We start from the raw sequence: 69,493 nt of genomic DNA on the forward strand, positions 1-69,493 counted from the left end.
CTTATGTTCTCTCTCCCACATTCCTCTTGTTGATTCATGTCTTAAATTTGCTTGTAAACTCTTCAGGGCAAGAGTTCTGTTTGTAGAACATCCTACACTTTTGGACCTTGATCCTCCGAACACTCCAGTAATAATAATGATAATTACTGTAATCATAAATAATACCTTGGGTGGTTGAAACATACCCTTGAGGACATAGGGGTGTCCATGATTTCCAGAGCACAGCCAGTTGCTTTCTATGAGGTGCATGAGAAAAGTTTTTGAACTTTTCTTTCATTACATAAAAACTGAGATTGCTGAGATCCAAAAAGGAGTGAAGCTTCCTGTTTTCTTGGGTATCAGGAATCACCTGAAAATCTCTTCCCTCTTTTTCCAGTGGTGCAGGATCAATTAGCTTTCTTTGCCAGGAGGGATTGGATTTTGTGTAGTCTCTTCCTGATACTGTAAAATGAGAGCCTTCTCCTGAAGATGATTTTGTAGTCCCTCTATATAATGCTGGTAGCCCTTTTTATCTGAGATAACCATGGGTCCTTGGGGATTACAGGCTCATAGACTTCCTCCGACAGGGAGATCCTCCAAGATGTACATGGATTAGATAGAGAAATGCTCTACTGCAAGCTGTGTACAGCTTCTGAACCCTGCTTCTGAAGAAGTCTCTGTGTCTCTGTTCCTCAGCTGGGGGCACCATATGATAAGAGTGTCCAATGGAGTAGAATCTTCCACCACTAGGCTGTTGTGGGGAGGTTGAGAGGATTAGCCATTGGTAGCCTTAGGATATGTCCCCAGACCACAGTCAGAGTATCATCTGGGTATGTCTCAATCAGTTCCTCAGGCACTGGTGCATCTCAGTCCCTCCTGTTCTCTGCCTATGACACACAATAGTTAAGACCCCTGAGGGCTGCACTATTTTGGTTTAATTCCAGTTGTTGGGTTTAGTGTGCAGATGGCTGAGTGGAGTAATGGCCTGTGATAGACAGGAGGGGTGTCTGAAGAAGCTAGTCCTGCTTAGGTTAGCATCAGGGGATGGTAAGCCTTTAGGTGAGATCAACATGCATTTTAGGACTGTCTGCTGATCTTCAAAGATATGGAACTCTTTAATGTATTTTATTATGAGAAAAAGTATCTGTGGGTAAGAACTTGCTTTGCTAAGCCTGTATTCCTTGCTTACCTGCCATGCTGTCACTGAAAGGGTTAATTGAGGAACTAGAGCTCCCACAGCCAACTGGACTCTGGGGAAATGTATCTAAGCCCCTGGGGGGGGGGGGGCGCTCAGGAAGGCTGGGACACTGGTTCCATGGTCTAATGGTGAGTCTACACAGCAGCTAGACACCCATGGCTGGCCCTTGCCAGTCAACTCAGGCTTGCGGGGGCTCGGGCTGTGGGGCTGTTTCATTGCTGTGTAAACTTCCGTGTCATCCACAGGTATCTAGTTGTTGTGTAGACGTATCCTAAATTGGATTGACTACGTAGTTACACTGCCCAAGAGGGGTGTCAGACATGAGTCTGCACCTGGGTGTGTGCCCAAGAGACCCAGAGCTAGGAACAGTGACTTCCCAGTCACTATCCAGATCTGGAAGGCTGGCTTAGAAACATGTGAGTCCAGGATTTGGGTCCATTTACAAGACTGGTGTTAGTCCAGAAACGAGGGCTGGGCCAGGCTGTAACATCATTCAAATTCCAGCCAGAAATTTATCTTCTTAGATCCTCATTTAAAATTGAAAAGCACCTCCAAAGAAATGGTTTGTTTCACTGTCTGCAAAAAATGCAAATGGTACATTAGAGAAACAAAAAGGCCTTAGTGGATTGTTTGGAAAACAGTAATTAGCCATATGCTAGGCTTCCTTAGCATTATGGGGTAAGCCTGCTGCAATGCAGATGATTAGTCTGGTTAGAAAACTTTCATGTACAGTAAGAGAAAGCCAGCAAAGGAAAGTACCATGACAGGTATCTTTACCACCTCACTGATGACATTCCAGACAGCTGATGTCATGCTGCTGCGGAACATGTACTACAAGGAAGCCAAAAGAACTCCAGCACTGTTTTTCCCCTAAGAGAGGGACCTCAGAGCTATTTAGAATAGATATTGTAAACTGGGAACCAAAATTCTGATGGGTTGGAATTGTTGCCGGCACCCAGTGCCGAGAGGCTGAACAACAGCTTGAGTTGGTTCGTTACCCGGTGTGCTACACCCAATAATCACAACGGGGTGGAGAAGCAGAAAAGTTTATTTGAAGCTTCAAAAAGGTACAGGGAGAATAAAATCTCAAATCCTGCACACCAGAGCAGGAAGTTACACAGGCTTTTATACATCCTTTTTCCCAGCATACTTATCCAATAGCAAGCTGCTCCAAGTATCCATATAGCCAGCCAATCCAGTTCCCAGCTAGTTCCCTGATTCTCTGTATCATTTGTTAAACTATACATAAAGCTGCTTTATTCAGCATTGTTCTTTCATATCTCCCCTGTTTGGCCTTGCTTAGTTTCAGGCAGTCTGACTCTGCAACATACTGTTGCAGATTCTCAGCATAACTGCTGTGTGTGCCTCCAGGCGGGGGGGCCAAGGACACTTGGGCCTAGCACGCAGAGCTGCTGCGAGTGCCTCCAGGCAGGAGGGGGAGGGGCAAGGACACAGGGGCCTAGTGCGAGGGGGCTTCATCGACACTTGTGGTCTTCCATCCCCTCGAGTTACCTAGTGGCCATGCCCCAGTGTTCCCAACAACTCCCCCCTTTGAGAACACTCAACAGCCTTGGCTCTGAGTTTTCTCACTTGGGCTACTTATTTCTTTACAATAGGACTTTGCATAAGCACTTTGTGATAGCCCTGAAGAGAATGACTTATTAACTTTTGCAAAAGGGCCCTGACACATGATACTGCACAGCATAATACCAGTAATACAAGCAGTACAGGAAAGAGAAATTTCAATAGCAGGCTAAATAAACCACCAAGCCAAGACGACAAACCCCAGCCCGCTATTTGTGTCTTTTAAACAGTAGCTTTAGCCCGAGATCGTCACTAGATGAGGAGTCAGCAGGTTGGACGGTCCACTGTTCTGCTGACGAGGGGGCAGGTACTGCCTTCAGACAAGAGTGATGGATCCAGTTCTTGTGTCCCTCGATCTTTGCCGCTGTATGGGAGATCAGCAGGACGGTATAGGGTCCTTTCCACTTTTCCTGGAGAGGCTCGTCTTTCCAGGTGCGAACAAGCACAGAGTCACCGGGCTGTAAGGAGTGAACGGGAGAGTCCAAGGGGAGAGGCTGGGAATCTTTGGTATACCTGTGAAGAGACAAGAGAACAGCAGACAGGGAACACATATACTGTGACAAAAAAACATTACTCAACTCCCATTCCCCTGACAGAACCGGGGTGCCATTCATGGGCCATGCCCTTCCAAACATAATTTCAAAGGGACTGAGCCCTAATCTACCCTTTGGGAGAACGCGGGTACGGAGTAGGACGAGGGGCAAAGCATCAGGCCATCGCAGTGAGGCTTCTTGGCACACTTTTGAGAGATGCCGTTTAAGGGTCTGATTGGTACGCTCCACTACACCACTGGCTTGCGGTCTCCAGGGCGTATGGAGTTTCCAGGGGATCTGTAAGGCATGTGAGATGCTTTGAATGATTTTTGACGTGAAGTGTGTCCCATTGTCAGATTCCATCCACAGGGGGAGTCCAAAGCGAGGAATGATCTCCTTAACAAACTTGAGGGCCACTGTCCTGGCAGTGCAGTTACGGCATGGGAAGGCTTCTGGCCATCCGCTGAACCGATCCACTATAACAAGGAGATATTTGAACCCTTGGGTCCGGGGAAACTTAGTAAAGTCTATTTGCCACACTTGTCCGGGGCCCGGAGTGGGTTCTAGGGCAGCTGGTGGCACAGGATGTCCCGGTCGGGGGTTATTCTTTTGGCAGACTAAGCAGTCCGCTTGTACCTGGGCAGCCAGGGGTCAGAGTCCGGAAGTGATAAAGTATTTTCCCCATTAGTTGGATAAGTGCTTCCCTACCAGCATGAGTGGTTTGATGTAGTTTCTGCAGCACTGGCCGGATCAGGCCCTTTGGTAAGAGGACCTTCCCTTCTGGGGAATGGAGCCATCCCTCCTTTTCCCGGAGACTGAGTTTGTCAGTTAGCTGTCTCTCCTCCCCAGAGTACTGAGGGGTTGGAAGCTCCCCTACTGATGGGATAAGGGCATGCATATGGGCGTTCTCAGCCTGAGGGGATGGCAGGGTGGCAGCATGCTTAGCCTCTCTATCTGCCCGGGCGTTACCTCTGGCCACATCTTGATCCTCCCTTTGATGGGCTTTACAGTGTACCACCGCCACTTCCGAGGGGAGTTGTACAGCTTCTAGGAGCCGGAGGATTTGGGGCCCGTACTTGACTGGGGAGCCTTGGGCTGTCAGCATTCCCCTTTGCTTCCATAGGCCAGCATGAGCATGCAGCACACCAAAAGCATACTTTGAATCAGTAAAAATGTTGACCCGCTTTCCTTTTGACAATTTAAGTGCACGGGTCAGGGCTATTAGTTTGGCAAGCTGGGCAGAGGTCCCAGCAGGCAAACCTTCAGCTTCCACAGTGTCATGGAGGGTCACAACAGCATAACCCGCCCTCCTTTGCCCATCTATTACAGTACTGCTACCATCAGTGTACCACTCATAATCTGCATTTGGGAGGGGTACATCCTTTAAATCCGGACGGCTGGAGTACTGGACATCTATGATCTCTAAACAGTCATGTTTCTGTTCCTCTGTTTCTGGCAAGAGAGTGGCTGGGTTAAGGGAGGGGCAAGGCTGTAGGGTGACTTCAGAGTTCTCTAACAGCTTAGCCTGGTACCGAGCAATCCGAGCCTGGGTGAGCCAAAGCCCTCCCTTTGCATCCAATAAGGCTCGGACCATATGGGGAGTATAGATTTGCATAACCCCTCCCAATGTTAGCTTCTCGGCTTCCTCAAGCAATAGGGCAGTAGCTGCGACCGCCCGTAAACATGCCGGCCAACCCTTTGCAACCTGATCCAATTGCTTAGAAAAATAAGCCACAGGACGCTTCCATGCTCCTAACAGCTGTGTAAGCACTCCTAGGGCCACCCCCCTTCGTTCATGTACATACAACAGAAACGGCTTAGAGAGATCTGGCAGGCCCAGAGCCGGGGCTTCCATCAATTTTCTTTTCAGGATTTTAAATGCCCTGTCAGCCTCTGGGGTCCAATAGAAGGGGTCATGATCTGCTCCTTTTACACAGTCGTACAAGGGTTTAGCCCACAGTCCAAACTCTGGGATCCATATCCTGCAAAAGCCTGCCATACCCAGAAATGCCCTGAGCCGCTTACGGTTACTTGGGGTAGGAACTTGACAGATAGCTTCCTTTCTTTCGCTTGAACGCTGACGCTCCCCTTGCCTTAGCTGTAACCTGATCCCTCTCCACCTCAGACAACAGGGTTCTCAGGAGGACGTTACAATCATCCCAGTCCGGCTTGTGACTACTGAGGCACCCCTCAAAGACTGATATAAACCTGCTTGGGTTGGTGGAAAACTCTCCTGCCTGTGCTTTGAAAGCAGCCAAATCCACAGGATTAAAGGGCACATGAGTATAAACCTGCATAGTTGTGGCAGGACGCCTGTCTGATCCAGACCGGGCGACTTTAGTTTCGGTGATTAAGGGGTATAGGCCAACCATTGGGGACTTACAAGGTGTGGGTGTAGGGGCCGAAGGGGACACCGGCTCTGCCATTACAGTGGGGGTGGGGGTCTGGGGACTAACATTAGCTGCTACCAAACCAGTTGGAGTCAGATTACAACTTTGCAGAATTACAGCTCTTTTCTATTTCTTAAAGCCATAAATGCTTGTGCATACAAATATTCATTCCATTTACCCATTCACTGACAAAACAAAACTAATTGGAGGATCGTGTTGTAATTAATTGACCCTCCTGGTGGCCACCACTCCTGGTCCTCTAGTTGATATTGAGGCCAGTCAACTGTACAGAATCGTTTTAATTGGCTCTTAGTCATCGGATCCGCACCAAATACCTTCCAGTTTGCTAGAATGCACTCTAGGGGCGTACACCGTGCCCTAACCTCTGAGCTCTGTCCCTGTCCCATACCTACAGGGTAACTCTGGGCATCCCCAGGTTCCAACAGAGCATATAATCCGGATTTTAAAAGGTTCCTACCTTATCCAAGGGACCGGTTCTTCACCGCCGTCCTGCAGCTGCTCCTCCCCCACATCTAAGGGACCGGTTCTTCACCGCTGTCCACAACTGCTTCTCCACTATATGAGTGCGTTGCACCGTTGTGCCCTCTGGGGTCGATCAAATCGCGTCTCCCCCGAGGCCCCTGATGAACTCACCGGTGCGCGCTGGGCGTCGGTTCTCGCCGCAATCCTCGACCTCCAGGAGGGGTCCGGGCAAGGCTAAATTGCAGCCTCGAGCCCACCCAGGGACGCCAAAAGCTGTTGCCGGCACCCAGTGCCGAGAGGCTGAACAACAGCTTGAGTTGGTTCGTTACCCGGTGTGCTACACCCAATAATCACAACGGGGTGGAGAAGCAGAAAAGTTTATTTGAAGCTTCAAAAAGGTACAGGGAGAATAAAATCTCAAATCCTGCACACCAGAGCAGGAAGTTACACAGGCTTTTATACATCCTTTTTCCCAGCATACTTATCCAATAGCAAGCTGCTCCAAGTATCCATATAGCCAGCCAATCCAGTTCCCAGCTAGTTCCCTGATTCTCTGTATCATTTGTTAAACTATACATAAAGCTGCTTTATTCAGCATTGTTCTTTCATATCTCCCCTGTTTGGCCTTGCTTAGTTTCAGGCAGTCTGACTCTGCAACATACTGTTGCAGATTCTCAGCATAACTGCTGTGTGTGCCTCCAGGCGGGGGGGCCAAGGACACTTGGGCCTAGCACGCAGAGCTGCTGCGAGTGCCTCCAGGCAGGAGGGGGAGGGGCAAGGACACAGGGGCCTAGTGCGAGGGGGCTTCATCGACACTTGTGGTCTTCCATCCCCTCGAGTTACCTAGTGGCCATGCCCCAGTGTTCCCAACAGAATGGTCTCCCAGCTTTAATAAGGTGGTTTAACCTATTTTCTTAGAGAGGTGAACTTGGAAAATGCATCTGGCAAGTTAGATCCATATGTGCATATCTAGTAATTTATGGGACTGAGGTCTGAGCTTACAGCCTTTCCTCATGGGAGTTATGCTAGTGAGTTCAATGGATTGCTCACATGAATAAGGGCTACAGTTGGGCGTTCGTATGGGAATTTATGGTTAGCTGCCAGCACTGTACATTTTTCTTCTGGGAAAATTTTCTTAATAAGCCAGAAATGAGGGTCTATTGGTCTTTCTGTTGGTAAAGGGTTTTGTGTGCAGGCTAATTAATTTTTGCCAGTTTGTGGTAGCATGGCGAGCTGGTATTATTCCTCAGTGGCTGCCTCCTTACACTCCTGAGGCGAAGCTTTCAGTTAAAAAAAAAAGTCTCTAGCCATTATGGTTGTGAAGATAAGTTTCAAAATATGAACCAGATGTAATTGTAAGTGTAAACTGTTGCCAGTTAACTCAGTGGGGGGTTCACTAAGAAATGTAATAGTGGCATTTTAAAAGTTAATATTTTAACTATTCCATTGCTGATCAAAGCATGCAAGAAACAAGAGGAGGGCAATCATATTATGGTCTGCCCAACCTCTCTATTTCTTTTTGCTCATAGTGGAAATGTCATGAGCAGTAGGAATTGGAAGTAGCAGTAGATATCCATACTTCTGCATGCTGCTGAAGTGCTCTCCACAACCACTCCTTTAGACTGGAGTGCAAGACCTCACACAGGTCTATTGGAAGGGACCGGAGTCACTCCAGATTTAGGGGTGAGGCAGTGAGTTTAGGATTTGGGTAACGGTGAGAACATGGGTTAGTGGGTCCCTCACCCTATTCTGACTAGCCTACTCTAAGAAGGCTCCTTACCCCCACTTCTCACTATACAAATGCACTCTGGTCAGAACCCCCTGATTATTGTAACAGCCAAAAAAAAAAACAGGAAAAGCCTGATTTTAGTGGAAGTAAGGTTTTTCTGCTGTTCCAGTCTTCACCTAAATTAATAGGGTTTTTTTCTCTCAAAAATTCATTAGGTTTTGACCAGAGTGCACAGGGGGAGAGAGGGAGGCAAAAGGCCTGGCAATAACGGGGTGAGGGCCTGGTTGCGTGTCCACCTTGGCTACATAAGCTGCCAAGTGGAAGCTGCTGTTGCTACCACAGGAAAAAAGTCTCATGGAATAACAAAACGCTAAAACCTTGGTATCCTCATGTTCTTGGGAGTTTTCTTGTGAAGATCAAGGGAAAATATACTGTAATAAATTCACGGCCTCTGACCATTTGTGGTTTCCTTGATGCAGCACACTAGGCAGAGAACATCCTCAACTTTGGGGCAACACTGAGGATACAACTCAGGTCCTCCTGCTACAAAAGTTGGATCTGTCTCACTGTTTGAGCTAAGTAAATACTTAAACCCAGTGCCTGCAGCGCTGGCCCTGAGACGGACTCGTAATTCTGTTGCCAGAGCAGTGGGATAGGCAAACACGAGCCCGGTCGTTACGGTATCCCAGCACGCTGCTTTGGGGCTGACAGTTCTCTGAGGTCTTCAGACAAAGCTGATTTTTTTCCCTGGAAGCCTAGGTGCAGAACTAGTCCAGCACGTTCAGAGTAACTCCTTCATGGACGACCCCTCCCCGGAAGGCAGCCTCTGAAGCTGGGTGCTAGGCTGCACTTTGCATGCACAGCGCGGCACCCCCAGTAGCCAGCCCGCTCGCCGCAACGCCCAAGAGGCCAGGGGACCTGGCCCTCACTCCCCTTCTGAGCGCTCGCGCCGGCACGAACTCTGCCACTCACCCTGCCCCGCCCACTTCTACTCTCGCTCCACCCTTGTACCCCTCAAGCCCCCCGCCCCTTCCTTATCAACGGCCGCAAAGGTGCCCGCCCACTTCCTGGATCCCAATAAGGGTCCGAGAAGGGCCGCACTGCGCATGCGCCGTCTCGTCAAGTTCCTCTATTGCATGTTGACAGGTTTCAGAGTAACAGCCGTGTTAGTCTGTATTCGCAAAAAGAAAAGGAGTACTTGTGGCACCTTAGAGACTAACCAATTTATTTGAGCATGAGCTTTTGTGAGCTACAGCTCACCTCATCAGATGCATGCCGTGGAAACTGCAGCAGACTTTATATATACACAGAGAATATGAAACAATACCTCCTCCCACCCCATTGTCCAGCTGGTAATAGCTTATCTAAAGTGATCATCAGGTGGGCCATTTCCAGCACAAATCCAGGTTTTCTCACATCCCCCCACCCCCATACACACACAAACTCACTCTCCTGCTGGTAATAGCTCATCCAAACTGACCACTCTCCAAGTTTAAATCCAAGTTAAACCAGAACATCTGGGGGGTGGGGTAGGAAAAAACAAGAGGAAATAGGCTACCTTGCATAATGACTTAGCCACTCCCAGTCTCTATTTAAGCCTAAATTAATAGTATCCAATTTGCGAATGAATTCCAATTCAGCAGTTTCTCGCTGGAGTCTGGATTTGAAGTTTTTTTGTTTTAAGATAGCGACCTTCATGTCTGTGATTGCGTGACCAGAGAGATTGAAGTGTTCTCCGACTGGTTTATGAATGTTATAATAACATTATAACTCTCATTATAACTCTCACAAATCTTGGGAGACAGGCCAGTCCTTGCCTACAGACAGCCCCGCAACCTGAAGCAAATACTCACCAACAACCACATACCACACAAGAGAACCACTAACCCAGGAACTTATCCTTGCAACAAAGCCCGTTGCCAATTGTGCCCACATATCTATTCAGGGGACACCATCACAGGGCCTAATAACATCAGCCACACTATCAGAGGCTCGTATACCTGCACATCCACCAATGTGATATATGCCATCATGTGCCAGCAATGCCCCTCTGCCATGTACATTGGTCAAACTGGACAGTCTCTACGTAAAAGAATAAATGGACACAAATCAGATGTCAAGAATTATAACATTCATAAACCAGTCGGAGAACACTTCAATCTCTCTGGTCATGCAATCACAGACATGAAGGTCGCTATCTTACAACAAAAAAACTTCAAATCCAGACTCCAGCGAGAAACTGCTGAATTGGAATTCATTTGCAAATTGGATACTATTAATTTAGGCTTAAATAGAGACTGGGAGTGGCTAAGTCATTATGCAAGGTAGCCTATTTCCTCTTGTTTTTTCCTACCCCACCCCCCAGATGTTCTGGTTTAACTTGGATTTAAACTTGGAGAGTGGTCAGTTTGGATGAGCTATCATCAGCAGGAGAGTGAGTTTGTGGGTGGGGGGATGTGAGAAAACCTGGATTTGTGCTGGAAATGGCCCACCTGATGATCACTTTAGATAAGCTATTACCAGCTGGACAATGGGGTGGGAGGAGGTATTGTTTCATATTCTGTGTGTGTATATAAAGTCTGCTGCAGTTTCCACAGTATGCATCCGATGAAGTGAGCTGTAGCTCACGAAAGCTCATGCTGAAATAAATTGGTTAGTCTCTAAGGTGCCACGAGTCCTCCTTTTCTTTTTGCATGTTGCCCGTGTTCCTTTCCCGCTAAGTTGCGCATGCGTCCCCGGTTTCTCTCGCTCTCTTCTCCCACCCCGGGAGAACGCGCATGCGCATCGTGTCTCCCGGCAGCGAGCCGTCGTGTCGGTTGCTTTAACAGAGCCGCTGGCTGCTTCCCGCCCGGCCGGGGATGCGCTGCCTGCGGCCCTGGCGCAGGGGCTGGCCGGGCCCCCGGTGCTACTGCTGGGCGTGCGAGGGGGCGGGCCCGGCCCGGCATGGAGGTGGAGGAGGCCTTCGCGCTGGTGGGGCAGATGGGGCCCTACCAGGTGTATCTGTGCGCGCTGCTGGCCGTGCTGCTGCAGGTGGGGCCCGGCCCGGCGCCTCGTGCGGGGGTCGGGGGGAGCCTGTGGGGAGGGGCGGGTGTGGGGCTCGGGGGGGGGGTGAGGGGGCCTGTGGGGAGGGGCGGGCGTGGGGTGAGGGGGGGGGTGTGAGGAGGTGATTGGGGGCGCTGTGCCCGGGGGCGCGGGTAAGGAGGTCTGTGGGGGGGGGTGTCCTGTCCTGGGGGGGCGAGTGAGGGGGCCTGTCCTGGTGGTGCCCTGTGCCTGGGAGGGGCGGGGGAGGACGGCGGGGGAGGGACCTGTGCATTGAGGTGCGTGTTTTTATGCTTGCACATTTCTTGTAATTCAGTGGAATTTGAAGACTCAACTCTTCCATCTTTTTTTCCCCTCCCCTTAAAACGAACAAGAATTGTATAGCAAAACTCACTTCACTATTGTGGTTAGAATTTTGCATACTCCAAATTGATGATTTCTTCCTTCGCTGTAGCCTGGCTGCATTGCACAGATGGAATATTCTGCATTACTAGTCACGCTTTTGAGTCTAACTTCAATACACAATGATTTCACCTTTGTCTCTGTGTGGGTGTGGACAACTCAGGTAGAGTTATGTGGGAATTGCACAGCTCTGTGTGTGTGTATATATAGTGTGGCCCAGTGACAGTGGTTATAGAAATTATAACCTGACTTTCGAATGTTTAAAATTCTTTGCCACATAAATGTATGTCTTTATATCTATATTTTATGTCTTTTACAGTATCTCTTTAAAAAAATCTTTAAAATAGTTATCTTTAAATTCAGACCTTAAAGCATGATGTACCTGTAGATAGGAAAAGCTGGACTCCAGTTTCTAGAAGCACCTGCTTCTTTCTCTACTGATTTAAAAGATATTGAACCTTTAAGCTATCTTTGGTTGCAGGACTGACTGGATGTGGGTCAGTAATCCCCCCAGGTAGAGCAGGAGTCTGGATCAAATTTGCATTGGGATGGAGGGATAGTAGGGGAATTATCATTTCTGTGATATTTTAATTTTTTTAAGGCAGTTAGTGGAAAGGTACTAGTCCTGACTCAGAGGGAATAATGAGCGAAGTGCAAGGGAGTGGGTGAAAGGTACTTGATATATGCAGTTTATTTTATGGTTGAAGAGAGTTTGTTAAAATATATCTAGTATACATACACACACACATACACACTATGGGGGTTATGACTGTTTTCATTAACCCTCTTCTCTCTCTCACACCTGCACATTTTCAGAATATAAATTCCTTCAAGTCACAAGCTACTGCATGAAATAATTTTGGTATAAAGCTTCATCTTTTCCCTTCTTCATAGCCATTCCAAATCTTTTATACAACCAAATGAATCAAGCTTCTATTTTGTTAAAATCAGCTCATAAGGTCAGCCTTAAATGCTAGAAGTTATTGATGCTTTTCAGGGCAAGAAAGGTGGAGCATGCTTTGCTGCTGTTCAACACCTTCATTTTCCAAATCTCAAATACCTTTAGTCTTAAATCTACAATGTTACCTTGTCTCCTGCCTCTGGGTGATCTATTCTGTGAAAGATGGTTCAGCACCATAATGCTCACATTGCCAAGAGGAATAATTGGGTACCTTTCACAATCCCCTGCCATTGAGTCCTACTGCAGCAATGCCATTTTTTTTTCATTTTGCTAAATTCATCTCTTTTTCCAAGGTGCAGATTTAATCTTTTTGTACTAGAAAGGTCAAAGTTTCGTTACTTATTGTGTTTGACAGTACGTGTTTCACCTATTATTTGCTGAAAACAATGAGGCTGCTTGTGAATTGTTGATAAGGCAATTCAAGTGGCAGCAAAGCAGTGTTGAAAGTGTTCTTGTTTTCTTTCTTTTTAAAGACAGTTGGACTGGATCTCTTGGCAACAATAATAGTCAAATGTATGAGACTATATCATTCAAATCTAATGTAAATTCATCAATACTTCATTATAAGGGCTGATTACTGTGTTTTTAATTAATGAAATGCAGCTACAGTAAAAAGCGGTAATGGCTGGAATGGTAGGGGTCATGGATGTAAAAGCATCCAGGATGAAACACTTCATAGAAATAATTTTAGGTTTTGGGGGTATTGTATGGGTCATTTGTTGCGTCATTACAACTTTCTGAGCTTCCTTTGCATTGCAGAGGAGCTGCACAAATGGGGGGCTAATGGGTAGGGCACCTCTCAAGGCTGTGATTCAAGGCTTTCCTACGACTAGGACCAGGGGTTTATCATATGTAAAGGGCAGGGGCTGAGGGAGGAAAAGGGGCACAGAGAATGTTTATCAGTTTGATTTGTTTGGGTGGCAGGTACTGCCTGGAAATAGATTGATGCCCAAGACACATGCTTTTTGAGATTAACTAGGAGTGGACCTGAGGCTTCTGTGAGAAGGAGTTCCATGTGTTGCAGTTTGTCTGGCTGTATTAGCTATATCGGCAAGTCTCCTAGCATAGATGCAGCTTATAACAGCAAAAGAGTTCTTTTGCCAATATAGTATACACCAAACAAAAAAAAAGTCAGCAAAAGGACTTTTTTTTTCTGATATAACTCAAGGTACAACTACACTACAAAGTTAAGTCGACATCCAGCTGCCACAGTAATTAAGTCGGTCGTGAATGTCCTCACCATGCTCTTGTTGGAGGAGTGTCCTCACTAGCAACGCTTGCATTGATGCACAGAGCATTTGTACAATGGCTATCTATCCCATGGTGCAAGTAGCTGCAGGGGGCTTGGGCAAGGGTTTGCAATGCCTCATGGGACAAAAACATTGTTGCAGTGGGGAATGGGAACATGGGTTTGGCCTCCCATGATGCAGTGTCCTCCCTCCCTCCCCTGATATCAACAGCAAACAACTTTCTTGCACCTTCTTTCGAAAGCCTGGCTTAGCTGTGCGTATGCCATAGCTTGAGAAGCATGGACCCTGCTCAGCTGTGCACTCTTGTTGTGAGCATTACAAACTCCTCGCTCCTTATCCTGCGTTATTTCCAGAGCCAAGACAGGAGCCGCTGTGTGTAACATTGTGATGTCATTCAAGCAGCACTGCTGCAAGCCATAGAACAAAACAGTTCCCGGTTGCTGATGGAGTGTCACGCAGCAGCTGAACATGGTGGAGTGCTGTTTCTGGTATGGAGAAATAAGCATTGACAGGTGGAATAGGACAAGAAATAATGGGCTTAAATTGCAGCAAGGGAGGTTTAGGTTGGACATTAGGAAAAACTTCCTAACTGTCAGGATGGTTAAGCATTGGAATAAATTGCTTAGGGAGATTGTGGAATCTCTGTCATTGGAGATTTTTAAGAGAAGGTTAGACAAACACCTGTCAAGGATGGTCTAGATAATGCTTAGTCCTGCCATGAGTGCAGGGGACTGGACTAGATGACCTCTCAAGGTCTCTTCTAGTCCTATTCTATGATTCCTGTGTAGTTCAGGCTGGAGTGCATTTGGGGCATTGAGTTGCCATGATCAGCTGGTCTGGCGAGCTCTCCAGGCTGATCACACAGGAAATGGGAATTCAAAACTTCCCGGGGCTTTAACAGGGGAGGAACTGTTTCCTGTGTACCTGGCTGCTCTACAGCAGAGTAGAAAATGATCTCCAGAGTGGTCACAGTGGAGTATTGAGGGTCACCTTCTGGAAGCCAATTCAATCAACTTACACAATGCTGCTTCTACACTGCCTCTCTGTTGACCCATCAACATCTAATTAAGTGCTATGCCTCTCATGGAGGTGGAGTAATTAAATTGACATTACAGGCAAGTTAGGTCATCAGAAATGACCTGGTAGTATAGATGCATACATTATTAGGTGGCTTCTGTAGACCTGGCCTAAGTCTACACTAGGGCTTATGAGTGGGGAGGAAGAGGGGGGAAATGAAACTCTACCCAACATAGCTATGTGAGCAAAAGTTTAAATGTAGACCAGGCCTAAGAAAATACCTGACTTCATGTAGGTGGTTTTTGCTCCAAACTGGAAACTGACCAATAAGACCATGAAATCTGCTTCCACCCAGGAAAGGGACCACACAGTGCTTGAAAAATTTACCAGGTGCCATGCCAGCATGGAAGTTAGAGGCTTCCTGGGCCATCTAGGAGCAATACTCTGAGAAACTTTCTCCTTCATCCCCCAGGTACCAAGAATGAGGATGAGTAGACAGAGGGTGCTGCTGCTGCACCCTGTGGTGAGCACCCCAATTCTAATAATTGGTTTAAAAAAACAAACCAAAAACCACAACTTTAAAGGTGACCAAGAGAGGACTTGTTAAAACAACCCAAAAATATTGTGCTTGCTTCTTTTTGACTACTATATGATAAAGAATGTGTAATTTTTTTTCTAAAATGTGTTGTTTTGTGTGTGTGTGTGTGTTCACTTTTACATCAGTAGTATTAGAAATGCCAACTCTGGTCTTTCTTTGTTTTATTGGAGGATATCCAGGTTGTCTTGGAGTTTTTTTATGATGAGAACAGACACCTTGGTATCGGGAGCAGAGGTGATGAGATATTTTTGTTAGATATTGACTTAACACATTAATATTTTGGAAATTAACTTCAAAACTTTAACAGATTAGTTTTAAACAGTCTGACTAAAAATCTATTCCCCTCTGTAACACTGCCTGAAGTGGCTCAAGAGCGAGAATATCAACCTCAGGGCTGACTGTTAGGAACCAGGGCATAAACCCAACATTGGTTGCGAATTCTATAGTTAGATTTTACCAACCAGTTATCAAGTGTAAATTCCTCAGATTCTATAACAGCCTTAGCATGGAGTCAGAGAGGCCCCTTGCATATTCTAATCTATGTTGCCACCCAGGTGAGCTTACCTTTTGGATTGGTCCCTTGTACCAAAAATCACAGCAATATCGAGGTTACTCCCAGTCTTAAAGGACCTGTCACTCTACCTCGGGTCAGTTACACTTAGTTCTCACACCAAAGACAATGCTTGTAGTCAGTCCTATAATAAATTATATAAAGATTTATTATGAAGGAAATGCACCTGGGAGTTATTTACAAGGTTTAAGCAGGTACATGTAGATAAGATTGTAATTTATTTGTGTAGGTTTCAAAAGGTAATAAAAGCTTCTATAATCAGCAAACTCTGTATCTCTTTTAGGGCTATCCCTAAGCAGCTGGGTATCTCTTGCTTATGCCTAGAAACACTCCCTCTCGCCTCCCCCCCCCCCCACCGGTTCAAATAGCATAGAGATACCTAATCCCTTTTATACAGGTTTTAATCACCCTGCTGCCATGTGCTCTGAGCTGCAAACTCAACTGATAGGAGGAATCCACTTGCATGACTCATCTTCACAGACAGGGAAGGTGGATGGAGACAGCAGAACAACAAATGTCTTTTGTCCTCTTTAAGATCCCACAATAGTCCATCTGATGTCAATGGACCTTTCCTGTTGGGAAGGACATAATGTCTTCTATTGAAGATCAGCCTTTCACACTAATTAATGTCTTTCCTGTCTGGTGACTTACAGTCACAGAGGCCCACAATGCAATGGCTCAAATATTACCTTACAATATGGGATTCAGGTGTTATAAATGAAACTATTGCATACAGCAACGCCCAAGCAGTCAATAAAGCCTAAATACTGAACATTCTTTTAATTCTAATGCCTATTTTAACAATACTAACACACAAGTGAGCCAGACTGATTCCAACTGTGCATTTGTCAGGGTTCAGTTGAGACATGGGTACTTGGGCATGAGCTAGCACCTGGTCTCCCAGGGTCACACCCTCTCAGTTGGTCAGCTTGCACTTTCTTCGCTCTTATGGTGATGTAATTTCACAGGTTTGCTAGTCATCAGTTTTCTGGGCAAGACAGGATCTGAATTTTGATTGTTTTTTGTGTTAAGCACATTAGAAAAACTACATCTTTGAAGCCTACTGCATCCATCATAAAGAAGAAAAAAGGGCATATGGCTATTTTTCCCTTTTGATGGTCACCTATTAATATAAATCAGTGCTTTGTCTGTGTGGAAACAATACCATCATTGTGTGGAGCAAATTCAAATGTTATAGGACTATAAGGCAGAGTGTAAACTAAATGGCATGATTTTGACTTATTTTATTGTATAGAATGAATACCAAATTGAAAATAAAAGGCCTGGTTCTCTACTACCTTGCAGAATTATTTACCCATTGCAAAATTAATGTAAAACATTAGTGTTCTGATTGTGTAACATCACATCCCCCCAAATTGTGATAAAATAGAAATTTGGCTTTTATTTGCCTTCTGGATTTTTTACCTGTGATGTTGATCTAGGTCATATTTTTCAAGCTTTTCTCTACAACTATGAGGGCCAGGATCTGTTTTTAAATGAAAGGTGAGATTCTCACTTAATTTCAGAAGCTAAGGCTTTGAGAAAACACTAAATGTCTCCAGGCTTATGACAAAATTGAGTTGGCAACATTGCTGTTGGCAAAAAAGCTCTGAGGAGCTTTGGGTTAAAACAGTCTTATAACAGTGAGTCCAATAAGCTGTAATGCAGAAATATGTTCTATATTTAATAGCAGCAAGATATGTCCCGAATATTTCATGTACTTTTTTAATTTAAAGGACCAAGTGACCATTTTTAAAAATAGGCTTTTAAAAATTGTTCTTCTCTGTGTATGCTGTTACCTGTAGAAAACTTGCAGCTGAAATCTTTCCATACCAAAATATCTATCTCTTCCCATTGGACACTTGTATCTGTCTATTTTTGGATTGAGTGCTCTGTGGAGTAGATTTCTTTTAAAGGAAAAATGAGTATTGTGCTTCCATTCCCCAAACCAAATGTGTCAAAATATTTTACTAATTTAAGGGTGCTGCCTGTTAACTTGGTAATAAATGTATTTTGGGCTTATAAGAACCCTTGAATCCTCAAGTGTTGTTTAGTCCAGGATAGCATTATTTGATGTTTTGTTTAAATAAGATCACACAATCCAGCAGATCTAGGAGATATATCTGGTAATGCCACAAACAACTTTATAAAATCTTCCCTTATTTTTTCTGATTTCCAGTTGGGGGATTTCCATTTTTACAGAAAGTCTTAGAACAGTAGTTTTCAACCTGGAGTCTGGACACCTTGAATTTGTAGACTGGTGTTCTGTGGATCTTCTTTGTTAATGGGGAAACAACTCGCTATTGTACACACTACAACTTACGTCGGTATAAGTTATGTCATTCAGGGGTGTGAATAGCCACCCCCCTGCGCGACGTAAGTTACACCAACCTAAGCACCGGTGTGGACAGCGCTGTGTCAGCAGGAGAGCTTCTCTCACTGACATAGCTACCACCACTTGGGGGGCTGGATTAATTAAGTTGATGGGAGATCTCTGTCCTGTTGGCTTGGAGCATCTGCACTAGCAGCACTACACTGGTGCAGCTGCCCCACTGTAAGCTCTGTAGTGTAGCCATAGCCTCAGTCTTCAACCAGCAATGTTCCCTGCTGTAGGCCAGACTAGGGCGCTTTGGATTTTCAGTGGGCTTTTTGACTAAATAAAAAGCATCTGTCTGATCCCTGACTCGTCTTTGTCAGGTTGTATGACGGATTTTTGTTACCAATCTGCCTGAGGCATCAGGTGATCAGGCTGAGACCGCAGGATCTTTAGGGGAGGAGATGAAGGAGCAAACCAAGCATCTAAGTTTTAAAGCTTTATTGATAAAATAATAGTGGAGAGTGCTGGGAGGAGGGGGGTTCCCCACATCACTGAGGAAGGAAGAAAGCGTTAGTGCCCCAAGCCCTAACCCACTTTCATACTCACACCTGCACTACCCGAGGCTGGCCAAGCCTAGGTGTAATGTAAGAAGAAGGGGGGGGTGGGGTGGACGGGAGTTCTTGTCCCGTGCTTGGGTCATCAAGGGTCCACTGTTGATCTCCAGGTCGCTTCGGCTCTTAGAAGGGTTTTTAAGTTTTGGGTTCTTTTGGGGGCGTTTCGTTCAACGACCTCTGTTTCTGGTGCTTTTTGTACCAGTCCAAACCAACTTTCTGTGGCCGCCTCAGCTTTCCCAAAACACTCCGGCTCCAGGGACATGAAACTCCGCTTCACCCCCACCCGTCATCTCACCTGTTTGCAATCTCTGCAGCCCTGATTCAGTTTACTTTTTCTTTTCTCATGGCTGGCTGGGGCTGAGTGAGATCTTGTCGAGTGCCGTGACCTTGGGTTGGGGCCAGTGTTGTATTGTCGAATTGAGCTAGCTAGCTGTAGTGTCGACTTAACCCGTGCTCTGCTCTCTTCTTCCTTCCCCCTCTGGCCTCTCGCAACCTGCAAAGAAATCTTCCACCCCACACTCACACCTTTGACCCTTCCCAAAATGTTTGCGAAGCTTGCAACAGCATTAGCAATATACAATGCTAATCTGCCTCTCCCAGGGGACCCCTTGAAAGAGGGGGCCATTGGGGTGTGACAGTTGCGTGTGTGTGTATTAATATAAATCAATTGATCAGGTTTGTAGAAGACACCAGTGTTGGGAATGTAGCAAACAGGAGGACACAATCAGACTGCAATGAGATCTGGAGAGATTTGATTGGTGATGGGGGTGTCTGCTGTAGGCAGTGGGGAGATATGTGGTTCAAATAGTAAAATGTCCCCCCAAAGGGGACAAAGTGAACAGTACAGACATAAAATCACGAGATGGAAAAGAATGTAATCTAGTTCCATTAAAATGCATTTTCATCTTGTTTTCTTGATACTCTTCTAAATACTCTTTTATGTATCCAAGCCCTGTATTTCCTGTAGTTGTCACTGGGTTCTTAAGGTTGGTGGGAAAGGAGGTATCCACAAAGAGGGTTTCTCAATAAGTGATCCACGCTCTAAAAGCATGTGAACCACTCGTCTGGAATCATGATACTGGAATATATGATGTTAGATATTGGGGACCAGTCAAAGCATCTTGAAGTCATAAGAGAATCTAAAAAGACAGGAAGGGCATTTTAAAACTGACTTGAAATCTCTGTGGATGAAATGCTAACCCAACACCAAAAAAGCAACATCTTTGATTGTTGTCTGTTTTGTTTCAGCTCTATGCAGCTACTGAAGCAATCCTCATTGCGCTAGTAGGGGCGACACCTCCCTACCACTGGGACTTTGAAGAGCTCTCAGCTAATCAAAGCCATAGCAACCAGTCAACTAATGAAGAGAGAGCCTTTGGGGAATGGCTTCTGACAGCCAATGGGAGTGAAGTTCATAAGCATGTACACTTCAGCAGCAGCTTCACGTCAATAGCTTCCGAGGTATTAAATAATGAAATGGGTTTCTCAGCTTAGTGTGAGATTAATACATCTCATGGGGGCAAAGTGGGAGGAGTAGAGGAGCTGGTTGTACAATTTTCTTGTCTTGGTTTCCAAACCAATGAGTGTTTTGATTATCAAAGAAGTAGGTGCTTTAGTCCAACTGGAGAACAAGTTGTCTGTTCAAATATATGCGTGGAAACAACAAACCAGCCTTGTTCTGCTGTATAGACCGTGCTCATTTGGGTCTCCTCCAAAACTTTAATAAGTTTCCCGTATGGGAGTTGTACATTACACTGTTGCATGTTTCTAGAAGTGGATTGGAACTGAGAAAAAGGATCAGTGGCATTAGTGTTCAAAGTTCTGCATGGTGGCTGTGTTCTTCCTCTGTAATTTTTGTCATTCTCATGATGGGGCTTAATTCATAAATAGTGCTATGCTTAAATATACCCCAGGCTGCTCTGTAGCTCCTCCATAGCTGAAGCTGTTTAAGGTATTCCAGGGTGAGGTTTAGGGTTTATAGGTATGGACTATAAGTTTTTGCAAGTATCCCTCACATGGTGCCTACGTAATTCCCCATATAAACTACTCCGGTCTATACTGGGGTGGGGATTTGGACAGTGCATGAGATGCTGTGGAGCTAGGCCTTAGATCAGGGGTTGGCAACCTTTTGAGAAGTGGCATGCCAAGTCTTCATTAATTTAAGGTTTGGCTTGCCAGAAATACATTTTACGTTTACGGGGGCCAGTGGACGGATTCTGTCTGCCAGCCCCTGCCAGGCGGGGTCCCGGCCGCTGGCCCCGCTCAGCCCGCTGCCTGCCTGGGGTTCCGATCATCCAGGCAGGCAGCGGGCTGAGTGGGGCTGGCGGCCGGGATCCCGAATGGCAGCAGAGTGCCCCCAAAAATCAGCTCGCACGCTGCAGGTTGCTGACCCCTGCCTTAGATACACATTAACACTAAATTAGCATATGTAGTTGCCCATTTTGAGCACATTTACTTGTAAATGTAAGACCTGAATTTAGACCTGTGCAGTTTAGCCAACTGTTAGTGGTTATAAATGTATGGTCAATGTCCAGAGGTATTAATTTAGCTTGGACATGTGTTTTTTAAAAAAACTCAAACTTCATTGGTTGAGTAAGGCTATGTTTTAGTCATGGGTATTTTCAGTAAAAGTCATGGACAGGTCACGAGCCATGAATTTTTGTTTACTGCCCGTGACCTGTCCATGACTTTTACTGAAAATACCCATGACTAAATCTTGAGTGCTCTGTGGGAGGTGCCATACATACTTTGGGAGGTGGTGGCCTGGGACCCCTGTTGGTGCTGGATACGGAGTTTGGCAGGGCTGGCAGACTCCCTACATGGCTCTGCCTGGGACCCTGGAAGCAGCAATATGTCCCTTGGCTCCTAGACAGAGGTGCAACCAGGGGTCTCCATGCACTGCCTTCTCCCCAAGCACCAGCTCCACAGTTCCCATTGGCCAGGAACTATGGCTAATGGGAGCTGCGGGGACGGCACCTGCATGTAGAGGCAGTCCACAGCGCCGCCTTGCCACCCCTTAGCCTAGAAGCCGAAGGAGGGACATGTTGCCGCTTCTGGGGAGCCCTCCAAGGTAAGCACTGCCCTGAACCTCACCCCCCTCTCGCACCCCAGCCCTGAGCCCCCTCCTGCACCCAAATTCCTGCTGCCGCTGGGGGGGGGGGGCAGCGGGCGGCGCAGTGGCCCGAGACTGCCCCAGCGGCGGCTAGTGCAGCTGGCTCAGGGGCTGCCCGAGCTGCTCAGGTGACCCCCAAGCCAGCTGCATCAGCTGCTGCAAAATCACGGAATCTGTGACTTTCCGCGACAGTCTCTCAGCCTTAGTTACGAGCATGTTAATAAAAACTGCCAGTTTTAATACACTCCCGACTGTGTTCAGAGATACTTTCTGTGCTGCTCCATCCTGTATTATAAAGCAAAAAGAATGAAGAGTAAAAAAGAATATAATGTTCATAACTCTAAATTTAAAATGTGATTGTGTATAATAACTTTAGTGCATAACTTAAGACAATTTAAATTGGCTATAACATTTTAAAATCTTCTGTAGACACTTCTGTATTCATCCTCTTGAACTCTTCCCCCTTGTTTTTAACCTTAAGTACGTTTGTGTATGTGTCATCAACCAATGTCTTAGGACTTAAATTCTCCATAGAGTTTTTCACATGGCTTCATTCTGTAGATAGGAGATGTAAGCAAAGAACAAATAAAAAATAATTAAGGAAGTACTTACACAAAAAGTTTGTATCTGAACCCACATATTTTGGAAAAGTTCAGAATTGGATCTGCAGCATGGATTCATCTTTTTAAAAATTGTGCATCCTACTAAGATAAATGTAAACTACAGCATGTTTCGGATCTGCTAGGGGTATAGTGCATATTTGGAGGAAGATCACCTCACACTAAACTGGGAGGAGAGGTAGATACGCTGGAGGGTAGGGTAGATACAGAGGGCCCTAGACAAATTGGAGGATTGGGCCAAAAGAAGTCTGATGAGGTTCATCAAGGACAAGTGCAGAGTCCTGCACTTAAGACGGAAGAATTCCATGCACCGCTACAGACTAGGGACCGAGTGGCTAGGCAGCAGTTATGCAGAAAAGGACCTAGGGGTTACAGTGGACGAGAAGCTGGATATGAGTCGACAGTGTTCCCTTGTTGCCGAGAAGGCCAATGGCATTTTGGGATGTATTTGTAGGTGCATTTCCTGCAGATCGAGGGATGTGATCGTTCCCCTCTATTCGACATTGGTGAGGTGTCATCTGGAGTACTGTGTCCAGTTTTGGGCCCCACACTACAAGAAGGATGTGGAAAAATTGGAGAGAGTCCAGCGGAGGGCAACAAAAATGATGAGGGGACTGGAACACATGAGTTATGAGGAGAGGCTGAGGGAACTGGGATTGTTAGCTGCTTTCAACTACGTGAAAGGGGGTTCCAAAGAGGATGGATCTAGACTGTTCTCAATGGTAGCTGATGACAGAACAAGGAGTAATGGTCTCAAGTTGCAGTGGGGGAGGTTTAGGTTGGATATTAGGAAAAGCTTTTTCACTAGGTGGGTGGTGAAACACTGTAGTGCATTACCTAGGGAGGTGGTGGAATCTCCTTCCTTAGAAGTTTTTAAGGTCAGGCTTGACAAAGCCCTGACTGGGATGATTTAATTGGGGATTGGTCCTGCTTTGAGCAGGGGGTTGGACCAGATGACCTCCTGAGGTCCCTTCCAACCCTGATATTCTATGATTCTATGTGGTATTCTAAAGGTTTTAGCCTAGATTTTTCAAAAGTGATGCAATTTTTGGGTGCCCAACTTGCAACATCTTAAAGGAGCCTGATTTATAGAGATGCTGAACAACCACACTGTGAAAAGCCTCCTTCTTTAGGCATGTCATAATGAGCACTGAAAAATCACCTCTTCTCAAAATCTAGACCCTTGTAGACAAGTTCTGAATGATCATGTTTCTCATGAGATATTGGACACCATGCCATACTAGAAATTGGGGCTTTAAACTACTGGAATGGGGAGATTCTCAGACTTCAGTGTGGGATGCAGTAATTGTCCTGTTGCATGGAAGGTTCTGCTGTAGTAGGCTTTAAAGTAAGGAGGTTTTAAAGGTATTAGTTATAACTTCCCTTTTTAAGTTCTGTTCAGTTGCACTTCTAATAACTGTGGTACCTGGCTTTACAGGTGGAAAGTATAGTTCTATTAAAATACTGTCAAATGTACAAAAACTGCCTAAAAAAATTTCTGTAAAATATGTTTTAATTCATGATGGAGTGGTCTAAAGACATGATCTGCATTTATTTGGGATGATCTGCACACTGTTGTAAACGTTAATGTGGCCGTCACAAATTCATGCTAGAAAAAAATCGACTAACTCACAGACCAAGTATTTCATGAATTGATGTGATGTAATGGGCCTTATACAGGGGAAAGAAGTACTATGTCTTGACTACATTAAAATGAAGTTCTTCTAACCGTTTGGGTGAATTTAGAGAGCAAATTTGTTGTAACTGAATTATTCCCTGAGCTGTGACTGATTCAGAAAGCATCTAGTTTTACTCAGACACATGATTATCGGGCTTAATTAACATTTATATCAAGAATTACAATATGATTCTTGTGATATTAGAGGAAAAAAACTGCTTAGATAATTGAAATGTGTGTATATGTTATCAGAGTCCTGTTCTCTAGATGTTTCCACATACAGTGGGAAAAAACATTTGAAAAATGCATGGCAATAATTAACTTTAGAAGCTAATTTTCTCAAGCATCTGGATTCCTTATGGCCATGTTACTAACTATAACAGCATGCACATATCGCCCATTAAGCGATAATTCAGAATGACACATACAGTAAGACTAATCAAGTTATTTTCATGGTGTTCCTGAAATATTCTGTAGGCTTTGATTACATGCTTTTGCTGCTTCTGATGAGGCTGTTCATTACTGGGCTTCAAACCAGTTTTTTGAGCTCTGCTAGAAAAACTATATGTAACAGTGTTTGGAGCATCTGGGTAGTAGAGGACAGAAGGGAATTCAGAAGGTCTGTGCACAGATGTTTCAAGAGTGGGGAAAATGACACAATCATACAGCCAACACGTCAGGGAAAGGATCTGTATGTTGTTTTTGGGAAGTGAACACAGCAGCAATAAACAGGGAAAGACAAACAAGATGGTTGTAGTGGAGAGAACACAAGAGAAGATAGTATCATTGAACAGTATGGAACACTTATTAGGTTCATTCTGGAATTCCTTTGTGTCGGATGTTATTGCCTTGTAGAGGCTGCAGTATATAGACCTGCTACAAAAATGAAACTGGATCTGATTTCAATTCCAAGAACAAACCCAGCCCTATAAGAGACTTGGATGTTATCAAGTAGAAATGTTCATAATAACAAAATGGATTGTAAAGTTGACCGAGGTAACTTTTTTTTTATTTTGATGAAGGGTTCAGGAATTAGGGGACATCTGAGGTGAATATGTGCAGAACAATTTCTTGCTAAAGATAATAAAACTTCTCATCTTCACTTTCAAGGCTTTGTACAACTCTCCCCCAGTGTTTCCCTTCTTAGCCATCAGTGTCAGCCTTGAGGCCACATGTGTTTCCTTCTCCCAGTCCTTCATTAATGCCTCTTTCCATGCTGCATCCTGTTCTTGGAATAAACACCTAATGTCACCTAATGCTCTGGGTCTCCACCTTCTCATTCAAATCCTTTCTAGAGTCTCACTTCTTGTATTGCTAACCCCAAGAACTCAATCGTGAGTTAGCCTACCCCAAAATCATGAGATTTTTGTTTGTTACATGGTTTGAGTGTTTAGGGTGCACTTGGGTCATGTTTGGCAGGGGAAGTGGGGAGGCGTATGGACCTTGACTATACCTTGATCAAGAAATTTGAACCTTCACAAAAAATAATTGACTATGCCTGCCTAGATTAACAGCTCTGGAGACTCATGTTATCCACAGCACAGGTACAGTAGAGACAGTGCTTGGGAAAGGTTCTGTGCCCCCCCCGTCCACCCTCCACTACCTGCTCTTCTAAAAACAAAAATTAAAATGCCAGTGCTTACAAAGGCAGAAAAGTAGAAGCCAACCAAATGGATCTCACTTACAAGGTAGGTCATGATGAGGAGAGCTAGGGTCATCTTTGGACCCAAATTGTGACTCTTAACTCTGTGTATGTTGCCCAGATATAATGGTCATGTACATACAGGTACGTAAATGAAAGGTACATAGACAAAAAACAACAAAGCCAACAAAAAATAATGTTCCCTTGGGGAACCTAACCTTCTTTTCAGATGTGGAAGGCATTACAGTTTTGGAGGAGGGGAGGAATTGTACAATGGGCCAAAGTCTTTAGGGGGTTTGGGGTGGGGGGTGATATTTTGGTGACTGAAGTGGAGGTTGAGCTGGAGTTTTCTTTTTAAAAGATTTTTCCTGCCCAAGCTGTTCACTTCTTGGAATTTGACTAAAACTTTTTTTTCTTCTCCCTAGTGGTTTTTAATTGGGAACACATCGTACAAAGTCAGTGCTGCCAGTTCGTTTTTCTTCAGTGGTGTCTTTGTTGGAGTGATCTCTTTTGGCCAGCTCTCAGATCGCTTTGGGAGGAAAAAAGTCTATCTCACAGGTAACCCACTGCAGCCCTAACAAAATGACTGGAGAGAAATGTCATTGTCTTGTTAGTGGCTTCATGTCTGTCTCAGAAGACACAGTAGCAGTTATCCAAGTTTTGTGGAAAGCCAAGGCGTAGAGATGAATTTTGCATCTTCCACTACACACAAGGAGCCCAAGTTAGGGACAAATAATCCATATTTGTGTGCTCAGTTCAGCACTTAAAAGCCTGAAGTGTTTAAGCAACCAGTTGTGAAGTTTGGACCCCCAACACACGTGCTTAAACTTAAAAGTTGGGCCCACATTGTTTACCATGATGCTCATGAGCCCTGAATGTTCCACAAAATGAAACTAAAATTTCAGAGTATCCGAGATTAATTATTCATTAACCTCTCACTTAATTGTCAAGACTCCTAAAAGTTCCAGATGAGTTTGTCATCACTTCTCAAATCATGCATGCATTGCTAGATATTTGTGAACTTAGCAGAGTTTTAAAACCCATGGACATCATGTACTATTTTCATACCATAAATTTGTTCAGGGGATTTCATGTACAGGACATATTAAAGTTTAACACTTTAAAAAAAAAATGACATATTTTTAAGTCTTATATTAACTCCGTGCTGGTAAAAGGTGTCTGACCCCGAACACTGAAACCCTCTAGTCACAGAACAGATACAGGGACGATTACAGCAATGCAAACTTCCTCCAAACTGTTTTCTGACAACAAGGAGGAGTTATGACCTGGAGAGAGAACTTCTAGGGTTGAGAAGAAAAATCTGTTTATGGCCTGTTCAGTCCTGGGCTTCTCTATTGAAACTACTAACAAGATATCTTGGTTACTGTCAAATGTGATGGTGGCTTTTCTGAAGAGGAAAAACAGCTCTCTATGAACTGGTGTTGGGTACTAGTGCAGTAAATCCTGTAAAAAGAAAAGGAGTACTTGTGGCAACTTAGAGACTAACAGATTTATGCATGCATCCGATGAAGTGAGCTGTAGCTCAAAAAAGCTTATGCTCTAATAAATTTGTTAGTCTCTAAGGTGCCACAAGTACTCCTTTTCTTTTTATGGATACAGACTAACAGGGCTGCTACTCTGAAACCAGTAAATCCTGTGAAGATCACCACCTTTCTAAGGCAATCTCCTTTAAGAGATTGCCCCAGGGTGCTTACTACAATTCTGCCCCATCATCTACATTAAGCAACAGACTTTTGTAGCTCTTGAATATGATTTGATTAGAACAGGTTTCACTGAATGTCAAGTAATGCTCATGCTAAATGCTGTCTTTCTCATTCAGGTATTTTTCTGAAATTAAATCTTACGCTTTGTCTTCCAGGTTTTGCCCTTGACATCCTGTTTGCCATTGCAAATGGATTCTCCCCCTCATATGAGTTCTTTGCAGTCTCTCGCTTCTTGGTGGGGGTGATGAATGGAGGGATGTCTCTGGTGGCCTTTGTTCTACTGAATGAATGTGTGGGCACTGCCTATTGGGCATTGGCAGGTACAAGCTTTAGCTGCAACACTTTTATAGAAAACTATTCAGCTCTAGAGATCTCAGTTTAAGTACTTGTGCCAAGAAATGCCAAATTTAATGTTGCAGACTCTGTTCCCTTGTGCATATGCATGATCATACAGTCTCTGAGCCTTGCCACATTTAATGTACACCTTAGATGAACACAGTAAATGACTTCGGGCCACTTCAGATTTCTGCACCACTAAGACTGGACACTGGCAAATGCACATTAGTTGAGTTACTCTCCTCTGCATGCTACACAGCTGAACAAGCCACGCATGTATGCATGATATTGCATTCCTTCACTTAGAACTTTGGAACCAGGAAGGCACTTCTCAAGGGGAGCTGTTTGGCTGCCAAATTTCAATTCCTTCCTCCCTCATGCAGTTTTGATGTAGCAGGACTCAAAAAAAGCCCACAATTTTTTTTATCAAACAAACCATTTTTCTCCCACCCCCTTTTTTTTCCCTGTATTCTCCTTATACTCAAAAGTGGCTGGACCACTTTTGTTTAAACTGCCCCCCCCTCCCAAAAATCAACCTAAAAACTTAAAATAGAAGAGAGACAAGGTGGATGAGGCAATATCTTTTCTTTGACCAACATCTGTTGGTGGACGAGACAAGTTTTTGAGCTTTTCAGAGGTCTTCAGGTCTGGAAAAGGTAACAGAAGTTGGTCCTACAAAAGATATTAACTCACCCATTCACCTTGTCTCTCTCAGATCCGGGGTCCAACGTGGCTGCAACAACACTGCAAAGAACATATAATGGAAATATTTAGACACCTTTAACTGTATTCATTGCTAGCATGCAAGCTGTCATGCAGTACAGAGTCTGGAACTTGACACATTTACTCTTTGCCTAATTCCAGGGAAGTGCTTGGCTAAGGGATCAATGACAGTTTTAAAGCTTAATATCTCATGAACCATGAAGGTTATAAACTAACATTTTATGTTGGAAATGTCATCTTTCCAATAATTAGTAGTATTTATTTTCAAGTGTGGGAGGTTGCAACAAGCCATGTGGGGATTATAAGATCTAATTATTTATGTTTTGAAATTGATGGGTGAAAAGTTCTGTAGGAAGGCCAAATGATTATTTATGTAGCATTTTTCTTTTGTCCTGTTCTTTTCCTGCTTGTTGTTGTTTTTAACAGTTCTTCCCTGTTAAGGATCTCTTTTCCGTGATTTTGAGTCAAGTAGCCTTTTTGTCCATACTTCCTGCCTTCCTGGTAAAGTGCTAGTCTCTCTGATCGCACATAATGGGGATGAGCAATGTAGTGAAATGGTTTGTAACATTTCTTTTTTTTCCTATATGTTTCCAATGTGTTAGGATCGATTGGTGGCCTGTTCTTTGCAGTGGGAATTGCCCAGTATGCTATGTTAGGGTACTTCATTCGCTCCTGGAGGACTCTGGCAGTTGTGGTTAACCTGGAGGGAACAGTAGTCTTTCTCCTCTCTCTGTAAGTTATTGTTTTTAAAACTGTTTCATTGGCCTTCATCAGAAGAGTAGGAATTGAGAAAGTAGGTCAAAGAGTTCTCCAAGGATCAAATGGAGCACTAGGGTGAAGATAGTGGTACTTCTATGTGATGTATGAGAGAAATCCCATGTCTCCCTTACATTGCAGTGCCTACATATCTGCAGATTTAAGTGGCCTAGATATGCCATATTTTTATTACTCTCTAGTATGATGTTTAAGAGCCACTTACTCTGCACTTGTCATATACCTGAATGTGCTGGATTTACACATTTACTACAAGATGCTGCATATATGTAACTATATGGTCACATGCTATTTCTCAGTTTCAAGGGCAGTATTATAATGTATGCACACAAGGGACAGCATTGAGGTTGTGCATACACTCTTAAAGGTATGCAAAAGGGAAAAATTTCTTTGGTGCCATCTTCTTTTATTACATAATGGGTAAAGAGACCTAAAAGGTTTTTATCAAAAGCACTGTTTTTTCCTGTTGGTTTGTCTTTCATGTTTTGGATCTTGTGACTAGCTGTTCATTTGTCATAGCCTTTCAGCCAAGACATCACAAGCAAAAATTTAGCATTTGTAAGAGTGGGATTTCTAGTTGCTGTTTAACTTCAGTGACCTTTTAAATAAAAGAAACCTTTATTAGAGATGCAACACATTCACACCTTCAGTTGAGGTGTTTAAAATATAAATCCCAATGAGAACTTTGCTCTTCCCTTAGTGAAGAGTCTGACTTGACATTCCTGATATTTTTAGGTTAAAAATCTTTAGTTAAAAACACCCTAACCTTTCAGCTTGTCTTTCTGAAGCAAAATAAATAAATAAAAAAATATAAATGCTTTCCTCTCAGGACTTCAAAGCTCTGCTCAAAAGTACCTCTCTACAGTAAGTGCAATTTCTGTACCAAATCTCAGTCCTCCAGCTGTTTGACCCTAGAGCTGTTCAGAAAAGGTTGCAAGGATGTTCTGTGTTAGATAGGAGAAAATGTTCCTTTCCTAACTTTTTATGCAAAGGTGGCTGGATCACTTTAAATATGTGTTTAAAAAAATCAACTTTGGGTAGAGTCTACAACCTGGAAAGGTGAAAGCTTCAGGAAGTTATAAGCTACTGAAAACAAGAGGCACAGGAGGATTTTTGTAGGCAGCAATCTCAGCTGTACGAATCAGATTCTGCCAATAGGGAGTGATAGAGCTGTTTTGCAGTGACTGTTCTGATGCCTGCAGGAGAGAATTTTCAACTGTGTTGGGGAGATGATGTGAGACAGCTAAACTAGTTTAGTTTTTCATAACCAGCAGCTGCCTGTGTACTGTAACTGCTTAATCCACACATCCTTAATTCTGTATTTCTCTAATGCAGACTCCTAACATTTGAGTCAAATTTTAAAATACAGAGCAAAGTTGTTGCATGTTAGATACTCAGAAAATTGGTAAATAAAGATGCTCTTATTCGCCCCACTTTTTATTAAAGTGTAGTTTACCTGCAACTACAGATGAATTCTAAAACTGAGGTGAAATGTTGTTTGAAAAAACATGCTGTGACATTGAAATGTCCTTCAGCTTTATTCCAAACAAGCAAATCCAATCCTCTATAAGAGTAGGGCCCTAAAGCCTCAATGAAATCTCTGTTTCAGATTCATTCCTGAATCCCCCCGCTGGTTATACTCACAAGGTCGACTGAGAGAAGCAGAAAATGCCCTCTATCTCATTGCAAAGAGGAACTGCAAGCAGAAATGTACTTTTTCACTAAAGCTCCCAGCTGACAGGAGTCACAGAGAGACCAGCAGTTTCTTGGACCTGTTCCGATACAAGATCCTTTTGGGGCGCACTTTGATCATGATGTTCATCTGGTATTTGCAATTCTTTTTAAGTTCAGCTCTTTTTAAAGTATTTGAAAAACGTGTTGAGAGACAGCTCGTCATGCTTTTTGCCTCTTTATTACTATGGGCATTGTGCATGGAACAGAATCTTTGTTTGAGTTCCTTAACTCTTGGTGCTTATTCTTCACCTGATGTCACTTGAATAATCTAGGCCTGAGGTACTTCATCTTGACACTTTTATGATGCTTTTCATCCAAGAATCTCAAAAGTAGTTGAGAACCCTCTTTCCCTACAGCCCTCCAAAATTGCTGAGATTGGTCATGTCCTAGTTCTTTGGCCCAGGGTTGTGGGGTTTTTAGTCTGATTCTTTTTTAGTGCCCAAATTATTTGGTCCCTTTGGATAGTAAGCCAGTTTTATTCTAGTATTCAAGATACTGCCCTGTTCGGAGAGCTGCTTTAAAAAATAAATATCTAGCACTTCATAAAAGGATCGTAAAACTCTTTACAAAAGCCCTGGTCCTGCAAAGATGTACACACTTAAGGTTAAACATATGTGTACATTCTTTGCAGGATCTGCTCAAAGTTGGGTTAAGATCACATTTTCAAATGGAAAAGCTGAGGGGTTACATGACGTAATGGCATTTTCAGGAATAAAATCCAGGTCTCCAATTCTCAGTCCCCTGTACAAACCACTAGCTAATACTTTGTTTATTTTAAAAATAGAAAATCTTCCTTTTGTAATACTGCCATGACAGCAACCAGTTGTCTGTCTGTCTGTCTCTCTGTCTTAGTGGTTTATACCGCTGCCCATCACCAGGGTATCAGAGTACCTTCCATGTAAAAGTGGACTTCATGGAGTCTTTGGCACTACCCCCTTTTCAGGGTAGTAATTCTGATTGGAGTAGGGTTTTGTTTTTGACTTCTTAAATTTCATTAACCTTTTTTAGGTTGACTTTTCTTAGAGTAGATTTTTATTGGTTGGGGTTTCTTGGGGTTGGGGTTTCTAACTTCAGGTGAGGAATAATCAGCAAAAGGAGACATTATCTTTATATTTAAGATGTTTTAATGCAAATATCCTGGGATAAACAGGGTAAGAAAAGTAAAGTAAGTTATTAAACAGGTTTTTGAAACTTTCCATATAATAATAGTGTCATCTGCTCTCTTAAAGATCTGGGCAGCCACTAACAAATGTATTTTGTAAGGCCAATTTGTTTTGTAAGCAGAAAAGAAAAACTGATTTATGAATGTGATGATGTCTAGACAGACAGGTGATTGGTACTTTAGAAATTCAGGTAGAACGGTTTCAAATATTATCAAATAGTATGTGCTTAAACATGCATAGTCTGATACAATAGATTCCTAGAATAAATTATTTCCCTTGCTTGTGTGGATTCCACCCCAGTAATGATAGGTGCACTTGCTGGTAGCTTTTAATGTTCCTGCAATCCAATAGTGTCTTGAGTTCACTGTTGGCGAAATGATTCTCCTTTCGCTTGGCAAACACACTGCAGTGCACAGCTGGCCACAGTGAGGATGGCATTGGCATCCAGAGAGTTCTGAAGCAGCCCCATCATGACTTCTACCAGCCAAATGAACAGTCCACTGTTATCCTACAGCTACTGAGTGGCGGGGGTACCCCGGAGCACACTAGAGTTCCTGCCCGCTGCAGGTGGTGGGGGCTTCCGGAGCTCCGAGCGGGCCCCCACAGCTGCCTAACCGCTGCGGGCGGTGTGGGGACTCCACAGCTGAGCTCCCCATTTTGTCATGGATATTTTTAGTAAAAGTCACAGACGGGTCACAGGCTCCTGTGAATTTTTGCCCGTGACCTGTCCGTGACTTACTAAAAATATCCGTGACAAAATCTTGGCCTTAACTATAAGTGATGCAGCCTTGGGCAAACTATTGTAAACTTTAATGACCAGGTTTACCTCTGGATTGTCCCTGGTAGGCAAAGAAGGTGGTTACATTCATATTATTTACTTTCACTTTAGTGATAAAGTGAAGAGGTTTGTAATCAAGCATGCTTATGCTATCAGGTTAGTAATATTATCTAACCTGTGCTGAAAAAAGTTAATGAGAGGAGTTGAAACCAAATAGTATGTTATAAGGACACTTGATCGTAGAGTGGAATAATGAGAAATGCAACTGTTTGATCAATAATGCAATCAGTAATACAGCTCAGCTATACGTACCATGGAAGATTTATACAGTGGTTCCAGCTTGCTGGAGAACAGCTCTTGAAGTGACTTTGTTGTATAATGGACTGCTAGAACTATTTTAAAGATTATCAAAGAATATGGAGGGACTTTGTGTACACTATAGGAACTTTAAAGTGGATGTTTCAGGAGCTAGCAGAGTGTTGATGGTGAAACCGCAACTTGAGCAAGCATAACTGCAAAGTTGGCCAAGGGATGCACCGCAGAGGGGCCCAGGGAAAACTACTTGTGGAAGTAAGTTGCTGACTGGAGCAAACAAGCTGGTGTTCAGCGTATGTCCCAAGATGGCTGTACCAACATGTATATCCTAACTTATCTTACACAAGCTGAGCTGATGAAATGTGTTGCATAAAGAGAGGAAAATTCCAGCCCCAGTTGCAAGAGCTGAAAGGTGATGCCTTGTTCCCTGACTGGATGGTGGAGCAAAAACAACTTTTTGTGGTTGGACATTTTGAATCTTCAGCAAACATATGGGTCAGCATCTGATTGGTCCATGCCAACATCTCCAAAAAGAGCAACCAAGTTGGACCACCCAGCAGAAATGGGACAAAACAGCCTGTCACCTTCCAGAAAACTGAAGACACCTGGAGGGGAAAAGACAGAGGTCCTGGACTGGTCACCTGGGAGTCCTCTTGATGACATCAAGTTCCTATGTGGGATAGACATTTTTAACTGTCTTTCTGTTTTCCAGCAATTCAGGTTGCCTGCTAATGCATCTGGAAAAGACTGTTCATGTCATCGTTCACTTCACTTGTTTGCAGCGTCAACTCCTACTGTGAACAGTAACTGAGCTGATGTTCTGAGCAAGTTCTAGTGATAAGTAACACACAGACTTTCTCTTGAGTGGTGACCAAAATGAGTTAATTGACTACTTCCTGAAAATGAGAACTGAAGTAGTAGAAATTGTACATGCTTGTGCACGTACTTGAAAAATTCAGTGTGTCCTCCTTTTGTGAAAGGTTCCAATAAAGTTGTTCAGTTTCAAAGTCTTATACTTGGTTTTTCTTTCTCTTCTTCTCTCTTCCCCCCCCCCCCCCCCACAGGTTTGTGTGCAGCTTGGTATACTATGGTCTGACTCTCAATGCAGGTGACTTAGGTGGAAGTATTTATGCCAACTTGGCTCTCTCTGGGCTGATAGAGATACCTGCCTACCCAATCTGTATCTACTTGATTAACCAAAAATGGTAAGTATTAAATAGAATGAAGCTCAATATCTAATTTTTTTCCAGAGGTAATTTTCCTGGACACTAGTTTGCTCTTAGCTTATTCTCAGTTTAGTCATGTTATAGGAAGTATTAACAGTCCCAACCTACTCTGGCCTCCTGGGGGAATGAATTATGTAAAAAAATTAATAAATTTTCGTGAAAGAGAGCAATCTTTCCTAACCACTCCAAAGCAGTAAATAATACTCTAGTTCTGGCACACAGATTAAACTGAAGCTCTCAAGGAGAATTCTGTAGTGTCTAGCTGCTCTGACTCTCTACTAATACTCAAGATGGCATTCTTCAGACTTCTGATCTTGTGACACCACAGTGAAGAATCCCATAATACTTTCTATGCTATTCCAAGATGAATTCTTTTGGAACTAGAGTGCTGTCTTGGGGGCAGCTCCCATCTTGGTGTATGTGCATTGTGCTTCATAGGGCTGACCAATAGGGTTGCCAGTTTTGGTTGGCTATATTCCTGGAGGTTAGATCACATGACATAATCTTTTTAATTAAAGATTAATCTTTAATTTCTGGAGACTCCAGGACAGTCCTGGAGGATTGGCAACCTTACTAAACACTGGGCCATCTAGCCTATGTTTGATGTGCAATACTCCATTCTTTCTCTCTTTCAGTAGAGCTCATCTCAAACTTTATTAATAGGTGGCTTTTCTCCCTTTTCCTTCTGTGTTTGAATAGCTCCTCCTGCATGCACCCATTCTCTGCCCCCTCTTCTCTCTTTCAACCCCCCTCACGCATGCACGTACACACACACACACACACACACACACAACGGGAGACAAATTAAAAAGATAGGAATAGTCAGCCAGTCTGTCTGGAGATTTCTTAGTGATTTACAATCTGCACTACGTAGTGCATCCTTGACAGGCTCATGCACTGACCATACTATGAGAGGACCAGAGATTTCTCTTTGAAAATTTAAAGAGTGAGAAAGTAAAGACTCTGCAGGAGATTTTCAGTAATTTATGCTATGTGAGTAGAGTGGTGTTGGGTGACTTTAGATTGCTCAGTGCATTGAAGTCCTTGGATGAAAAATGGAATAGAAAAGTTAAGTATTATCCTTTTTGGGGACCCTGTTAGGTTCGGCCGAAAACGGACATTGGCAGCGTTCCTTTTCCTGGGAGGACTGGCCTGTCTTATTGTCATGTTTCTTCCAGAAAAGAAAGGTAAATGCCTTTTTAGGATTTTATAGTAGTATTGTGCATGTATATAACCCCCTCCAACTCAGGATCTAAGGATTTCACAAACATTAGGTTCATAACATTGACATGATGTAGGTAATTATTATCTCCATTGTACATCTGGGGAAACTGAGGCATAGTAAGGGGAAATTGGTTTTCTGAAGGCTTTGTGATGAGTTGGGGAAAGAGTTTGGAATGGAACCCATTTCCAGGCCACCAGTCCTATGCTGTTAATCACCATACCAACATATTGCTGCCTCTGCTTTATACTAGGAATTGGGGAAATGTACCTTACGCCAGGGGTGGGCAAACTTTTTGGCCCGAGGGCCACATCTGGGTATAGAAATTGTATGGCGGGCCATGAATGCTCACGAAATTGGGGTTGGGTTGCAGAAGGGGGTGAGAACTCCGGCTGGGGGTGCGGGCTCTGGGGTGGGGCCAGAAATTAGGAGTTCAGGGTGCAGGAAGGGGCTCCAGGCTGGGGCGGGGGGGGGGGTAGGGTGCAGGAGGGGTGAGGGCTTCAGCTGGAGGTGTGGGCTCTAGGCTAGGGATGAGGGGTTTGGGGTGCAGGAGGGCCCTCTGGGCTCGGACCGAGGGGTTCAGAGTGCAGGAGGGGGCTCGTATGCAGGCTTGGGGTGAGGTTTACCTCAAGTGGTTCCCGGAAGCAATTGCATGTCCCCCTTCCAGCTCCTACGCAGAGGTGCGGCCCTGCTGCTCTGCTGCATGCTTCCCTGTCCACAGGCGCCGCCCCTGCAGCTCCCATTGGCCGCGGTTCCCAGCCAACAGGAGCTGCGGGGGCGGCGCTTGGGACGGGGGTAGTGTGTGGAGTGGAGCCCCTTGGCTGCCCCAAACATAGGAGCCAGAGGGGGGACATGCTGCTGCTTCAAGGAGCTGCATGAGGTAAGCGCTACCCCAAGCCTGTTCCCCGGCTGGAGTGCAGTTATTTTTTGTACATAATTCTACATTTGTAAGTTACACTTTCACAATAAAGAGATTGCAATACAGTACTTGTATGAAGTGAATTGAAAAATGCTGTTTCTTTTGTTTATCCTTTTTATAGTGCAAATATTTGTAATAAAACTAATATAAAGTGAGCACTGTACATTTTGTGTTCTGTGTTGTAATAGAAATCAATATATTTGAAAATGTAGAAAAACATGCAAAAATATTTAATTTCAATTGGTATTGTATTGTTTAACAGTGGGATTAATCGTGATTAATTTTTGCAATCACGATTAATTTTTTTGAGTTAATCGCATGAGTTAACTGCAATTAATTGACAGCCCTAATTTTTAATTTATTTCAGGAAGCCATATAAAGGTCCAATGCTAGGTTGTTTTTCAACTATAGTACACAGATAGAGAAACAGAAAATATTAGCAAGAGAAAAGACTTCTCCTTCCTTTCAAAGCTAGGCACATAAAATTAATGATACTTCATACTTGTATTACATAGCATTAGTCAAAGGCTTTAGACTATTGAACCTAGCAGGATTTTTAAAAGGATTAAACATTTATATGGATGAATATCTATTGTTACACTAGACAGTGATGAATGTAATTTGTTTTAAAGGGATAGAACTCAAATTTCAGAGAATATGTCAATCACTGACTGCCTGGGTTGAAATAGAAACTGGGTCTTTTGTCATTATCCTTTATATAGGATTTTAACACTTTCCTCTAAAGCATCTGGTACTGGCCAATGTCAAACAGGATACTGGGCTAGGTGGGCCACTGATCTGATCCTATATGGCAGTTCCTATCTTTTTTTCTAATGAGGCAATTTTAGATCACCCATCACATAGGAACCAAAGCCCCACTGAAAGTCACCTAGATACTAAGTCACTTAAGAACTTTTGAAAAAATTTTCTGTTGTCCTTTCCACCAGCTTACTAATAGTACAAATTCTACTCAACTTTTATTGCTTTTGCCAACGGTACTCTCAGAAAATGTTTAGAAATTGTCATAAAAATGTTCAAACCAGTCGTCTTCTTCTTTTACTTCTAATGCCTATTATAACAATTTAAAAACAGAATTTAAGTACGAAAGTGAACTTCACTGTTTTTATAATTTGGTCAATGAGGAAAAAATGACTTTGCTTTTTCTGGCTCTCATGCTTTGGTGCTGGGAGCTGTAGTAATTTAAACAAACTATATCTACTGGATTTCTTAATTTAATAGAAACACCTGGACTGACATTAGATGTTAAATTATTCTCCCTCCTCCTCCTCCCCCCTCCCCACCAAAAAATTGTAGGCCAGATTTGAAAGACTCTTTTTTCCAATGTAAAACTTAATTCTAAAATACATTTCACAGGGTGTTCAAAGGAAGATGTTCTTTCTTTTTGTACAATCTGACAGTATAGCTAAAGAAAATGGGTGCATTTTCCCTCCTCATCTTACAAAATCAGATAGGTGACTTTTTTGCCACTGTTGTCTGAAGGATGGATCTTTTGAATTCTTCTGAGCTTTGAGAGCCCTATTGAAGCCACATATAATTGTGTGCACCTCCAACAGATATTGTCAGCATAACAAACTCTTCAGCAGATTCCCTTTCATTCCGTTTGTTACTGAAGTGATTACTAAAGGACATTTCTGTATGCTATGGATCCTTACAAGGGTCACACTTTCTTTATCAGCCACAGGAGTGTTTGCAGTTGTGAACAGCCGTTCTTTGTCTTTACTGGGGAAACTGACAATCAGTGCAGCATTTAACATTGTTTATATCTACACGTCAGAGCTTTATCCTACAGTGATCAGGTAATCTGAATTCACTTTGTGGTGGTGGTTTCTCTTGCCCATCTCCCTAATCCTTATTACTTCCACTTTTATTTTTGTCCTGTTAACGGCACCTTCTCCTAGAGACTTTCCCTTAATTAAAGGAAAACTTGTGTGATTAGTCATAGGGCCTTATAGCAGTATCACCCGAAATCTGCCAGGTGCTGGGTAAATATAAGACAACTCCATTAAGTATTTATGCTAGTGTAGCCAGTGATGTTGGGGCTTATACCTTCAGGAGGCTGCAATTGTTTAGTGCAACTTGATCATTCACAAACACTTGAGCAGCTCTGACATTTGATCCAGTAGGGAGTAGTGGAGCCACATACTCATTGTAGGAGAGTGGACAGATGAATGTAGCGTATAGATGCACTTTGTACTGGCGGTTCCCCCAGGTACAGCCATTAGTAGCCAGCCAGCCACTGTAGCTCATACAGTGCACCTGTAGTGTAGACACGCAAATCTGATATGTGGTGTGATTTTTGGATTAGTGCCATTTATCCCCAATTTCAAGAAAGGTTAATGTGCGCTAGTCCAAATCACAGTTCACAGTGGTTTTGTCTCTGCTGTGGCAGCTACATTAATGCCTGAAATTCTGTTTGTGAACAGGGTCTCTGTTCTTCAGCACTGTGTACAATTCCATTACTGAAATGCTTTGAGCAGCATTCCAATACCTCCCTTGCCAACAAACTTTGTCATAGGCATAGTACCCTGACCACGAATTTTCTTATTGCGGACATCTTTTAAAAAATTCCTTAATTCCTCTCCTGCAAATACCATTGATTAATGCCTGTATTTTTCTTTAGGAACGTTGGAATGGGTTCCTGCTCCATGTTTTCCCGGGTTGGTGGGATTATTGCTCCCTTCATCCCTTCATTGGTTTGTCTGCACTTACATTTTTATTTCTTTATATCTTGCTTAGCTCTGATGTATCAGATGTTTGCAGGGATGGGGGAAATAGGATAAACTGTGTATGATTCAAGATCTGTAAAATATAATCAACATGGAGGACATGTCAATATAGTATCATGATTCTCCATACATGGTGAAGGACAGCAGGATGTAGCCCTTATGTAGGCAAAACTCCCACCACTTGTTTCAGTCTGTGTTTTATCCATGTAATGATTTCATGAACTGGCCTATACGCTGCAACAGCCTGACCACTTTCAGATGCTCAGATACTATGGTGGTGAGCCTCTCCTAAAACCCTGGATAGGCAAAGTTAAAACCCAAGCTGGCTTGTAGGATTTGCCATATCAGATGAGATTGTTGTACTCTCTTTAGTAGTTCTTATCCCCACTCTGTCTGTGGCTAATGCTAGAGATGAATTCCTTCATATAAATTGCCTCAGCAAACATGTAGTTCTGGAAATGGATAGGGGAAAGGGAAGGAATGATGTGATCAGTTTATTCCTTGAAATGTGAGGTTTGCGGTTTAACCTTAATATCGTAATGGAGAAGAGAGAGGCAGCCTCAACTGGCTTCACTCTCACAAGATACATGCAAATTAAAATTCATAGCTAAGTGTCATATTTCTAGATGTGGATATTTGTGTAGAGACCTGAGATACTTAAAATCCCTGAGCCTGAATCTTGCAGTAGGCCCTGAACAGAATGAGAAATCAGGGTGATGGGAATTACATATATTATGTATGGTATAGTGACCTGAGGTACTTGTATAAAAATAAATGGTCAGGTTTTCTTCTGGCAGAAAGGAACTGGAAACTGCCAACTCTGACCAGGTGACAATTCCCTCTGTGGGGTGAAGCTTTCTTGCTTCTGCATCCCCTCCCACCTGACTCGGGCAAAGGGGTCTGTCCGGAAGGCAGGGTTGAGGGTATTCTGACTATCTGGCCTTTGGGAGTCCATTGCTAGATGGTGTAGACTATACAGCCCCCAGTGTACTCCAGGATAGGCTCAGGCCAGTGTAGATCTGCCTGAGGAAGCATCATAAATCTCCCTGACATGGATGGTGGTGGTGATCGGGTGAGTATATGGGGAGCACTCCATTCTCCTGTGTCCGGAAAGAACTTGGCATTGTGGAGAATCTGAGCAAACGATCTTAAACAAATCATCAATTTGAGACTTCATCAAACTTGACATATGTCAGCTTTGCGTAAATATGGGAACAAATAAATGTTGAATTGGGGAGAAAAACTGTTTGTTTTGGGAGTTCCCCCGAGCACATTTGTAAATAAGGTTTGTCTTTTTGGTGGGGGAGAAAGTTGTGAGATTGTATATATTGGTGATAAAACATTGTGCCTTTATGCCTGGTCATAGTCTAATATTGTGTTAACTTCTCCTATCTTGATTTAGAATTTTTTCACAAATGAAAGTGAGACTTAAAACTTAACTGATTTTTTTTTTTTTTTAACAGTTGCATCTAAAGGTTCAGATTTTCAAAATGAACTTGCCTGGCTTCTCAATTTGCCTGAAACTGTACATTCAAGTTTCTGGAGTTCCATTTTAGGCAACTCACACTTTTTTTCTCCCCCAAATTTGATTTTGCATTTGACATCTACTCAATTTGTGTGCACAAGTCAGGGTTTGTGGAAAAATTTCATAGCCAAGAACTTGAATGCATGAATTTAGCAAGGTAACCTGTTTCCCTTTGTTCTCCCCCCACCCCACTCCCCGACATTCTTGTTAAACCCTGGATTTGTGCTGGAAGTGGCCCACCTTGATTATCATACACATTGTAAGGAGAGTGATCACTTTAGATAAGCTATTACCAGCAGGAGAGTGGGGTGGGGGGGAGAGAACCTTTTGTGGTGGTAAACACCAATTTTTTCATGGTTTGTGTGTATAAAAAGATCTTCCTTACTTTCCACAGTATGCATCCGATGAAGTGAGCTGTAGCTCACGAAAGCTTATGCTCAAATAAATTGGTTAGTCTCTAAGGTGTCACAAGTACTCCTTTTCTTTTTGCGAATACAGACTAACACGACTGTTACTCTGAAACATGAATTTAGCAGGCACTTATTTAAAATTTGTTCCAAAACCTGTGGATCCAGAGGTTCCAAGCATTTTTGAAATCATCTGTTCCGATCTTTATGTATCATGAAGGCTACATTTTAGTCACAGGTATTTTTAGTGAAAGTCATGGACAGGTCCCAGGCAGTAAACAAACATTCATAGCCCGTGACCTGTCCATGACTTTACTATATACCCCTAACTAAAACTTGGGGGTGGGGGGATGCTTGGGACCCTGCTGGTGCTGGGGGGAGCGTTGCTGGTGCTCAGGGGGAGTGGGGGAGGATTGGCAGGAGTCGCAGGCTCCCTGCTGGGCTCCACATGTCCTCACAGTTGTGGCCGGGGGGCTCCAATTGCTGCTCCCACCCCAGGTGCTGGCTCCGCAGGCGCAGCTCCCATTGGCCAGGAACCGCAGCCAATGGGAGCTGTGGGGGTGGGGCCTGCGGGCATGGCCAACGCGTGGCGCCTCCTATCCCCTCTTCTGCCTATGCCAGTGAGAGCCAGGGAGCCTCCCTCTCGTGCCCCCCGCCCCCCCCGGTAAGCACACCCTCCTGCCCTGAGCCCCCTCCTACACACCCAAACTGCTGCTGCTGGCCTAGGGGCTGAATCCGTGACTTCCATGACCTCTGTGACAGACATGCAGCCTTACGTATCATACCTGTGATGGGTTCCCCACGGGGTGCCACCTGTAACTGGGGTGTCACTGAGCCCACTTGACCCACCAGCCTGGGTTCCCTTTACACAGTACTGCTGTAGCCAGCCTGTCAAGCCCTCTTCCAGGCTCCAGTCTGCACCTTCACCAGCACACATACAGGTAGGGACACAGCCATCTTCAGAAACATACAGATGCTGTGATCAGTTCTGCATGGGAAGGCTTCAGTTAGGGAATTTCCCAATTACTCAACTGCACACACCCCCCTCTGGAGGGTAAAGCCAAAATTATACTGTCTTGCGCTGCGCTGAGAACTGTACAGCCTAAGCTCATGAAATTCGCCCCCTCCCTCAATGTGGAAAGGAATATACACAACTTTCTGCCCCCAGTTATGACTCCCACACACTGGTTTTAGACCAAGCAAATATAAGTTTATTAACTACAAAAGAGATTTTTTTTAAGTGATTATAAGCCCTCGGATCGCTACCCCTTCCTACTTCTCCACGTGGGCACCAATGATACTGCCAAGAATAACCTTGAGCAGCTCACTGCAGACTATGTGGCTCTGGGAAGAAGGATAAAGGCGTTTGAGGTGCAAGTGGTGGTCTCGTCCATCCTCCCTGTGGAAGGAAAAGGCCTAGGTAGAGACCATTTGAATCATGGAAGTCAATGAATGGCTGCGCAGGTGGTGTCGCAGAGAAGGCTCTGGATTCTTTGACCATGGGATGGTGCTCCAAGAAGGAGGAGTGCTAGGCAGGGACGGGCTCCACCTAATGAAGAGAGGGAAGAGCATCTTTGCAAGCAGGCTGGCTAACCTAGTGAGGAGGGCTTTAATCTAGGCTCACCGGGGGAAGGAGACCTGAGGTAAGTGGGATACCGGGAGGAAGCACGAGCAGGAGAGCGCAAGAGGGGAGGGCTTCTGCCTCATACTGAGAAAGCGGGATGATCAGCGAGTTATCTTAAGTGCCTATACACAAATGCAAGAAGCCTGGGAAACAAGCAGGGAGAACTGGAAGTCCTAGCACAGTCAAGGAATTATGATGCAATTGAATAACAGACTTGGTGGGATAACTCACATGACTGGAGTACTGTCATGGATGGGTATAAACTGTTCAGGAAGGACAGGCAGGGCAGAAACGGTCGGGGAGTTGAATTGTATGTAAGAGAGCAGTATGACTGCTCAGAGCTCCAGTATGAAACTGCAGAAAAACCTGAGAGTCTCTGGATTAAGTTTAGAAGCCTGAGCAACAAGGGTGACGTCGTGGTGGGAGTCTGCTATAGACCACCGGACCAGGCGGATGAGGTGGACGAGGCTTTCTTCCGGCAACTAACAGAAGTTACTAGATCGCAGGCCCTGGTTCTCATGGGAGACTTCAATCACCCTGATATCTCCTGGGAGAGCAATACAGTGGTGCACAGACAATCCAAGAAGTTTTTGGAAAGTGTAGGTGACAATTTCCTGGTGCAAGTGCTGGAGGAACCAACTGGGGCAGAGCTCTTCTTGACCTGCTGCTCACAAACAGGGAAGAATTAGTAGGGGAAGCAAAAGTGGATGGGAACCAGGGAGGCAGTGACCATGAGATGATCGAGTTAGGATCCTGACACAAGAAAGAAAGGAGAGCAGCAGAATACGGACCCTGGACTTCAGAAAAACAGACTTTGACTCCCTCAGGGAACTGATCGGCAGGATCCCCTGGGAGAATAACATGAGGGGGAAAGGAGTTCAGGAGAGCTGGTGGTATTTTAAAGAATTCTTATAGAGGTTACAGGGACAAACCGTCCCGATATGTAGAAAGAATAGTAAATATGGCAGGTGACCAGCTTGGCTTAACAGTGAAATCCTTGCTGATCTTAAACACAAAAAAGAAGCTTACAAGCAGTGGAAGATTGGACAAATGACCAGGGATGAGTACAAAAATATTGCTCTGGCATGCAGGAGTGAAATCAGGAAGGCCAAATCACACCTTGAGTTGCAGCTAGCAAGAGATGTTAAGAATAACAGGAAGGGTTTCTTCAGGTATGTTAGCAACAAGAAGAAAGTCAAGGAAAGTGGGGGCCCCTTACTGAATGCGGGAGGCAACCTAGTGACAGAGGATGTGGAAAAAGCTAATGTACTCAATGCTTTTTTTGCCTCTGTCTTCACGAACAAGGTCAGCTCCCAGACTACTGCACTGGGCAGCACAGCATGGGGAGGAGGTGACCAGCCCTCTGTGGAGAAAGAAGTGGTTCAAGCCTATTTAGAAAAGCTGGATGAGCACAATCATTTTCCTGGAATTTAACTAACCAATCCTAACATATTGTAACATGATTATTTAACTAATTATATCCCACCACCTTAATTAGTTTACACCCAGCAAAATTAATTATACAGCAGACAGAAACAATCACAGAACCAGACAGAGATTATACAGACAAACAGTGGGGAAATGGGGACTACAGTGATAGAACAAACACAGAAATGAGGATTTCACATCCCAGCTATTGATAAGTGAGTTCTTGCCAGACAGGAAGCTATCAAACTAAGTTTCCTTTTACATTTTCTAGGCACTTCCCTTTCGCTGGAGGCATAGGCATTATCAGGACAGGATTGTATTCCTAACAGCCCAATAGCACCTTATTTCAATGTGACTAGTTTGGAATGTGAGGAGGTGACCGGTCGCTTCCCAGCTTATGGCTGCGTCTGTTGCTTAGCCAAAGGCCTTAGCCTAAGAACAGGGCCTCAGACTGTCGCAGTAAGAGAAGGACCTTACACTGGCAGACAGTGATTTTGATTCTTTTATACCTCTATAACTAGCCAAGGGATAAGATTACACCTAAATTCTTAGAGTATAGGCCTTTACAGACAGGCCTGAATATCTATATCCTAACAAAGGCTAATGGCATTTTGGGCTACGTAAGTTGGGGCATTGCCAGCAGATCGAGGGATGTGATCATTCCCCTCTATTCGACATTGGTGAGGCCTCATCTGGAGTACTGTGTCCAGTTTTGGGCCCCACATTACAAGAAGGATGTGGAAAAATTGGAAAGCGTCCAGCGGAGGGCAACAAAAATGATTAGGGGACTAGAACACATGACTTATGAGGAGAGGCTGGGGGAACTGGGATTGTTTCTTCTGCAGAAGAGAAGAATGAGGGGGGATTTGACAGCTGCTTTTAACTACGTGAAAGGGGGTTCCAAAGAGGATGGATCTAGACTGTTCTCAATGGTAGCTGATGACAGAACAAGGAGTAATGGTCTCAAGTTGCAGTGTGGAGGTTTAGGTTGGATAGTAAGAAAAACTTTTTCACAAGGAGAATGGTGAAGCACTGGAATACGTTACCTAGGGAGGTGGTGGAATCTCCTTCCTTAGAAGTTTTTAAGGTCAGGCTTGACAAAGCCCTGGCTGGGATGATTTAATTGGGGATTGGTCCTGCTTTGAGCAGGGGGTTGGACTAGATGACCTCCTGAGGTCCCTTCCAACCCTGATATTCTATGATTTGGGATAGCAAACAGATCAAAACAGATTACCTAGCAAATAAACAAAAACGCAATCTAAGCATAATATACTAAAGAGATTGGATATGAGTAGCAAATTCTCACCCTAATTGTTGATTCAGGCAGTTTGTAGAGATTAAGGGGCCAGCTGCCCTTGTTTGCAGCTTAAAACCCCCAGATATTGCTTTCACAGGCTAGAAATCCCTCTAGCCTGGGTCCAACCCTTCTCCCCCAGTCCAGTCCTTGTTTCTCAGGTGTTTCCAAGCGTCTCCTTTGGGTGGGGAGTCAGCGAAGAACCCTGATGTCACTCTTCTGCCTTAAATAGCTTTGTCTCCAAGCTTGGTTCCCGTGCCTGTTCAGTGGAAATACACTGGTATTCCAAGATGGAGTCCAGTACAGGTGACTTGGTCACATGTCTGTAGGGTCACAGCAGCAATGACTCAGTCTGTTTGTAGCATCCTCAGGAAGGCTCCCTGGTGGGAGATTAACTTTTTCTAAGACCTGTTCTCCATAATGGCCCTTTCCAGCCAGCCATCTAGACTGTGTGCATTCTGCCTAATGGGCGTTCCCCAGATGTAAACACATTTGTAATAGATGCATAAACAATATTCCTAACTTCAGATACCAAAATGATACATGCATATAAGTAGTATAATTATATTCAGTAAATCATAGCCTTTTCAATATCTCACATGATCAATCTTGCATAAAATACATTATAGTTATGCCATAATTATCTCATAATATCTCTATGAAGAACGTGGTGTAGTGTGACAATACCTACCTCACAGGGTGGCTGAAAATTAAGTGCTTGAATATGTAAAATGCGATATGTTTGCCCCCCTTTCCTTAACTATCTCTGCTCTTAATTTCCAGAAATCTGTGCAGTGGTCTCTGCCATACATCGTGTTTGGAGTGACTGGCGTGTTGTCAGGTCTCCTGAGTTTGTTGTTGCCAGAAACACTGAACAGCCCTTTGCTAGAGACGATATCAGACCTGCAGGTGTGCTCATACTGGAGACTGGGGAACGAAGCTATGTCATTGCAAGCACTAGGCGGCTCACGGGTACATCACTTTTCTTAATACTTCACCACCATTGTAGTGCATCGATTACAGCTGTCAACTTTAAGAGTGCCAAACTAGATGGTGCTTAGTCTGTGGATGACAGGCTCCAAGGGGACACTGGGGATAGTTTAGTGATCTTACCATCATATCTGAAATACTCTCTGCAAGTGCAGGCTCAGATCCTAGCTAGGTCAACTCATCCCTCTCATGCTTGGTGAGAAAGTTACAACTTTCCCTTTAGGATAAAGGACCCTAACACAGAGATCTCTGCCTCTGTCACCTCTAGTCTGCTGGGTCCTATAAGGCTGATCCGTAAGACCTTTCAAAAACCTTATCTGGCACAAGATGCAGCAGCTGGTTTATGAGGGAGGGCTGTGCCTGTATTCTATAATCTGTGCAGGCTTCCACTTTTTGTTTTTGGGTGCAATTTAAGATGTTGGTTCTAACATACAAAGCCTTAAATTGGTTAGAACCTGGTTAACTCTGATGTCTACCTCACACCTGACCGTAGTAGCTGAGATTAGTTGAGATGCATGATCTAACAGCTCCCGGGCTTAATAATGAGGAGACTTGGAGGCAAGGTATTTTCAGTGAGGTTTACTTGACTGCTGAGTTTGCTTCCCTTTGTTCATTCATCAGGTTTTGTTGACCTTCCAGTCATGTCTTGGTGTGAGAGTTCTTCCATCTATTTTTTTTTCTCCTGGGGAGGGAGAAATAAATGAGTGGAAAGAGTGATTAAGTTTGGGGAGGGATTTTAGGTTTCTTAACACTGGTCCAAAACGTATAAGTATTGTAGGGTTTATAAAGATTATAGATTGACTTGGAGCACTAGAAGGTACATCTTGTCACATTAAACTAAATGAAAAAATACTCAGTCTTTAGGAACACGCTTCCCCAGATATACATCTGATTTGAATCCAGATAAAACAAAAGGAGTCAGATTCATGTCTGCAGAGACACTGTCTACTTCAGTGAAGTTACACCCAAGATGGCCTCTGACACATTATACATTTTTTTAAGACAATCACAGGTAAAACACATGGAAAATGAAAAGCTGTTAAACATTAACCCTGTCTGATAAAGGTGATAGAAAAGTCTGGTGGAGCTGCCTTTAGGATTACTTAATACATTGTTCTGCTGGATACCCACTGATGCCTAGTGTACATTTAAGTTTTGCCAACATACTATGTCATAGACTCGATTAGCGGAGTGATTTTTTTTCCTGACATAGCTGTGTTAGCAAATGCCCTAGCGTTATACCATTAGTGTAGTGTTATACCCCAGTTATACCATCAAAGCCATTTTGCTGGAATAGCTTTTTTTTCGCCCTCCTGGTATAGATGCAGTTTAAACCAACTCTTTTGCTGGTAAAAACTGCATCTATACAAGGAGGATTTGCTGGTACAACTGTACTGGCAAACCCCTTAATTATTGAAAAGGACTGGGTATAGCCACTTTACATGATTCATAAGAGCTGAAATATTTGGATAATCTCCCACTGTGCTCAAAGATTTGCAGAGAAAATCTGACCGTGTCCAATGTTGTTAGTCTGGGTTGGGCAAAGTAAGAAGACTTGTCTGATTCTATGCCAGGGGTTGGCAACCTTTCAGAAGTGGTGTGCCGAGGCTTCATTTATTCACTGTAATTTAAGGTTTCGTGTGCCAGTAATACATTTTAACGTTTTTAGAAGGGGTCTCTCTCTCTGTCTATATTATATAACTAAACTACAGTTGTACGTAAATTAAATCAGGTTTTTAAAATGTTTAAGCTTCATTTAAAATTAAATTTAAAATGCAGATCTTATCAGTTTAGTGTGATCCTTGCCCTTGTTTTTCCTTGCTGAGTTTTCCAATGTCCCCAGGCAGGCAGTGGGCTGAGCGGGCCGGTGGCTGAGATCCCGGCTGGCAAGGGGCTGGCAGCCGGAACCCCGGGCTGGCAGCCGAGTGCCACTGAAAATCAGCTCGCGTGCTGCCTTTGGTATGCATGCCATAGGTTGCTGGCCCCTGTTCTATGACAATACATGTGTTAATGTTTTCCCCTCTTCTCTGGGAGCAGTTGCTTTGTGGGCTTTTAGGTCTGTAAGTTACATACGCTGAGTGCGATAATTCTCCATGCCAAGGAAGACCCATAAATCACTGATACACTGCTACCTCGATATAACACGGTCCTCGGGAGTTAAAAAATCGTACCGCGGTATAGGTGAAACCGCGTTATATCGAAGCCACACACGTGACGTGCTGATCCACCAGAGCGAGCAGCCACACCCCCTGGAGCACTCGTTTACTGCGTTATATCAGAATTCGCTTTATATCGGACCATGTTATATCAAGGTAGCAGTGTATTATAAAACTGTAATGCACAGGTTGGTTGCTGCCTTCCATCCCAGAGGGCTGTGTTTCAGGGGTGCTTCGTTTATTGGGTTCTAAAGCACTTCAGAATCTGTGAAAGACAGATATTGCAAGCTGAACAGGATTGGGCTGGGTCAATACTTGGATGAGACATTCAGGGAAATCAAAAGGATATTTTAGGAAACGGTATTTGTGATTTTTGTCATAAACAAGGGAAATGCAGCCTAGATGGAGTTACTATAAGATGGTTGCATAACTGGTTGAAAAACCATTCCCAGGGAATAGTTATCAGTGGTTCACAGTCAAACTTGAAGGGCATAATGAGTGGGGTCCCACAGGTATCAGTTCTGGTTCCAGTTCTGTTCAATATCTTTATCAATTATTTAGATAATGGCATAGAGAGTACACTTATAAAGTTTGCGGACAATACCAAGATGGGAGGGCTTGCAAGGTTTTTGGAGGATAGGATTATAATTCAAAATGATCTGGACAAACTGGAGAAATGGTCTGAAGTAAATAGGATGAAATTCAATAAGGACAAATGCAAAATCCTCCACTTAGGAAGGAACAATCAGTTGCACACATACAAAATGGGAAATGACGGTCTAGGAAGGAGTACTGCAGAAAGGGATCTGGGGGTCATAGTGGACCACAAGCTAAATATGAGTCAACAATGTACTACTGTTGGGGGGGGGGGCTGTGAACATCATTCTGGGATGTATTAGCAGGACTGTGGTAAGCAAGACACGAGAAGAACAATTTTTCTCCCTCCTCATTGTAACAACCTTTTATGTACTTGAAAACTTATGTCCCCTCTCAGTCTAAACAAACCCAATTTTTTCAATCTTCCCTCACAGGTCATGTTTTCTAGACCTTTAATCATTTTTGTTGCTCTTCTCTGGACTTTCTCCAATTTGTCCACATCTTTCCTGAAACGTGGCACCCAGAACTGGACACAGTACTCCAGCTGAGGCCTAATCAGCGCAGAGTAGAGCAAAAGAATTACTTTTTAACCTCTGAGGATAGGACAAGAAGCAGCGGGCTTAAATTGCAGCAAGGAAGGTTTAGGTTGGACATTAGGAAAAAATTCCTAACTGCCAGGGTGGCTAAGTACTGGAATAAATTGCCCAGGGAGGTTGTGGAATTTCCATCATTAGAGGTTTTTAAGAGCAGGTTAGACAAAGACCTGTTGGGGATCGTCTAGATATTGCTTAGTCCTGCTATGAGTGCAGGGGACTGGACTAGATGACCTCTCAAGGTCCCTTCCAGTCCTATGATTCTATTATTGTTCACAATTTATCACCCATTCCTTTAGTCAGTGCAGAGCACAGTTCCCTACCAAGGTATTAGGGGGTGCTTACTGCTGGAAATGCTCTGTCTGAAAGAATGTTGTGCATCCAAACAAAATTTCAAATGTGCGTATTTTCGCACTTTCACCACTCTAACCTTTTGGGGGGGGGTCGGGAAACAATTCCCCTCTTATATGTAATTAGTGCAAGTAGGGCAACTTCCTTTGCTTGGAGGATAAGAATGATCTCGTGGCCAAAGTACAGCACTGGGAGTAGGGAGATCTAGTTTCAGTTCTCATTTAGCAAATTGTCTCTGCAGTTCCCTTCTCTACCCCAGATAGTCACCTGACTTGGATCGCAAGCCACAAACTTTTCAAGTAGTGAAAATAGCTTGCAGGTATGTGTGTTGCACACCCTTGCATTGTAGATTGCAAGAGTACAGAATGGCCTTTTGTCCCACAGTTTCTCCCTTTCCAACAGTTTCAGTGCCTGCAGAACCTCTTTCCCTTTGTGTCAGACATAGTTAGTTTTTTGCTGTTTTGTTTTTTCTAGTAGTTAGCTTGTTTTGTAAAAGCTTTCTGGTCCCATGAGTCTCTTTTCACCTGTGTTTAGGCTTTTTATATTGCTGGCTAGTTGGAGCTTTGTTTATCTGCATGGCAGGTAATCCTGGCAAATGCCCCTTTTTTTTTTTAAATGTGAAGCTTGTGTAGGAAGATGTCCACTCATGATAAATAGGGATGAAGAGGCATTTCCCCCAAACTCTGCTTCCTGAGCCTTTGCTTCTAGTAGATCAGAGGGACAGGAACATTGCTACTGCTTTCTTAACTCAGAAAGCTTTGTAGAATGCCAGATCAAGCCATCCTAGTCAGTTCACTTGTCTTGCATCCGACCTCCTTAGTCTGCTAAAGGGAGTACAGGAGTTCATGCTGGATAAAAGTCCATCTTTGCTAAGAGGGTTCGAAGAAGTATGAATCTAAAATCCTCAGATCCAAGTGGAACTGACCTTGGGCAGGTCATTTAACTTCTCTGTACTTCAGTTTCCCCTGTGTAAAATGGGCAAAATCCTCCCCACCTCTCAGTAGGGTTGTAATGCTTCCTATTTGTAAAGAGCACTTTGAGATGCTCTGAAGGTGCTGCAAAAGTACATTTTTTCAATGTTAACTGTTGAATGTGTTAACAATTTCATTTTTTTTCCTAGTCTGCAGATAAAGATCGCTCTGCGGGGAGTGAAAGTGAAGATGAAGAATTCTATGATGCTGATGAAGAGACCCAAATGATCAAGTAACAAGAGGAAGCTTTCCTTTTTATGCCTTTTTTTTTTTTTTTAAACTTGTCCAGCCAGGTCCAACTGTAAAAATAAAACTGGAACTGTCTGCGGGTGAATTATAACAGGGCAAGTGCCTCTGCCTTTCCAGCACTGGGGGAGGAATTAGAGTACTACTCAGATGCATTACAGTGGTTTGACCATTCAAATGTTTGTGGCTCAAACTTATGATTGCAGGCTAGGTTTGAGGCCAAAGATGATGGGGAGGGATTTGAGGTATTTCTGAAACTTGAACTTGAGAACTGATTCAACTTGCAGACTTCCACTGCATGTGTTTGCATTTTTCCTTCAAGGTGGGCTCATGTTGATTTTGAAGCAGCTGAAATCCATAAACTGGAAAGGTTTCAACTAGGCTTCTTCAGATGGATGAAACCTAAAGAGTTAAACTGGACACAGAAGATACTATAGGCCAGTATGATGGGAACAAATTCCTGAAATCCTCTCAAGTAACCTGCAGCACACTGGAAAGAATGAACTAGGGAATCTCCACCAGTTCTGCATCCGCTCACTGGAATGGAATTTCATACCTCAAGTGCTTAGGGAACACCAACAAAAGATAGCTGTACTCATTGATGTTGTAGGGTGGATGTCTAGAGGGGCCATCAAAGGTTAGAGGGACCAGCTAATAGGAAAGGGCAGAGGGACTTAAGTAAAACAAAATCTACATTATTGCTGATCTCTTCTCCCCCTATCTGTCTCCTCCACCCAGCCCTTGCACCTCTCAAAACAACTTCCTTTTTTTCCCTTTTATTTTGGTTCTTTCTCACACAGGTTTGTCATGACAGTCTGTAAATCTCAGGATGGCTCTGAATTTCTGTTGCATATTCTGATTGATTTTGTGTTTGTCACTTTGCCATGTAAACTGAAGGACTTGTTTTTCCATGGCATAGAGTGAATGTCTTACGGGAAGTAATTTTACTTAGCTATGTTTTGCATTATTGTGGGCTTTCCATGATTATGGCTATGGAGGAAAAATGAGATCTGCATGCAGTGGTACAGAGTACTGAAATTGCCTGTGCAGGCTGCTACTAGTGTCTTGGGGATCATTGCAAGAGGATGCTAGTATTTACTTTAAAATTCTGTATGTAGATAAAGTTCTTTGGAAGTTTCTTGAGCCCACATTCAATTAATTACTTGACCTTGCTGAGGGAGAACTGTATTCTTTTGTTTAAACTAAACTGTTTTTTTAAGTATACTGAAAGAGAAGGATGTTGAGTGTTTTGCCAACTAATAGATGCGGCCTTTTGGTACGGATTCAATATTCCTAGCTGTTACAGTTGACTTCTATATAATTCTTTGCCGTTTATGGGATCAAATTTCATATTAAAAGTGTAAAGGTAGCTGGTTATTCTATTGGAAAATAATACATGATCAAATAATTGGGGAGAAGGGTGTTTACTGAACATATTCCAGAGTCAGAGCGAAAAACTCAGTTATTCCGGAAGGAAGCAGAAGATCGGATCTGAAACTTACAGCAGGCTATCTAAACTTTGTCCAGTCAAGAGCTGCATAGGCAACTTTCTAGGAGCCCAAGAGTTGTATCTCTGTTACCTGAGTGGAATGTAGTGCTGCTATCCTCGTCTTCAGTGCAGAGGGGAAGCCCGCAAGACTACATGTTCTAGCATGCAGTACTCCATCTTGATCTGCACAGATTGATACAGTGCTGTGAGCACAACAGTGAGCTGTAGTGGGGCTCAGTGGTCGCTGCAGGTAGCACATCAGTAGGGAAGATGAAGAGGACTGCTGGCTGCATTGTAGACAACAGTGGGACATTTGACCAGCAGCCCACGCTTTGATCTCTCCTGACTCTTGCACAGCTCTTGTGGATGAGATAGCAAAATTAATAGAACTTTTTAAAACTAATCTGGATGTTTTCAGCCTTATTTATACATAGGAAAATGACTGAGTGGAGTTCTTGGAGTTATAATTAAGTTTGTGTGTTGTGCTTTTTTTTTCTAGTTTGACATTTGACACTTTAAAATATGGGGATTATAAGAAACATGGGAGGGAAAGGGTTTTTTTTCTTTTCATTAGGTTCTTGGTGATTTTTTTCCTCAAAGGTTCTACATGTGCAATAGCTCTTACTGAAATTAATGCTGCAGTACCTAGGAACTGTACTGATGTTGTCAAAACCCTATATTTCTTAGGGGATCAATCTCCACAATGGAATCACTGCCTCTTTCTGGCTTTAAGCAGTGGAAATAGGGACTCCTTTGTGAGACTGACTAGCGCTCTTGGCCTTGTTGGTTTTGTTTTTGCTAAAAGTCCCAAACCTGCAAAGAGATCCATCCATGTAACTTTCCATTGTTACTCCGTGTGGTTGCAGTGGTTCAGGTGGGTGGATTTCTTTGTAGGATCATGGTCAAAATTTGTGACAGCCCCTAATTTAAGGTTAAATGTACCTCCATTTCATACAAGCACTCTTATACATATGATTGCAAAACCAAGGATGAAGAAGAAACTTTTATGTGAGAAAAATTAATTGCAGTTTTTTTTGGAGACCCTTATACTGAGTCTGTCCCGGGTTTGCACATTCAAAGGTTGAGGACCTCCTACTGTGTCTGCCAAAGAGGCTGTTGAGTGGCTATTTATTTATTTTTGGGCCAGTGAATTGCTAGAACAGGATCTTCCTAGGCGGAAGCTCAGTGTTCGTTGAGGTGGGGGTTTTTTTGTTTTGTTTTTGTTTTTTTGTTTTGTTTGTTTTTTTTTACAGAAGGATTCTGACAAATGACTTATTACTCTTGCACTCCATGTGCTTCAGTCTGGCACCTCTGGTGTTTGGGTTTGTGCTTAGAAGTTGGGGGTGGTACAAGCTGACCACCTGCTACAGAACAGAGGAAGATTCCTGTTTCATACAGAGAAGTCCTAAGCCATTGTGGCATCAGATACTTTGCCCTAGTTAGCATTTGTTGTGCACATATGATGCACAGCATTTCATGGCAAGTATGGACAGCATACACTGTATCTAGGCAGACCAATATTGCTAAGCAGAACTCTTCAGATTGACAATGCATGCTGTTCTGAACTCTGCAGCTAGTACCTGTTTTAATTAGACCCCCAAGTCACAACATTTGTATGGCTACCCTACCTCCAGGTATAATCTAATGGTTCAGAGCTGGCCTTATTCTGATTCTTCCCATGTATGGGCAGCACATATTGGACATCTGCCCAGGGAAACTTGAATATACACCAGATCAAAAAGAAAAGTATCACTGTTAGTGACACTAAAATAGCACTGATGATCTGACAGATTTAATCCTTGCAATTCTTGATTGAAGTTTGACAAATGCTCTCCCCATGCTTATTTTATTCCATTGTAGCTAGGCTAACTTTACATAAGTGATCTGCACTATTCAGGGTTCTTGGTCCTGTGTAGACATAAGAATAAATCCAAGTTGGTAGCTGTCAGTCTCTTACCTATATATCCTTGTTTTGTAGAAGTTGTTTTTCAGCTGGGTCTCTTTATGGGGCTCTACTGTAGAGAACTGAGACTTTCCCACAGCAGAGATCAGGTCAGCACTGCTTCCAGCGGGACCCATCTTCTTACCATTTCCCAACTCTGTTATCAGGGTGTGGCAGGGGATGTGCTCTAAGTTCTAGACCATGTTGACTTGGTCAAGCAAATTCAAGAAAGAAAAATGTTATGGAAGCTATGGCGTTAGCTTCTCAGTTTCGTTTATTTTAAAACTGTAATACATTCATGTCAGTATATCAGTATTATGGGCCCAATTCTGGCTGGCAGCACATACACCAAAAAATCTGTGTGCAACACAAGGATTGTATGGTGGAAGTTAGCATGTACATGCATGCCTCTGGGTGGACCAGCTAAGTCTTTATGCACAGCTCTTCTTACATTAATTATTTCTAGTGCAGGACTATGCATGTAACTGTTTTGAGTTTCAGTACTCTATGAATTCATTGTAGGGTATAAAGAGTGAAAGAGAGGTTCTTAGATGGAGAAATCGCTATTATTATAGAAATCATATGGAAAGGGCTTATTTGATATTGTAGCTCTTTCACCTCTAGCATCCAGTGCAGCATTCTTCATTACCATATAGTTGCCAGTGCCTACTCCAATCTACTGTAACCTTCAGATGATCCATGTGATAGGACTATTCCAGTCTAATAGATGTTTTAAAAAGTTACCTTGAAAGTCAGCCTAAATTTATTTACTTTTTTTCATCCCCTCTCTCCTACTGATAGCTTCTTGAATCATCCTAAAATAGCTTTGATTGCAAACCTAGTGAAAAATACTAAGAAAATGTAAATAGGGAATCGATTTTTGTTTTACTTTGATTCATTTGAACTGTCCCTAGTGCTAAAGTGCTTTTAAGTGTCCTCAAATCAGTTTGGACTGGTGCTATCCGTAGGTAATTCTACGGAATTGGTATAAGCAGTTGCCAGATTTCTAAGCTTGAATGAAATAATGTCTAAAACTAATTCTGTGTGTTCATTTGGAATTCTTCCATGTGACCGGATAAAACTAGATTTACAAGCATCTCTCCATGGATCTTTAGGACAGGAAAAGGGAGAACTACCTTTGTTCATGCCTTAATGCTCTTTGCACTTTAATGACCATTGTTTCTGAAACCCTTCTCACTGCTTGCAGAGACAGTAATTAGCCAAAGAGATTAATATTAAAAAACAAAGTATAGAATTTGCATAATATGAAACCGTTGCCTGTGTCATATATCATACACAAGTCTGCAGGGTCTTATTTTATTGTAAATATCAAAGCTCACTCTTCAAGATCAGGATAAACAAGATAAGACCACTTGCTAGAATTTGTTAGTTCACTCATCAGACTTTTAAGAAATGTTAATTGAAGGCCACATGGAGTTTATAGAATGAAGTAGATGGTTGAACTGGTATATTTTAATTAAGGGCAGTGTTAAGTATTAAAATGTCTACAAGAGAGTTCAGTTTCCTTTTGGAACTCAGTTTTAAAAAAAACTTAAATTCTGGTGGCAGCGTGTATGCCAGCAAAAATGCAGACAACTGCTGGAATGCACAGCAGGAGCTGGCTGCTTCCTGTCTCCAAAAGATTGTAAAGAGATTCTGTACCTCCAGGTGGTAAATGGAATGGGACAAAGCCATGAGGTGGCATAATTCACACCTTTATGTGGATACATATAACATGGCTGCCTGGACCAATCACTGTTCCCTTTTGTATATCTGCCCCTCAATTACAAATAGTGCATGAGTCTCTAAAACAAAATATTACTGCTTCCCAGCCAACTTTGATATACTGCTCGGATTCATAGTCAATCAGGAGCCAGATAAAGTGTGACGACAATAGTAATCAGAATTTCTGATTACTAAATGGATAGATTATATTTACAGAAATACTAAACAGCTGTATTTGAATGGTGCAGTATCCATGAAGCCTTCTAAATTCATGAAGTGTTGCTCAGATTTTGGCCTTAAATGGTTTTAAATGATCAATAAAAGTTGAAAGGCTGCTAAGGATTTAGTTGGGATCTGTGTATAATCTGAAAAGAGCAGAACTTTATGGAAAGATTTGGTATTGTCAGCACATTAAAAATACAATTTACAGTATATCGAAGAATAGAATACTTTAGGGAAATGCTAATAACATATTTTCTTCCCTTAGAATTTCAGGTGAGTCTCTAAATGGTCAGTCTTTAATTCCAAGGAAAAGTGAAATCAAAACCTTTTTTTATGTTATTGATGAAGATTGAATGAGATGCAGTCATTGTGCAGGTATAATTTTTGCTTTATGAAGAAAATTTTTATTGCACAGCGTACTTAATGGTAGCAGCTTTTCCTTCCTTGAGTTAATAACATTAACATTGGATTTTTTTTAAGCTACCTCTTTCCATTAATCTTTATTTGGTACTGAATATTACATTAAAGAGATTTTAGGAAACTATGGGAAAAAATAGTTTCCATTGTTTTGTTTGTATGCTGCTGGTGATCCACTGATTAACTTGAAACGGGGAAGGACTTATGGCTTTAATGCTTTTTACAGTGAGTTTTGAATAGTGAATGTAAGTACAAGGGTTGTTTTGGGGTGGAGTGGGGGGTAGTTTTAGAAGGGTGGAACAACCATGGCTGTCATTGGTGATGCTCTGCTCTTCTGCAAACCAGGCCTTTACTGTGCTGAAACCCATCTGTTGGGCAGAAGACTGTACGCTCGCACTGTCTTGTTTCTCCTTGCTCTTAGCCTTTCGTAAGCAGTTAATTATTCGCATAGGACAAGCAAATGAAATTCCTGAACAGAGGATCAAATTCTGCCCTGAGTTACCTTTACACAACCCCACTGATTTAAACTTCAGTCAGAATTTGGACATTACCCTGACAGAGGAGCAGCTAAGTGGATGAACTTTGTTTTTTCAACATAAGACCAAGTTCATTGCCAGTATAACTCCCATTGACTTTGGTGAAGTTGTACCTGCTTATACCAGGGTGGAATTTGATCCTACATTCAGAAGTGCTTGTCAGCCTGTTGGTTAAGCAAAAAGATGTCTGGTGGTTAGAGGGGTTGGGTTTTTGCTTGGGCCATGTACCCAGGCAGAAAGTTTTAGATGTTTGTTTTATGCAATGTGTGGGTATATATTTTTTTAATCCTTGATTTGGACTTCTTGAGCACTGTGTGTACAAGGCCTTTCAGCATAAATATGTGGATTTATTGAATTTGGAAGTTGTCCTTCTGTCATCATCCTCTGAGTGCCATTTCTAGTTCTCAGTTGTACGGTTAAAGCCTGTGGGATTGTTTGGTTTTTTTTTTTTTTTTAGAACACCAAGAAGTCACCATTTGTTCAAGCCTCAAAACATTTGTTTCCCTAACGTATGTCTTTTGTAATGGTGGCATTCACTTACACAGTGTGACTAAGTGCTGGGTCCATCTCCTTTTAAGATGTGTTTGCCACAGAGGACTAAACTGTTATAACAAATGTAAAAATATTCAGAACAACTAAGACTCTCGTCTTCTGTCTGGGTTGTTTCTGTATTTGATGCACATTGTTTGATCTATAGCTGCTGTAATTCACTGGAGCTCTGCAAGGTAAAACCAGCAAGTTGGTTCAAGTTTGGAACCTTTTGCAATGTGAGATTTTAAAAAAAGGACTCCATTAAAATTTTACACATTTTAAAGCTACTTTTCTCCCAAAATGTAATAACACTATTTAGCCAGAAATCAATATGGGATATGCTTTACATTCTGGGAGATGTTAATTTATTTCTGGGTGACCTTTTGAGCATTTTTAAGATCTTAATCTTTAAGATTTCGTAGATATTTGTCTGCCATGGCATGGTAACTTTTAAGTAATTTGTAAAAACTCTGAAACGGCCTCTGACTCATACAGTTCATATAAATGTCTTTGTCGCTTAGTTTGTGCCTTTTCTTTCACTAATGCAAGCTCTCTCAATAAACATCAGCTGTTCTGGACCATTGCAAGCCTATTTTATTGTACTGATTTTACTTGCCTGACCCCCTTTTTGTTTTCCGAAGGGTGAGAAGTGATCTCTAATAGAACAGATATTTATAACTGATTGTTCAAGAGGAAATTGACAAGGTGGAAAGCAGGTCATTGTGGAATGGCAATGCCACAAAACCCCTGGGAAGCTGTGACTGTCAGTACTAATCAATATATTCCACTATATCTATCACAGATCATTTCTAACAAAAACAAACTGGAGCAAGTGGGGGAGGTTTAGATTGGATATTAGGAAAACCTTTTTCACTAAGAGGGTGGTGAAACACTGGAATGCGTTACCTAGGGAGGTGGTAGAATCTCCTTCCTTAGAGGTTTTTAAGGTCAGGCTTGACAAAGCCCTGGCTGGGATGATTTAACTGGGAATTGGTCCTGCTTCGAGCAGGGGGTTGGACTAGATGACCTTCAGGGGTCCCTTCCAACCCTGATATTCTATGATTCTAAGTGGAATGTGAGAATCAATTTACTACCAGCCTCAATTGTTGCTTGATGTTGAAAGACTGGAAACACTCTTGGGGATTTAGCACAGTAAAATGTCAATGCTGCAGTTGTTTTTAATATTGATATTATGGTAGTATGCACAGACACTGATTGGGACTTGGGGTCCTGTTGTGTTGGGTGCTGCACAAACACATGAAAATATGGTCCCTGCCCTAAAGTGTTCAGTCTAAAATTATACCACTTTATGAAATACCGTGACAGCTACTGGCAATATTTTAACACTTGTTTTCATTAACTGAGAAAAAAGTAATGAATAGCTGAAGTGCACTTCCTGTATCATGTCAAGAGAGAGAGTCTCTTTATATACCTGAAAAAATATGGCTTAGGGATACTGGAGATAATGTCTCCCCTCTAAATATTGGGCAACAGGTTTTTCACTGTGATATATCCACTTCTGCATAGTAATTGAAGGTTTTTTAAAATGTAAGGTTTTTTGGACATGTCTGTAAGTAAAGCATCTTTTGATTTAATTTTTTAACTTCCCCTTAAATAGCTCCTTTTTTACACTTCAGAGGTTAATATTTTTGATTTATACAAACTAAATAGAAAAGAGCATGTATCCAATACTAAGTTATGTACATAACAGTCTATGAGGTATGTTGCCATTTTCCTTTCTGCAAAGTGAGGCTAAGTGAAAGTGACCAGCAAGATTCCTGGTTTGTATTCCCACCTCTGGCATTGGGCACTGACAAGGATGGGAAGAAGTCCGTCTGCTCTCACATTGCTTCATTGTTTAAAATAGTCATCTGTCTTTGGGTTCACCTCCTTTATATTCTTACAGCATAAAAGAAATCTCTCAAAACAAAGTACTGCTACAGCTGAAGATGTTTTTCCTGTTCAGTAGTCTTTAAGTGAATTTTTACAAACAGTTGAAGTGTCCATAACAACCAAACGACCAATTAATTTGGTACCTTTGTTTAGAATTACTAAACAAAACTGACCTTTTGTTCCCCATTCTTGTGGACATTACATTTGTCTCTTCTATCATAATGGTTTAATACTTTCTCTCTTTATTTTAATTTTCAATGTAGTGTTGGTGAAAGGTGTAGACTTGAAAGCCCTGCTACTTAAGGTCTCTGTCTACAGAATCTGTACAGTGCAGCTAACATCAGTATAAACTTCCACATCCTTTACCACTACTTGCCTCAGTTATGCCCTGGAAGGAACAGCTGAGTTGAGACAGTAGGCACTTGTGTGCACTTAAACCTGTTCTGCTTCAGTGCAGATGCTACATTCCCCGACGGGAGGAGTTCTCCTGTTGGTGTAAGTAATCCACCTCTCTGAGAGGCCGTAGCTACCTCAACAAAAGAATTCTTCCATCAACCTACTGCTGTCTATGCAGGGATTTAGGCTGTCTTAACAGTGTTGCTCAGGGGTAGTTGAGCTGACCTAATTTTCTAGTGTAGACCAGGCCTTGGTCTATCCTTTGTGACCGTGGGGATTTGTCCGAGTTAGTTATCTGTGGCCAGCCATTGGTTTATCTGCACTCATACAAACCCTTAGTGATGACAAAGCTGTGACTCTCTCTGATGCATTTCTTTCTTGCTTGGAACTCAGTAAGATGCCCTGCCACAAACTGCAGTTTTAACATCAATGGCTGTAACTAGGACAAATTTCCACTGTGAACAAGTGCCATTTAACTACTGACCCTCATACCTTTCAGTCACCCAGGCCCAAATGAGAAATGCAATTTATTAAAGACCTGAAATGAGGGGGACAAACTATTCATGTGGAAAACTTGAAAGTATTGAGGTATTAGTTATTCACAATAAGGAACAATCTGTCTCAGCTGCTTCATTCTCCATTTCTGATGTAAATAGTCAATAATAAAGGTGAGGTTCCCCCACCCCTGTTGGGACTAACATCAGTGTCATTCCTTGAAATCATGGACACTTTGAGGTATACTGGACCCTCTGTGAAAACTTCCAGCAGTGGTGCTAATTGTGGTAGCAGTAACACCTTTCCCCATGGACTGCCAAACAGCCATCAAACAGTAACAACTTTTAGTTATGTCTAACCTGGACCAGATTCAAGCTAGTAAGGTGAAAGTAAAAACAACTCTCCCATTGCAGCCTCCTATATTGGTTTAAAAAAAGTTGATTTCTGAAATACACTCAACTATGCTTTTCCCAGAATTATCAGTTTGCATCTTTTTTTAATGGTTGGAGATGAGACAGTGGTGGCCAAATTGTCTTTGAATTTCTGAAGGAAACAACTACCGTCTTGACCAGCTGCTGTGAGAGCATCTTCGCTGAGTAACTCCTAAACTCTTTCGGGGGGGAAAACACAACCTGGTACAGAAGTGACAGCAGCTCTCTCCTAGGTCATGTACATAATTCACCAAATTAAAAGAGCAGCCTGTTGGTCTGTATCCATATTTCTCTTGACAGCTGACAAGCTGAGGTGCCTGAGCTTCGTCCTCACCATGAAGTGGAGAGGATAGATGTGGAGAGGTCTTGGGCTTCACTGTGGGCACCCTTCTCCCACTCTGTCCTGGTATAGTGACATTGTAAGGGTAGTGTGATTATGTTGGGGGGGGGGGTTGTGCAGTTTCCTCTTGTCCTAATGCACAGTGCCACTCTCCCATTGCATACAAAATTCCTTTGCCAACTGCTCATGTGTGGTATGTTGTTTGGATACCATTCTGATGGATTCAGGGGAAGGCTGAGTGACTGCTCCATGCAGAATGTGTGGCATAATGGGATTGCTTGAGACTGGGCAAGTTTAAGAGACTGGATAAACATTAAAAATACTGCTTACCTTTATCCAGACTGACCTTTTTTGTTGAGATGGTAGCTAGCCATGGACCAGATCCCTGAGAATGTAGGGCTGGATTGCTTTCATCTGCTTTATTTCAGGATGTCCTTTGAATCACTCACAGATTGTATTTGTTCAGTGTAAGCAGCACCATAGATTTATAGATATTAAGGTCAGAAGGGACCATTATGATCATCTAGTCTGACCTGCACAATGAAGGCCACAGAATCTCACCCACCCACTCCTGCAATAAACCTCTCACCTATGTCTGAGCTATTGAAGTTCTCAAATCATGGTTTAAAGACTTCAAGGTGCAGAGAATCCTCCAGCAAGTGACCCGTGCCCCATGCTGCAGAGGAAGGCAACCCCCCCCCCAGGCCTCTTCCAAGCTGCCCTGGAGGAAAATTCCTTCCTGACCCCAAATATGGCGATCAGCTGAACCCCAAGCATGTGGGCAAGACTCACCAGCCAGGTACCCAGGAAAGAATTCTCTGTAGTAACTCAGATCCCATCCCATCACAGGCCATTGGGCCTATTTACCATGAATAGTTTAAAGATCAATTAATTGCCAAAATCATGTTATCCCATCATACCATCTCCTCCATAAATTTATCGAGTTTAATCTTGAAGCCAGATAGTTCTTTTGCCCCCACAGCTTCCCTTGGAAGGCTGTTCCAGAACTTCACTCCTCTGGTTGTTAGAAACCTTCGTCTAATTTCAAGTGTAAACTTCCACCACAGTTCAAGGCCCTTAAATTTTCCTCTGGCAGGATTAACAGAAGTTCCATTCATCTGCTCAGCCAGCATGAGGTGGGGAGCAGCACTAGCATCCCTACCAAGCTGCTCCAGTAGTGGGTCTGGTATAGAAATGAGCAGCATGTTGATGCTTCAAGAAAGGAGCATGTGGATAAAACCTGCTGCAACCTTGGCAGCCGATTAAGCCATTCAGTACAGGTCACTTCAGTTGCTGCTGAACTGTCACTTGCTCTCTGGCCCCACATCTCTGCTCAGGCTTATCCCACCCCTGCAGCTCTGGGGTTTGTGGGGATTTCCCCCAATCTGCTCTTCCTCCAAAATGGGCTCCTGGATGGTGGGAGTATCTTTGTCACCTCCCATGTAAGCAAAAGAGTCCCGGCCTAATAGCAGTGACTTTCTCTGTGTTTTCCCTTGGCTTTTACCCTAGACCTTAGCAGAGCAGACCCCCAAAGTTAAGTGAAGGCAGTATTTAAACACTAGGGAAGAAGCAGTCCAATTCTGCTTCCAATTGCACTAATGTAAGTGGGAGCAGAATTTGGGTCAATGTCTCTAAAATGTAAGACTTCTAACTTAATGTGCTCAGTGTGGCAGCTGTCCATATAATCGTATCCCTTTACCATCCTTTATCATTAGTAGTATCCCTTTATCATTTTGATGGCCACTTTGAGCTGCAGCTTGCCCCCCTAACACTTAAGTTCTAATGTATTCTTCTTGAGGCACCATCCTTCCCCAGCTGTGCGGATAGTTTCAATTTCTGGTTTTCATTACTATAAACTTCTGTTGATGTAGCAAACGCTTGAGGTTTTTTCTTCTATTTGTAAACCTGTGAGGCATATCACAGGGTGTGTAGCTGGGCTAAGAATATACCTGCAGTGTTCACCAAAATAGTCATGTAATGCACTCCCTGGATGAGAGCTATTGCTTAAACAGTATCAGGTGGTGATTGTTTACCAGAGCCCTTTTTCCCCTTGGGTACAGCTTTCATTCTATTTCATTGGCATTCACTTGGGAGTGTCTGATTAATACTTACTTACATTTTTACAGTTCTTTGATCGTGTAGTGCAGTAGATAGGGCTGAATCTCAGATTTCTATTCCTGAGGCTTACCCTTTCTGAAACTTTAATTCCCTAATCTATACAATGGAACCAATACAGTTTATCTACATCACAGGGTATGACACTTATTGTTTGTAAAGTTGTCTTGACCTAAAATATTTGTCATCCCCCGCTACCATCATACCTGAGTGTCTTCTGGTCTTCAATGTACTAAACCTCACAACAGGCCCATGACGTAGGCAAGTATTAATATTCTCATTTTACAGCTAGTAATTGGAGGCACAGAGACTGTGACTTGCCCAAGGTCATACAGGAAGTCTGTGGAAGAGCAAAGAATTAAACCTTAAGTCTCCCAAGTCCCTACCCACTAGCCTATCCTTCTCTGTTGGATGAGAAGTATTGCAGAAAGGCAGAGTATTATAGAGAAGTAACTGTTATGCTTTTGTCCTAGTATCTTAAAAAACTTAGTGGCGTGAACTCTTGGGGTGACTTGGCCTTTCCCTTGTGCAGTGTGAATGTGGGGGCTAAGTTTGATCAGTTCTCAGAGGCTGGGTAGTTTGAAATTGGCATTTGCCCTTGCCCTCTCCTGTCATTTGAAATGTGTCTGAATTTCCACTCCTTATCCCATCCAGATTCTCTGCATGGATGGTAGGAGCCCTGCCTTTTTTTGTCATTAAATTGGCAGGCATGTTCATGTTGTGTTGTTAATTTGTTTGGGGGGGGGGGATACAGGTAGATGAAGGCTCTTGTTCCTCCTACCAGTCAAATGACACAAGCCTATTTCTGCAAATTGTAATGCTTTTTAATTTTAAAAGCTTGTGCTCCACTTTCTCCTGCTCCTTCTATTTCTCAGGAGCTCTGCAGTGAATTCTCCATTTGACCAGCTCTGGCCCTACATATCTACCCTTGCTCCACTGCAACCTTGAGCCAGTGTAATGCAAATGATTGAACTGTTCCCTGAGGTTGTTTGGCTGTGACAGCACAAAGCAGCCAATAAAGAGGGAAGAGCCAAGCATCTTGTTAGTGGGGAGCAGCTTGAACTTGAATTGTCTATTGACAGAGATTGAGAATATGTTTGCTTGCAAAACAAATGTACGTTTCAGAGTAGCAGCCGTGTTAGTCTGTATCTGGAAAAGGAGGACTTGTGGCACCTTAGAGACTAACAAATATTTGTTAGTCTCTAAGGTGCCACAAGTCCTCCTTTTCTTAAAACAAATGTAATCATCCACTGATGCCAGCAGGTTATTCTAGGAGGCTACTTAACTAGAATTTTTACTAAATACATGCCAACCACAGTGACCAGGAGCCTGTTAGTGCACCTCAACTATTGCAGTTGTATCTATATACGACTGGGAATTGGTAGCCATCCTGAGCATAGGAATTCTTTCAAAAGTTTGTAGAAACTTCTGACGAGGTCCTCATCCAGCCAAGCTAGGCTGCTGGGTTGATCTAGCTTTATACACCATGCCCGTCAGTATAGTACATAAGTGCTGAACTCTTGCTCCACTTTGTTCCATTTGTAACCTATTTCTAGTAAAGTGTCTCATTAACTTTAATCCTCTACTGTAGTGTATTGGTGGGCATTTGTCCCATTTGCTCGCCCCCCCGTGCAGGGGGGAGGCTGGGCTGGAGGGGGAGGGAGGAAGGGTTCTTGGGGGGAGGGGAGAGGGGGCAGCAGGGTTTGAGTGACCAGTGACAGCTAGGGCCACCTTGGGTGAGCAGCTGGGGCCAGGGGGGCCTTGAGCCAACCCCATGTGGTGTCCTGTTTTCCCTTTGTGAAATATGGTCACCCTAATTGTTCCTCTATGTCCACCTTTTTCCACCGTGACCCTAACTGCTGTCTGATCTTCAAGCCCCTGCATAACATAGCCCTTGCCTGCTTCATTTTTCCTTTGCTTCCTCCCTTCTCTGTTCAAAATGTGCAGCTACCTAGCCCCTGCTGTGTCCTTACTGCTGTTTGAGTCTGGGCCCTCTTCCAAGTGACTTCTAATGTATGCCTGGACCACACTCCTGAATCCGTCTGATGCCTCCAATTTCAAGGCTAAGTCTATCCTATAGACCTATATCGGTATAACTACGTCACTCAGGGGGGTGAAAAATCCATACCCCTGAGTGCTGCAATTATACAGTAGACCTGCCCCAAGTCCTCACCTCAAAGCAATGTTAACAAATCGTGGGGTGGAATCTGTTCGAAATCACGAATTCTAAGCCCCTTCAGTCACTGGGTTGGGTTTGCATTCCCATGCCCTGTCCAAGGCTGTTATGTGCTAAGCATCTCCATGCCACTCACAAATGTAGCATCCCTGTCACACCTACCCCCAGCTCTACTGAATTCTCATCCATCATGCTGGGCTCCAGCCAGGGGTAGCAGTTGCTCTTTCTCCCTCTAGGGAGCTGCTGTGGTGCTTAGTGTTCTCACTATTTCCCCCAGCTCACTCAGAGCAGGAAAGGAGCACTTAGAAGGAACAAGTGCCATCAGTAGGAACAGGTGGTCAGCATGCAGGGACAGAAGGTCAGAGGCCTCGGTATTACCCAGTGAGTCCCCAGGCACCAGCCCCCGCAATAAGACCCCAGATTCTCAGCTGGCCTCCAGTATCCCTACCCAGCATCCCAGACAAATCCCAGTTATCTGCTTACTTGTGACTCAAGAACTCTCCAGACACCCCGGCATCTACACTCCTAGCCTAGTGGCAGGTATGTCTATTTGTATCTATACATTGTTGAGTTAGCTTGCAAGCTATTCAGGGAAAGATTTATCGGTAAATTGCCTATGCACTAGATGAGTAATAATGCATTATAACAAACTTTACCATAAAAAGCCTCGCTTAGTTACAGAAAATCCATTGGTTTTCTAATGTTGGATCATTACAAAACCTAAAAACCTACTTTCCCCTATACTAATTTCCCCCTATTGTTACTCACACTTTCTTGTCAACTGTTTGAAATGGGCCACTCTCATTACCACTACAAAAGTTATTTTTTCTCCCCTGGTATCCTGCTGTTAATTGAATTGTCTCTTTAGACTGACCTCACACTTGGTAAGGCAACTCCCAACTTTTCATGTATTTATACCTGCTCCTGTATTTTCCACTCCATGCATCTGATGAAGTGGGTTCTAGCCCACAAAAGCTTATGTCCAAATAAATTTGTTAGTCTCTAAGGTGCCTCGGTTTTGGGGGTTTTTTTTGTTTTTTTTTTGTTTTTTTTTTTAGAAAACCCAATGCCTCTCAATGCATGTTGTGCCTGCCTCCCAAGTCCTATGATCCAATTACTCTGCAAAGCTGAATATTAACTAGCACTCATCAAGCCCCAGTTAACATCTGCCACACATCTCTGCTCTTGCTATTATTCCTTTGAGGCAATAGCCCTTGACATCTCCTACAGAAGGAAATCATGACAAAATCCTGCTTGAAGCAATTGCACATGTGGTTTTCCATTACACTGAAATGTATGGGGTGCAAACATGCCACATCACACACCCAGTTAGAGACCATCAGTTGGGCTTCTTGCTGGTGTCTGCTTAACCCTCTTGCTTGTCCTTGAATGTTTGCAATAGCCAGGAGGAGAGATGAGCTGCCAATTGTAATTCCCTGATGATTAAGAAGAAAACACTCCATTTAACTCTGTTCTGCTGAGGCTTGGTGTATTCTGTTGCAGTCATTTAAGAGATCACCTAGTTTTTCTTAAACACAGGGCAGAAACATTAATAGCCAGCAGAAATGGTTACAAGCAGATTGGCTATAAAACTACTATCCTGGGCTACCTGAGATTGTGTTTCAGTAAGAGCTCATAAATTTGGTCTGGACAACATTTTGTTAGGATACTGTGTATTTCCAACTGCAAGTGTTCAAAAATCATGAGATTGTGAAAAATAAATGCGGGGGTCAATTTGCTTTCGAGTTTTTTGAGCTTTTAGCGTTCATGTTTTCAAGCTTGTCTCTGCAACTAAGGGTATCATGTCTACACAGTAATGTAAACCTAAAGTTGGTGGGACTCAAGTCATCTGATCGAGGAACCCTGGGCTTGAGCATCTACATTGCATTTTAACCCTAGATTAAGAATTTTCTGACTTGTGCTTGAAGGCGTCTACACTGCAGTGCACAGATCCGAGTCAAAGTAAACATATCCCAAAGTGCCTACCACCTTCTACATGTTGACACTCTAGCCCTAGGACTGTGGTGCACTGTGGGAAAACTCTACTGCCCACCCTGTTTCCAAACTGTGGCGGGGCTATTGATAGGCCTCAGGTGCCCGTAAAGAACACACAAGTACATAATCCGCTCCCTTGGTGACTATCTCAGTCAAATGACGGCAGTTTGAGAAGGCTTTATACTGACCTACCATCTAATCTGATAATTGGGCTCCCCAGGCTGAGTCCCATGGCAGGACAATGACCATGTGCACCTGCTCTGAGGATAATTAGCACATCAGTCTCTAGGGCTGTCAAATGATAATGAAACTTTGCAATTCTTAATTTTTAAACTGGGCTGTTCAATGAAGGTGTTTTTGGTTGGTTGGTTTTTATTTGTTTTTGTCTGTTTTGAAGTTTGACCATAAAATGAAGGTATCAGAGAAAAGACACCCACCCAGCCTGGCTGGTGTCGGCTGCAGAGGGTGAAATGTATCACTCAGGCCTGGGGTGTAGTGTGCTCCAGCACCCTCGGGATCCCTTAGCCCTGCCCTTGCTGCAGCTCAGGAAGCAGGGATATGGGATCCCTGGGAGGTTGTGAAGAAGTTTTGGGGCTGGCTGTCACTCACTGCCCTCACAATGCAGGATGCCCCCACAGCCCCAGGGAGGGCAGGGTGGGCCTGAGAGCAAGGGGCAGCAAGCAGAGAGGGACCAATGCAGCTGCCCTGCAGGGAAGGGAAGCAGCAGAGCTCCCAGCTCAGCATGGCTGGGGAAGGGGATGCTGCTCCTGCCTGTCAGCTTTTGCTCCCTGCTCCAGACAAGCTCCGCCCACAGGGTTACCATACATCCAGGTTTTCCTGGACATGAGCTCTTTTTTTGGTCCTCCAATTTCTGTCCGGGCAGATTTTTGAAATATGAACAAATGTCCGTCACTTTTCCTTGCTCGTCTTTTTTCCAACATCAGTTTTGGTAGAACTGCAATTCCTGGCAAGCCTTAATAGCAGTGTGCGTGTTCACTGGTTTGTTACCCTTACTTCTGCACTGCTGCTGCTGGGGGTGTTGCCTTCAGAGCAGCTGGAGCGTGGCAATTGCTGGCCGGCCGCCAGCTCTGAAGGCAACACCCTAGCCGGGAGCAGCGCAGAAGGAAGGGTGGCATGGTACTGACTGTTGAATCGCTGAATGGGATCCTGCTTGTACAGTACAACTTCAGGCACACATCTTCCATGGCTACTTGATGAGCAGTCAACCAC

General features: G+C 43.3%; 1 protein-coding gene and 1 long non-coding RNA gene across 5 annotated transcripts; one reads left to right on the forward strand and one right to left on the reverse strand.

Moving 5' to 3' along the window:
* Positions 1-2,207: 2,207 nt before the first annotated feature.
* LOC311526133 lies at positions 2,208-7,033 on the reverse strand. The gene is made up of 2 exons (XR_014712954.1): positions 6,163-7,033; positions 2,208-3,274 (listed from the first exon to the last, which is right to left on the reverse strand). It is a non-coding gene; the product is annotated as an uncharacterized lncRNA (long non-coding RNA).
* Positions 7,034-10,663: 3,630 nt separating this feature from the next.
* On the forward strand, positions 10,664-59,005 carry SLC22A15 (solute carrier family 22 member 15). Of its 4 annotated transcripts, none has more exons than XM_084623820.1 (12): positions 10,664-10,926; positions 19,914-20,126; positions 26,143-26,275; positions 27,597-27,761; positions 29,103-29,232; positions 30,884-31,099; positions 34,329-34,469; positions 35,592-35,677; positions 38,328-38,448; positions 39,273-39,345; positions 46,440-46,628; positions 51,464-59,005. In XM_084623820.1, the coding sequence occupies exons 1-12, from the start codon at positions 10,840-10,842 to the stop codon at positions 51,548-51,550; spliced, it is 1,641 nt and encodes a 546-aa protein (XP_084479946.1). In that variant the 5' UTR covers positions 10,664-10,839; the 3' UTR covers positions 51,551-59,005. The 4 variants fall into 4 exon arrangements, with proteins under 4 accessions (XP_084479946.1, XP_084479947.1, XP_084479949.1 ...); XM_084623821.1 differs by having other exon boundaries at positions 10,701-10,926; positions 46,440-46,565; XM_084623823.1 differs by lacking the exon at positions 46,440-46,628 and having other exon boundaries at positions 10,701-10,926.
* The last annotated feature ends 10,488 nt before the right edge of the window (positions 59,006-69,493 follow it).

This window comes from Lepidochelys olivacea (assembly GCF_965140295.1).
Source record: "Lepidochelys olivacea isolate rLepOli2 genome assembly, chromosome: 1".
In the NCBI taxonomy this organism is placed as follows: Eukaryota; Metazoa; Chordata; order Testudines; family Cheloniidae; genus Lepidochelys; species Lepidochelys olivacea.

What these genes read in the sequence shown, in the direction of transcription:
- SLC22A15 (XM_084623820.1), top strand. Translation starts at nt 10,840, where the DNA reads ATGGAGGTGGAGGAGGCCTTCGCGCTGGTGGGGCAGATGGGGCCCTAC. An exon ending in TGCTGGCCGTGCTGCTGCAG is followed by an intron (nt 10,927 to 19,913) that starts GTGGGGCCCGGC and finishes GTTTTGTTTCAG; the next exon opens with CTCTATGCAGCTACTGAAGC. An exon ending in GTTTCTTCCAGAAAAGAAAG is followed by an intron (nt 35,678 to 38,327) that starts GTAAATGCCTTT and finishes TTTCTTTATCAG; the next exon opens with CCACAGGAGTGTTTGCAGTT.